General features: G+C 45.1%; 1 protein-coding gene across 3 annotated transcripts; it reads right to left on the minus strand.

Annotated features, from left to right (window-relative positions):
* Nucleotides 1-21,160: 21,160 nt before the first annotated feature.
* Nucleotides 21,161-57,503, minus strand: SFPQ (splicing factor proline and glutamine rich). 3 transcript variants are annotated; one of them, XR_005777562.1, is made up of 12 exons: nt 56,458-57,503; nt 55,913-56,101; nt 41,965-42,266; nt 41,607-41,702; nt 40,810-41,006; nt 39,871-39,955; nt 39,661-39,775; nt 39,545-39,590; nt 39,331-39,449; nt 22,804-22,855; nt 21,322-21,389; nt 21,161-21,208 (listed from the first exon to the last, which is right to left on the minus strand). XR_005777562.1 is itself a non-coding variant. In XM_040424371.1 (11 exons), exons 1-11 carry the CDS (start codon nt 57,427-57,429, stop codon nt 32,711-32,713), a joined length of 2,229 nt encoding a protein of 742 aa, XP_040280305.1. In that variant the 5' UTR covers nt 57,430-57,503; the 3' UTR covers nt 30,587-32,710. The 3 variants fall into 3 exon arrangements, 2 of the variants coding, with proteins under 2 accessions (XP_040280305.1, XP_040280304.1); XM_040424371.1 differs by lacking the exons at nt 21,161-21,208; nt 21,322-21,389; nt 22,804-22,855 and adding an exon at nt 30,587-32,863 and having other exon boundaries at nt 56,458-56,631; nt 56,677-57,503; XM_040424370.1 differs by lacking the exons at nt 21,161-21,208; nt 21,322-21,389; nt 22,804-22,855 and adding an exon at nt 30,587-32,863.
* Between the last annotated feature and the right edge of the window lie 14,586 nt (nt 57,504-72,089).

A 72,089-nucleotide genomic window follows, 5' to 3' on the forward strand; every position in this document is an offset into this window, starting at 1 on the left:
GCAAAATGAAACCTACAAGGCTAAGGAACAAAAGGCTCTAGATATTTCGACCTGGGGAGTAGGAATATACCTCGCGTAACATGACGACCGCCAGCGACCCATCTTACGGATCACATGAGCCGGCACCTGATGTCTGGAAGCCTCAGAAGCTGCTCCTATTCAGAAGGATTGCTCGGAGACCGAACTAGGATTGTATCCCAGCCCTGCCGCTAGCGTGCGGATGTTAGAGATGAAAAGGGCAGAAGAAAGGGGCCTACCGTCTATCGGGAGCAACGGGCCATCTAAGGCAGTTGACTGGGGTGAGGCTAAAAGTTCCTTGAGAACCTTGACGGGACACCAGCAATTGGATGTGTGGAAGAACTCTACTTCGGTGGGAGGACCTGCCTGGTTAGTTTTCGTGGATGGAATGGACAGCGTGAAATGGTTATCATGCCAGACGAGATGCCGCTTGAAGAGGGTTGAACGGCTGACCGAGCCGCAGGTGAACTCCCCAGGCCTAAGGAACCCATAGAACCTGAGGTACATGGCCGCTTTGGTGGTGATGCTGGTAGAGTGCCCAAAAGGAAGACCGTCCAGGGCTACAGACAACTTACGGAACAGCTCACTTGAGACCGGTTGCCTGCGAACCTGAACCCCCGCGCTATCCTTCTGAATACCCCTGAGAGTAGCTTTAATGGCCTGATTTGCCAGAATAGACTTGCCAGAGGGGTCACTGAGCATCCGATGGTGCTGGATTCCTGCCAGATACAGTTTAATGGTATTGAAAGATAGGTGGCGGTGAGAATGACAATGAGCTATGAATGCCATGAGGAAAGTGACTTCGTCCAAATCCCCCTGAGGATGGGTGTCTACAAACTGACGAAAGACCTTGAACCCAGCATCATAGTTCCTGGCGGTATTGGCTGCTAAAGAATGCTGAACTAAAGTCCGTGCGGAGGCTACCAGGGACCCTAGTCCAACAGGAGGGAGCTGAATGGCGGAGCTGGAGTACAGACGGGGTCTGCCTCTGGTAGTTCCTGAAAAAAGATGGCGTAGTTAAAGCGGGATAAAGCATCGGCCGCAACATTCTTTGCCCCCTGGATATAAAATGCGAAAAAATGAAAATTAAACTGCAAGGACAGCATAACTAACTTACGCAGGAGGGACATGATTTTCTGAGACTTTGACCTCCCTTTCGTGATGACGTCTACCAACACCTGGCTGTCTGTCATGAAAATCACTGACTTGTTGGCCCAGAGTGAACCCCAAACTTGGGCGGCTGCCACTATCGGGTATAGCTCTAATAAAGGGGATGACTTCAGAGAACCGGCGTCTGATAAGAATTCCACCGGCCAACTGCCAACCAACCAGTGGGGATGGAATATGGCCGCAAACCCGCGAGAGGCCGCGGCGTCTGTGAAGACCGTGGGGGACGTGGAATCCGGGGAAGGTACAAACAGGGAAATGCCGTTCCACCTGGCAAGGAATGATTGCCACATATGGAGGTCCGCCATGGCATGCCTGTCCAGTTGGACGGTGGAATCCTGATCCGGAGCTGAAGGGAGGAGACTGAGGAGCCTGGAAGTAAAAGATCTGCCCTGGGGCATGATCCTGAAGGCAAAGTTTAGGGAACCTAACAGGAACTGGAGCTCCCGCTTTGACAGGACCCTGGACAAAGCCGCGGAGGAGACAGCGGCCTGTATCTTTGCAAGCTTTGCCATTGGGAGGCTGGCCTCCATGTGGACAGAATCGAGGATGATGCCCAAGAAGGTAACCCTGGTACCTGGCCCCTCAGTCTTTGCTGCCGCTACGGGAACCTCTAGCTTGGCGAATAGCTGGAGCAAACTCACCAAGCCCGTAGGTTCACCCTGGGGGCTCTCGACGATCAGGAAATCGTCGAGATAATGGATGACCATGTCCAAACCCCCGTGATGAACCAGGATCCAATGCAAGGCACATGCGAATCTATCAAACAGCCATGGGCTGCTCTTAGATCCGAAGGTGAGCCGGTTGGCGAAGTAATACCCGTCCGCCCAATGCAAGCCATAATATTTCCATAGCTGGGGAAGAATAGGGAGCAACTTAAATGCATCCGCTATGTCGGCCTTGGCCAACCAAGCCCCTTCCCCAGCCCGCAAGATATACTGGATGGCCTCATCGATGGACGAGTACCTCATGGAAAATTCTTCGGATGGAATTAAAGAATTCAAACTGGGAATGGGAGACATGTGAGGAGCAGACAAATCGTAAATTAATCGCCTTTTATTGGAGGACTGCTTGGTAACCAGGCCAATCGGATTCACCCTCCAAGTCGCGAAGGGGATAGACTGGAACGGACCCAACAGGAACCCTTTCTGGACTTCCGCTTACAACAGGGTATCTACTGCCGCCGGCTCCTGAGTAGCCGACAGCAAGTTCCTTCCTTCCCAGGAAACTTGAGGGAGGGCAATGAAACCCGTGTGGAAACCCCTCTCGAATCTGGAGAGAAGGAACTGGGACAACTGGTGGTCAGGATGGTCCTGCAATAGAACACCCAGGAGCTCAATGTTGATGTCGGCTAGTCATAGGGTCTTGTGCTGCTTTTTCGGGCAGCTAGGACGAGGATGGGCCCTAAAACAGAGAGAGCAGATATGCAAAGCTCTGCAACTGTTAAACCCGCAACCCCTTGAATTGAAATTGTTACAGATTTGACTCTGTCCCAGATAAGTCATAGGTCTACCCAGCTTATCGGTTGAAGCCTGGAACCGCTGGGCGCTAGAGGGACCTGGAAGGGAACCCTCCCGAGCCAGGGTGGGTAGGTTGGGGCACCAGTCTGCGGTATGTTGGATTGACTGGCAAGCCGCACAAGTAGGAGCCCTTAAACCGGCGAAATGCCGACAGAAGAGCTCCATGTCGAGGTTCGCCCAGTCAGTGATAAACTGGAACTGGGCGAGGGCTGCGGCTGCCTTAGCCGAGAATGACCTGTGGTAGTCATAAAAGTTAGTGCCACCGTACTTGTAACCTAAGTATGAGTCTAACTCCTCACGCCTGTGCGGTTGTACTGAGAAGATGGTGTCTCTGTAGAGGCTGAAAGCAAGTACAAATTCAGGAATTGACAATTTACGATTCAAGCAAGCGTCTTTGGCCCTGAGAACAATTGACACTTCCCCACAATTGATGATCTTGTTCTCAGAGACGTAATGAGAATGGACGCCAGATTTACATCCTTTCCCGCTAGGATATCCCTTTTTAAGTTCTCCGGGATAAAATGCGAGGAAGCGATCTGAGGGCTGGCACAGACCGTACCTGGAGCCGCGTCCTGAGAAGTGGAAGGAATGGGTGGAGGAGCTGGAGATGGTTGCGCCACCGGATGTTGGGACTCCAATTCCCCCATTCTGGCTTGAATATTTGCCACCGATCCGGCCAGACTGCCGATGGTGGACTGCAACTGCAGCAGGGACAGCTGAATAGAAGAGAGAGAGGGCTGTTCGTTTGAACCCCCTGACTCCGTCATCAGGAGACGATAGAGCTCCGCCTTCCTTGCTGATGCGGGATGATGAATCCCTCTCCTATTAAGCTCCGCGATGAGTTTAGGAATTGTCCAGCTACGAAGGGATGGGTTACTGGCGCGTCCCGACATTGAAGACCCGGGTAATGACATGTTGTCATCCGCCTCTGATGCTTGGGACATCTTTAGTCTGCATGGGAAAGAGGTAAGCATATATACAAGTAATTTTAAAGTCTCCCCACATTCCCTCTTTTTTTATTTATTTTTTTATGGCGAGAGTGGTGAGGGAACAGGAACAAACGTGGCATAGAAAGAATCACAAACCTACCCGAACCAACAGTCAGCCCTGACTAATTCTCTGGCGGGACCGGAGACCTAGACATAGAAGCTCGCGATGAATAAGGGAAAAACCCTGAGCAGCGGAAGAGCGCATGACGCCACTCAGTTTTGACCTTACCTGGAACCTGGCACCGTGGAGTGACCGGACACGGAGGAGCACTGTGACACGACTGGAGTTGGACCGGAATTCCGGAGGCCTGAGGCCCTGCTTAAATGAAAAAACAAGCTTGCGTTGACACGAGACCCAGAGAGGGGTGTGACCTGGTGGAACCGGATTGAAGCAAAAGGAGACCAGAATGCAGCCTGGGTGCCATGTTTGACTAATGAATGACCCTGATCTTAAAGAAACAGGGACCGATGCCGTGCTGCATGAAAAAAGACCCGAGTGATTCAGGAAATCATACAAACCGGATTCCAAAAAAGTTGGGACACTAAACAAATTGTGAATAAAAACTGAATGCAATGATGTGGAGATGGCAAATGTCAATATTTTATTTGTAATAGAACGTAGATGACAGATCAAACGTTTAATCCGAGTAAATGTATCATTTTAAAGGAAAAATACGTTGATTCCAATTTTCACGGTGTCAACAAATCCAAAAAAAGTTGGGACAAGTAGCAATAAGAGGCTGGAAAAAGTAAATTTGAGCATAACGAAGAGCTGGAAGACCAATTAACACTAATTAGGTCAATTGGCAACATGATTGGGTATAAAAAGAGCTTCTCAGAGTGGCAGTGTCTCTCAGAAGCCAAGATGGGTAGAGGATCACCAATTCCCACAATGTTGCGCAGAAAGATAGTGGAGCAATATCAGAAAGGTGTTACCCAGCGAAAAATTGCAAAGACTTTGCATCTATCATCATCAACTGTGCATAACATCATCCGAAGATTCAGAGAATCTGGAACAATCTCTGTGCGTAAGGGTCAAGGCCGTAAAACCATACTGGATGCCCGTGATCTCCGGGCCCTTAAACGACACTGCACCACAAACAGGAATGCTACTGTAAAGGAAATCACAGAATGGGCTCAGGAATACTTCCAGAAACCATTGTCAGTGAGCACAATCCACCGTGCCATCCGCCGTTGCCAGCTGAAACTCTAAAGTGCAAAGAAGAAGCCATTTCTAAGCAAGATCCACAAGCTCAGGCGTTTTCACTGGGCCAGGGATCATTTAAAATGGAGTGTGGCAAAATGGAAGACTGTTCTGTGGTGAGACGAGTCACGATTCGAAGTTCTTTTTGGAAATCTGGGACGCCATGTCATCCGGACCAAAGAGGACAAGGACAACCCAAGTTGTTATCAACGCTCAGTTCAGAAGCCTGCATCTCTGATGGTATGGGGGTTGCATGAGTGCGTGTGGCATGGGCAGCTTGCATGTCTGGAAAGGCACCATCAATGCAGAAAAATATATTCAGGTTCTAGAACAACATATGCTCTCATCCAGACGTCATCTCTTTCAGGGAAGACCCTGCATTTTTCAACAAGATAATGCCAGACCACATTCTGCATCAATCACAACATCATGGCTGCATAGGAGAAGGATCCGGGTACTGAAATGACCAGTCTGCAGTCCAGATCTTTCACCTATAGAGAACATTTGGTGCATCATAAAGAGGAAGGTGCAACAAAGAAGGCCCAAGACAATTGAACAGTTAGAGGCCTGTATTAGACAAGAATGGGAGAGCATTCCTATTTCTAAACTTGAGAAACTGGTCTCCTCGGTCCCCAGACGTCTGTTGAGTGTTGTAAGAAGAAGGGGAGATGCCACACAGTGGTGAAAATGGCCTTGTCCCAACTTTTTGGGGATTTGTTGACACCATGAAATTCTGATTCAACATATTTTTCCCTCAAAATGGTACATTTTCTCAGTTTAAACTTTTGTTCCGTGATTTATGTTCTATTCTGAATAAAATATTAGAAGTTGGCACCTCCACATCATTGCATTCAGTTTTTATTCATTTGTATAGTGTCCAAACTTTTTTGGAATCCGGTTTGTACATGCGGAACACGAACCGGGTAAACAGGAACCAACCGTACACTGCGGAAAAAAACCCTGAGAGATTCAGGCAAATACATTGAATCCTGAACGATTCAGGCAAATACACTGCTCAAAAAAATTAAGGGAACACAAAAATAACATCCTAGATCTGAGTTAATTAAATATTCTTCTGAAATACTTTGTTCTTTACATAGTTGAATGTGCTGACAACAAAATCACACAAAAATAAAAAAAATGGAAATCAAATTTTTCAACCCATGGAGGTCTGGATTTGGAGTCACACTCAAAATTAAAGTGGAAAAACACACTACAGGCTGATCCAACTTTGATGTAATGTCCTTAAAAAAAGTCAAAATGAGGCTCAGTAGTGTGTATGACCTCCCTACCACGCCTGTGCATGCTCCTGATGAGGTGGCGGACGGTCTCCTGAGGGATCTCCTCCCAGACCTGGACTAAAGCATCTGCCAACTCCTGGACAGTCTGTGGTGCAACGTGACGTTGGTGGATAGAGCGAGACATGATGTCCCAGATGTGCTCAATTGGATTCAGGTCTGGGGAACGGGCGGGCCAGTCCATAGCATCAATGTCTTCGTCTTGCAGGAACTGCTGACACACTCCAGACACATGAGGTCTAGCATTGTCTTGCATTAGGAGGAACCCAGGGCCAATCGCACCAGCATATGGTCTCACAAGGGGTCTGAGGATCTCATCTCGGTACCTAATGGCAGTCAGGCTACCTCTGGCAAGCACATGGAGAGCTGTGCGGCCCTCCAAAGAAATGCCACCCCACACCATTACTGACCCAATGCCAAACCGGTCATGCTGGAGGATGTTGCAGGCAGCAGAACGTTCTCCACGGCGTCTCCAGACTCTGTCACATCTGCTCAGTGTGAACCTGCTTTCATCTGTGAAGAGCACAGGGCGCCAGTGGCGAATTTGCCAATCTTGTTCTCTGGCAAATGCCAAACGTCCTGCACGGTGTTGGGCTGTAAGCACAACCCGCACCTGTGGACGTCGGGCCCTCATATCACCCTCATGGAGTCCGTTTCTGACCATTTGAGCAGACACATGCACATTTGTAACCTGCTGGAGGTCATTTTGCAGGGCTCTGGCAGTTCTCATCCTGTTCCTCCACGTCTCCTGATGTACTGGCCTGTCTCCTGGTAGCGCCTCCATGCTCTGGACACTACGCTGACAGACACAGCAAACCTTCTTGCCACAGCTCACATTGATGTGCCATCCTGGATAAGCTGCACTACCTGAGCCACTTGTGTGGGTTGTAGACTCCGTCTCATGCTACCACTAGAGTGAAAGCACCGCCAGCATTCAAAAGTGACCAAAACATCAGCCAGGAAGCATAGGAACTGAGAAGTGGTCTGTGGTCACCACCTGCAGAACCACTCCTTTATTGGGGGTGTCTTGCTAATTGCCTATAATTTCCACCTGTTGTCTATCCCATTTGGACAACAGCATGTGAAATTGATTGTCACTCAGTGTTGCTTCCTAGGTGGACAGTTTGATTTCACAGAAGTGTGATTGACTTGGAGTTACATTGTGTTGTTTAAGTGTTCCCTTTATTTTTTTGAGCAGTGTACATCGAATCCTGAGCGAATCAGGCAAATACATCGAATCCTGAGCGATTCAGGCAATAACATAAAAACCTTTTCATGGAGAAATAACATGAACCTGAGCAAATCGGGCATTTACTTTAAACCTGAGTGATTCCGGCAATTACCTAAAACCCGAGAGAAAAAGGCAATTACCTGAACCTGAGCGAATCGGGCAAATACATGAAACCTGAGCAATTCGGGCAAATACATGAAACCTGAGCAATTTGGGCAATTACATGGAACCTGAGCGATTCGGGCAATTACATGAAACCTGAGCGATTCGGGCAATTACATGAAACCTGAGCGATTCAGGCAATTACATGAAACCTGAGCGATTCAGGAAAATACATAAACCTGAGCGATTCAGGCAATTACATAAACCTGAGCGATTCGGGCAATTACATGAAACCTGAGCGATTCAGGCAATTACATGAAACCTGAGCGATTCAGGAAAATACATAAACCTGAGCGATTCAGGCAATTACATGAAACCTGAGCGATTCGGGCAATTACATGAAACCTGAGCGATTCAGGCAATTACATGAAACCTGAGCGATTCAGGAAAATACATAAACCTGAGCGATTCAGGCAATTACATAAACCTGAGCGATTCAAGCGATTACATGAACCTGACCCAGGATTCAAACATAATATCGCACCATCAGCACCTGCGCAAATCGGGCAAGCACATGATTGACACTTGACCTGGTGAAATGGAACCACCAAACCCCTGCAGAAAGAAACCTGAGCGGCACAGACAAAACAATAGACCTGAGCGAATCAGGGACCAATGTAGCAATGCTAAGCAGATAGACTGAGCAAATTAGTAGTAATGTATGATTGACACGTGACCTGAGTGAAGGCAGGAGCCGATGACATAGCCCGAGAGGTGGTCTCAGCATGTTAGCTGATGACAATGAAACGCACCTGGCCGCCGCAGTATGCCACGCCAAAGCTAAGCGTGCCCTAGGCAGGATGTGACCGGGAGGTCTAAGAGAACCTTCACCCAAGTGAACAGGACCTGAACCTATGGGAGATACGTGGCCTGGCCTAGACGGCCGGGTACTGTGGCAAGGGCAAGCACCTGTGCGACCGAGGGATGAGGGAAATCTTAACATGGCAGGCCAGGAAGGAGAACAACCACACCCCTTTCTGTCTGTGACAACATGACCGGTGCGGGGATACTGCAACCCGGATCAGGAACCCCTGCTTAAGGCGCGGTGGGGCCGAGACCCACCGGTGGAGGAAGCCTGAGTGGCCTGCTGGGACCCCACCCCCTAGCAAGGCATGGACCCAAGCGCCGGCCGCAAGTACCTGCGGGCTAACCCGGCCTGGCTGATGAGCGGCAGGCTGCCCGAAGGGGATGCCGCCTGGATGCTGGACCGGAACCAACCATCCAGAGCCTGGAGGGCCCCACGAGGCTGCAGTGCGCAGTTTGGGTTTTATGCCTCCATCTGCATTCAATATCAGCTACCAGGCAGGTGGTTAGGGAGTATCCCCAGTGTCTGTCCACATGTAAAGTTCCCCAATACTGATGTGTGTGGGACATGTATGTGGATTTCACTAGGGGACTTGCTATCTCACTGTGTCAATCAGGTTCATTTCCCTCCCCTTTTACAGGGGGAGTGGAGTTGGCTGCAGTGTTATATACACGTGCATCACTGGTGTTGTCACCCCCTGAGCTCAGTGTACGTCAAGTAGTGTGTACAGAATTACACCCACCTGAGCGAGGTGGGGGTTATCTTTCACCAGTTGGGCACATATATATATTCCCCTGTGGGCAGTAGCGGGTGGCATAGGTTTTGGTTAACACAGGCCACGTATCCTCCCTCTCTGGAAGCAGCCATGGATATGAAAGAGACAGCTTCCCAAACCAGGTAAACCATACTCTTTTCGGCCAATAGGGAGCTATTAAGATTACCGTTTCCTCCTCCCTCCTTATTTTATGGATTTCTCTGGGTAACAGATTGAGAGGTGGCAAAGCGTAAAACAGGTACTTGCCCCAAGCTTGAGACAGCGCATCTATCCCCTGTGGGCCTGATCCCCTGGGTTGAGAGAAAAAAAAACTCTTGCATTTCTTGTTTTTTTTCTGGAAGCAAAAAGGTCTATATACGGGGCTCACAGATGCACTGAACTGGTTCAACACTTCCTGGCAAAAGCACCATTCGCCCTGACTGAACTTGTGCCTGCTCAGGAAGTCTGCCTGGGAGTTCTCTGAACCTTTTAGGTGCACCGCTAAAAGAGAAAAGCATATAGAAAAGCATCTGGAAAATTCTTGAAGAGATATTTAGTAGGTGAGGTGATCTCGTCCCCCCTGCCTGTTGATGTAGGCTACTGCTGTTGCACTGTCCAACAGTATCCTGATATGTCTGTCTATAAAAGAGGGAACCCATTCCTTCAGAGCACAGTATACCGCCCTCAGTTCTCTGTAATTCTGGGACTGATTGCTTGGAACAGCTGACCACTGATCTTGGGAAAACCCCAAAACAGAGTGCGCCCCCCATCCCCGAGGGCTGGCGTCCATTGTGATTAAGGGATTGTCCCTTGTCCATTCTACCCCTTGACTCAGATTTTCTGACCATGTCAACCACCTCAGGGAATTTCTTACTGACATGGGCATCGGACAATTGTGATCTAAGGAGGCAAACTCCTTGTCCCGGAACGAAAAGATGTGCATTTCAAGAAACCTGAACTGTGCCCATTTTGCCACTGGTATGCAAGATGTCAAACTAGAATTGACATGGCCTTCCTTAGAGTGGGCATTCTGGTTTTGCCCAATTCCCCTATCTTCTGCTGTATTGGATTTGTCCAGGAGATTTCTTATCTCCCTTAACAAGTTGACCTGTTTTGGAGAGTCTGGTTGTAGAGCCGTAATTTTTAGCCTTTCCGGTGAAGTACTTTTGAATTCTAAGCGGTAACCTCCAGACCGAGATGTCTTGATTATTAAAAGAGTATTTTCTTTTAACTGCTCTGGAAACAAACTTTTTATCAGGTTTATTCCACTCCCTCTTTATCAACTCCTTAACGCAGTCTTGAATAGGAAATACGCTCGCCTTTCTTGGCTTCAAACTATCAAACATTAACTCTTTTCTTGATTTAGTCTCCTTCTCTTCCATCGACATAGTAGACCTTATAGCTTTTAATAGAAGGTCCGTGTCTTCTCCTCCAAACAGGGGCCTTCCCGTAAGATCTCCAGAAGAGGAATCAAAACTTTCTAAAACCCCCTCCTCCTCTGAATCTGACTCAGTAAGGTCCGATTCTGCCATTTGAGCCTTCCTCTGCCTAGAAGAACCCGGAAGCGACTTCTTAAATTGTTCCACTGAGGAGCAGACTTCCATCTTAACCAGATTTTGTATATTCTAAAACAAAGATGGGGATTCTTCTGCTACCAGTCTATCCAGGCAGGGCTGACAACATGTCTTGGGGTTAGACGGACTAAGCTATGTGCATATCCCACACACTTTGCCTTTTATCTTCTGGGTAGCCTTTCTAGGGGCCTGCTTAACCTGCATAAATACATAGCCCGCAATAAGTTACCATAAATACAATAAAATACTATCCCCTAAGGGAGACTGTGAGGTACAACCCCCTCTTATCCCCCAGGAGTACCATGGCTTGTTTCAGAATGTTGCTCCTGTTTTTCATTGCGCTGTTGCGTTTCCCCTTCCTCCAGCATATTGATTGTGCATCAACTGAGGGATGAAGTGCTGTTATGGGGTGTAATGGAAAATACGTTGAATAACCTGTTCGTTGTTGATGCATTGGGACCGGGACATATGCATTTGGAGCCAACAGCTCCAAAATGCCCTCCTCCAGTTTTTCTTGTAGAAAAGCTGATTTCTGGATCGGGGTTACCTTGAACACATCTATAGGTGGAGTAAGACAGAAGGAAATATCATAGCCTACTGATATTTAGAACTTTTTCCTTCGTCCTACGACAGCACCACGAGAGAGGATCCTGTCCAGGACAGGAAACACAGATATTTAAGAAGGAGGGGCCTCTCCATTCCTCAGTGGTTTTCCTGTCCTAGGAGAGGATTCCTACAAGCGTCTGCTGGGGAGTAGTTTCTCTCCAAGTTAACTCGCCGGCTTGGCTGAGGAGCGTGCCAGGTGAGTTCCCCGCTACGCGCTCCCTGAAGATTATGGAAAGAGTGATATACCTGTAGCCTCCTAAGGATCCCCCTTTTTTTCCCTGCCTAACGCGATTGCAGGCACGGTCGGACAAGAGGACAGAAGCGTAGGTATTGCGAAGATAGCGCCTCCCGTCCATAGTATTGCGAGAGCAGGGTGAGATTTCACAATACTTCGTCTCCTACTGCGCTGGAGTGGTGGATATTTGAATTTCCAGCCACATTAAGACCAGCTAGAGCAGCCTGTGGATCCTTGTCAGTATAGACCAGATCCAAGGTGTGTGTTGGACCTCTGACAGCGTGAAGGACGCTGGAGAGGCACAGAAGGACCCGTCTACCCCTGCACCTTTGGTATGGTTGGAGGGTACATACGGGCAGGGGACTCTGTCTCCCCTTGTTGTTTTTCCTTAAACATATGGGTTTATTATGGCATATTGTCTTTTAGGATAAACCCAGTAAAGTGTCGGCTAAGACAAAGCATAAAGAATGTGGCATTTGTAAGGCCAGATTGCCCCCTTCCTATGTTAAACTACTCTGTCGCTCGTGCATAGAAAACACTATAGTGGAAGATTCCTCCTCTATGTTCAAATGTATGAAAAGACTGATTAGAGAAGTGGGTAATGCCCTTAAATCTAAAAAAGAAGCCAAAAGAAGCAAAGACAGATCCCCTTCTGGGCAAAAGTTTCCGGACGTCTCTAGTTCGGATGAAAATACCTTCGTAGAAAGTGGAGAAATTTCATCCGACTCATCCTTGGATGAGGATAGGGGTGGTAGACCGTTCTTTCCCATGTAGGACATTGATCAACTTCTGAAAGCCGTTAGAGATACAATGAATATTGAGGACCCCAAGGAAGTAAGATCAGTACAGGACGTAATTTGAGGGTTTGGAAGGGATGAAAAAGAGAGCATTTTTTTATTCACAAAAACGTGGCGGCCATGATAACGAACGAGTGGAAAAATCCTCTCAAACGTAATTTTATTCCCTCGTCGGTCAACCGCAAATACCCCTTTGACTCTGCGTATTCAGTACTCTGGGACAGCGCACCGAAAATTGATGTGTCAATTGCCAAGGTTTCGCACAGATCATCTTTGCCCTTTGATGATCTAGGGCAGCTTAAAGACGCCATGGACAGGAGAGCAGATAGCTTCCTAAAGCGACCTTGTGAATCAGCAGGGGCTTCCCTTAAACCAAACATAGCGGCCACTTGTACTGCTAGGGCCCTTATCTTATAGGTGAAGCAGTTAGAGGACCAGATTAGGGATAAAACTCCTAGAGATCAGTTATTAGAATCCATCCCAGTTATTGCCAAAGCAGCTGACTTTCTGGCAGATGCTTCCGCCGACGTGGTTAGATTGTCTGCTCGTTCATCTACCCTGGCTAATTCCGCTCGCAGAGCCTTTTGGCTTAAAAATTGATCAGGGAACATGCGTCTAAGAATATGTAATATTCCATGTGAAAGGAAGTACTTGTTCGGGTCTGCGTTAGACGCTATTCTTTCGAAAGCAGGTGATAGGAAGAAAGGGTTTCCTTCTTCCTTTCGGAAGTAGGATCCCTCCTTTTGCTGGAATAGAAGATTCTCAGGTACAGAGAAGAGCCCGAATAAGAGAGATTCCAAGTGGAAATTCTCTTCTTCCAAATCCAAAGGGTTCTTGTTTAGAGGCCGTAATTCCGTCACTTCCAAGAGATGCCCCCCCAATGACGCCAGGGTGGGAGGACTGTTGGACTTTCTCCCAGCCTGGTCAAAGATTTCCAACAGTACCTGGATTCTTCAATCCTTATGGGAGGGATTCAGGCTGGAATTCAAGGGTCTTCCCCCAGAAAAATTTTGGTTACAGAGGTAGGCCCGAGGGCTCTAGAAAGGGAGGTAGAGAAAATTATTCAAAAAGGTGCACTTATGGGGTTCTACTCCAACCTTTTTCTTGAAGTTCTTAGTGTACAGAAAATTCTAAATGGAGACGATGAAGTCAGTAGTGAACCTCCTATACAGGGACTGTTATATGGTAGTCCTAGACATCAGGCACACATCTCCTGATATACCCGGTTCACCTGAAATTCTTGAGTGGCACTGAAGATGCAGGGATGTCTGAGGCATTTTCAGTTCCAGGTGCTACCCTTTGGTATCTCCATGACACCACGGATATTCACAAAGCTCGTAGCAGAAATGGCAGCTGATTTAAGAGAGAAGGACATCCTGTTTGTGCCATATCTGGACGATTTCCTGATCATAGCCCAGTCCGAACAGGCCTGTCTCGTCCAGTAAACTCTCTGGGGTGGATAATCAATGCGGAAAAGTCCAGAATGGTTCCTCAGAAGGTTCAGCAGTTCCTGGGCATATTATTGGACTCTGCATCTCAGAAATCTCTTCTGCCTCCAGAGATTAAGGTCAGTGGTACATCAGCTTATTCAGTCTCCTTCTCTTGTCTATCAGAAAGAGCATGTCAGCTCTGGGAATTCTAACCTCCTGCATTCTGGAGGTTCCGTTGGGTGCAGGCTCAATCCAGGAGCCTTCAATGGGAGATTCTCCAGACTTGGTCAGGGAAGGTAGAAGAAATGGACAGGGAAATTTCCAGTCAGACATGCAGTTCCCTAAACTGGTGATTGGATCCAGTCAATCTTGTCCAAGGGGTTCCCTGGAGGATTGTGGACCCAATAGTAGTAACTACAGATGTCAGTCCAGTTGGCTGGGGAGCTCACGTCCAGGGCAGGGTTCTGCAGGGCTCGTGGGAAGGATCGATATGGTGCAGCTTCTTCAAATGTAAAAGAGTTGATGGCGGTTCTTCTAACCTTGCAGGAGATTTTGCCCTTGCTAGAGAATAGTCATCTAAAAGTGTTGTCATACAATGGTTCTGTTATAGCTTATCTGAATCATCAGGGAGGGACCAGGTCCATAGAATAACAACAAATAGCTGCCCAGATTTTTTTCCTTGGAAGGCTAGAGTCCTGTCATTATCAGCCCTTCATATCAGAGGAGTAGACAACCAACAGGGGGATTTTTTTGAGTTGCCACAAACTAGACAGGTGGAAACGTTTTGTTCCCCTTTCCGAGAGACCTTCCTTCGGCAGTGGATGCCTTTCTGCAGCCGTGGGACCGGGGTCTTCTCTATTCATTCCTGCCTCTTCAGCTAATCTCCAGGGTTCTCAAGAAGATACAGGAGGACAGTGCTTTGGTGATCACGATAGCACCTTTTTGGCCCAGTCATGCTTGGTTCACGTGGCTGAGGCTGCTTTCAGTCAGGGAGCCTTGGGTGCTACCAGAGATCCCAGACTTATTAAACCAGGGACCAGTCATCCACCCTCCAGTAAATGGTCTTCACTTGACGGCCTGGTTTTTGAAAGGTCACTGCTAATGCATAAGGGTTTATCTGAATCAGTTATTTCCACCTTGCTTAAAGGGAACCTGTCACCAGGATTTTATGTATAGAGCTGAAGACATGGGTTGCTAGATGGCCGCAAACACATCCGCAATATCGTCCCCATAGCTCTGTGCTTTTGTATTTAAAAAAACGATTTGATACATATGCAAATTAATCTGAGATGAGACCAGCATGAAGGAGCTCAGCACCATCCCGCATCCTCAGAAACTCCCTCCTTGCTCTCAGCAGTCAAAGCTAGAGCGCCGTAATCTCACGATGTGCAAGCTAGTACATGCACAGTGTCAAGTGTTCCTTCCCTGTGCTAGCATCAGCCTCAGGGAACAAACTGCGCTTGCGCATCGTGAGATTACGGTGCTCTAGCTTTGACGTCAGGGAGCAAGGAGATTCTGATGATGCGGGGCGATGCTGGGCTCCTTCACGCTTCCTACTGCATTTGGACCTTTTTATGTATTATATCATTTCCCTTTCCCCATGTTTGCAGGGCAATGGTACTGCTTTTATGCACACTTTGGAGCCCTTTGCAGCCTTCTTTTTTTTTTACATGATTTTAGTGCCCCCAATGGGGTTCGTTGTTCAGGGTCAAGTTCGGAACCAGAATAGAACTTTGAAACGAAGTTCAGCCGTACCTGGACATCCAGCGGTCTACTCATCCCTATTGATGAGTGAAGACTGGTCAGTCTGGTCCAACCCTATAGAACAACTGCAGAAGCATAAATTGCTGAAATGTTAATGCCAACTATCATAGAAAGGTGTCGGAACACAATGGGGAAGAATTTATCATAGACTGGCATTTTATGCTACTGGATGATGCATCTAAATTTTGAAGCACAGGCCTAGTCACATTATTAGGTGCATCATCTAAAACAGAAAGCTGCTGTGGATTTAGGTCATTTATGCAAGAAAGCTGGCATAGAAGACAAGTGTTTTAAGCTTCTGGACCCACCCCCTCTTCATAAAGTGATGAAGGCAGCATAAAAAAAACTGCTTGCGACAACTGCTGCAAACATGGGGTTTGCCCCTAGAATTTTTTTAATGTGACTATTAAAGGGGTTATCCCATCATAATGATCACTGTTAAATCTGTTAATGATTTGACAGTGATCATTTTTGTAAATATACTTTATTAACAAATTCCCACCGATTAGGAGAAAATTCATCCCCACTTACCTTATTGTTGTGACTCGGTCTCCCCTGGTTACGACCACCGCTCTTCTGCAAGATCCCGATGGTCACGCTTGCCCAGAAGACTTCTTCTTTTCTCCCGGCCGGGCCACTCGCTGTCCTGAACGCGCATGCGCGACGGTGACTTCTTCCCGGCCAGAATAGTACAGAGCTGCGAACGCGCACGCCGGCTCTGTACTATACTGGCCAGAAATAAGTCACATTGCGCATGCGCGGCAGCGTGCGCGTTCAGTCCAGCGCGCGGCCCGGCCGGGAGAAGACTTCAATCAAGATGAAGCCCGCCCCCAGCCAGAATCCAGGAAGTGAACGCGCGGTGGCAGCAGGTAAGTATGAAACTGCTAAGTGGGATAACCCCTTTAAGAGGCTAACAAATTCTTACTGATTTCACGTAATTAGCTGTATGAGGATACACACTACTCTGGGGAAGTTATCTGCATTCTGATTGGACCTTCTAGTTCATGAAGGGAGAGCAAGGGATTATGGGAAGAGAGGGAAATACAGGCTGGCCTCAAGGACATGGCAAAACATCACCACAGGAAGCGGCCATCTTAGGAAGATGCTACAATAGAGGCACAGCGAAATTGTACTAGCCCTTAGCAACCCTGATCAGAAAAGTAAAATTAAACTAAAAAATAAAGCTTCATTAATATTTTCCCTTCAGCATCACATTAGGAGTTTCATTTTTGGTAGCGAAATGAGTTACACTTTAATGAATCTCACTGTCAGGTCCTCTAAGGCCTCTTTCACACTTGCGTTGTTGGGATCCGGCATGCACTTCCGTTGCCGGAGGTGCCTGCCGGATCCGTAACAACGCAAGTATACTGAAAGCATTTGAAGACGGAACCGTCTTCCAAATGCTTTCAGTGTTACTATGGCACCCAGGACGCTATTAAAGTCCTGGTTGCCATAGTAGGAGCAGGGAGCGGTATACTTACCGTCCGTGCGGCTCCCCGGGCGCTCCAGAATGACGTCAGAGCGCCCCATGCGCATGGATGACGTGATCCATGTGATCACGTGATCCATGCGCTTGGGGCGCCCTGACGTCACTCTGGAGCGCCCGGGGAGCCGCACGGACGGTAAGTATGCTGCTCCCCGCTACACTTACCATGGCTGTCAGGACTTTAGCGTCCCGGTAGCCATGGTAACTATTCAGAAAAAGCTAAACGTCGGGTCCGGCAATGCGCCGAAACGACGTTTAGCTTAAGGCCGGATCCGGATCAATGCCTTTCAATGGGCATTGATCCCGGATCCGGCCTTGCGGCAAGTCTTCAGGATTTTTGGCCGGAGCAAAAAGCGCAGCATGCTGCGGTATTTTCTCCGGCCAAAAAAACGTTCCGTACCGGAACTGAAGACATCCTGATGCATCCTGAACGGATTACTCTCCATTCAGAATGCATTAGGATAATCCTGATCAGTATTCTTCCGGCATAGAGTCCCGACGACGGAACTCTATGCCGGAAGACAATAACGCAAGTGTGAAAGAGCCCTTAGTTTTTAAAACCATCATGAACGCTAGACAGCCTGTTAAGAGTGGTACTGTCTGGTAAATCTGGCATGGAAGAAAAGTCCAGTAGGCAGCATTTCTGTGTAGTTTCAGGTGTATCCAACACCCATTTGCCTCCTTGAAACACTGAATTCCAAGTTTCCCTAAATCAGCACAGTTCTCATAGTAAACCTTTACAATATATATAGCTGGTAATATGCAGTGTGAGCTCCGCATGCATGTGGAACCTGCCTTCCCTGAATTTGCTAGAGGCCAGTATTGCACCAGTTGAGGTAGTATTTAGTGTAAATGCCTGTCCTAAAGAAATTGCCTTGTCATTGACAGGCACAATTTTATACAGTTTGCCAAGAATCTCACATTTATAAAGTAGTATTAGTACATTTTCTATAGCGAGTATGGCACTATTGTATTTTCTTTGATTTGTTTACAGCATGCTGTTGCACTGCATTTGTTTTTGCCCCTTCAGCCATGGTGATGTGCATCTGCCATTATACTCATGTTTATATATCTAGATTCAAGAACAAATCCACTGCCAAGATTACCCCGTTTATTTTGCAACCTAAATCATTGAGTTGTGTAATAAAGCACCTAACAGATTGTGAATTGTAAGGCGCTAGTGAAGTACAAGTTCTAACTAGACAACTTTAGGGGGAGAGTTTACAGACTTTGCTGGCATTTTCCTGCAGTTTTGCATTTAGTGGCTTTTTGGTGCATTTTTGTTTCCCATAGACCTTCAGCTAACAAGTTTTTGCCACTGGTATTGTTAAGGTACTGTCACACTTGCGTTGTGAGGAACTGGCAGGCAGTTCGTCGCTGGAACTCTATATGCAAACGGATACCATTTGTAGACGGATCCATCTGACAAATGCATTGGAATACCTGATCAATCTCTGGTGTCATCCAGAAAAACAGATCCGGTATTTATTATTTTCACATTTTTTAAAGGTCTGCGCATACAAACCAGGTCAATGCAGCAATTTTAAAACATGATCCAGCACTAATACATGTTAATTGAAATTAATGCCGGATGCGGCTTTCCAGCAAGGGTTCTGGAATTTTGGACGGAGAAAATACTGCAGCATGCGGTGGTATTTTCCCCGGCCAAATACCATGAGAGGGATTGAACTGATACATACTGAATGGAATGCTCTCCCATTCAGAACGCAGTAGGATTAAACTGATCAGTTTTTTTTCTGGTATTGGGCCTCTAGGACGGAACTCCATACCAGAAAAGAACACTAATGTAATTAAGGGTACTTTCACAGCATGTGCCACTTTCTGCTGCTTTCGAACAGCAAGCTTGACATCAGGCATTCTCACATCACTTTTATAATGGCATGAAGAAAATGCTAGTGGGCAAACTGCTGCTTTTGTAAAGCTGGCCAGAGTATGGAGGCAGCCTGACCTCAAGGATGAAAAAAAATAAAATACAAAAATGCCGCTTAGCCCACATTTAGGATTTCCCATAGACTTACATGCAACATCTGCAAATACCACAGCAAAAAACTTCAGGTGGTTCTTATGTTTTTACTAGAATATTTGTGTGTAGCAACCCTTAGACATGGAGACAGTGGCAACTCCAACATCTGTTGGAGAACAGTATTGTTTGATTCTATTTTCCCTGGGAAATGAGATAACCCTGCTAGACAAATCACATGCATGTCCACTGCTCAATTCAACTTTATGGTACTGAAGGTGATAGCCAGGTCCAAGCACTTTGCCATTTGCAGCAGCCCCATGCATGCGTGACCGCTGCTCCACTCAGAGCACAAGCCCTTAGCAGTCAGACCCCCAGTGGAGAGGAATGTTTAAAGGGATTGGCCACCCCAAGTATCAAAAATCCAAAAAGCCCCAGACAATAGCCAAAACCATGAAGTATTTATATCATGTGAAATGTACCACCTATATGGCCTTTTTCTAACCTGTTCACCATGGCACACTTCCCTGGAGGAGCTTCCTCAGACCAGATGTATGGGGGGGGAGCAGCTGTAAAGTGAAAGTAAAAATCCCAGCATGCACTGCAGCAAGTATCTTCAGAGGAGCAGTCACATGACATCCCCACCCACCTGTGTTCCCATGGAGACAAGAGCCCCTCCGACATTATAAATATCATCAGTGAATAACTGCAGACATAGTAATAGGAAGAACCCCCCAGTCCCAGCAATAAAGAGGTCACTACCCGTCCCACACAGTCACTACCATGTATCACACATTTGTTGTTGGGGGGGAGTTACCCTGTTCATAAACTTGCTGTAGGGCCTTGTAATTTCAAGTTGTGCCACAGGATGTAAGCCATGAACAGAATGAATAGAGGGGAGATTTATCATTTGCCTTGTTTCTGGGGGGGCGTGACAATGGCCAGGAGGGAGCCTCAAATTTATGTTCATTTTTGCCAGTTTTCTGACTCAAATGAAGCCAGAAGTACAAATTGATCTGCTCACATAGCGAGGAGCATCCTGTCTATCACACGACTTGCTCCCAGCTGACAGCCTAGAAATCATCTATGAATATAGGATTACCCTTCACCTGGAGAAAAAGAGAAATGAGTGTAGTCCTACATCTCTGTATACAGTGTACAGGGGGGTCACACATCTGTATATACAGCATAAAGGGGGTCACAAATTACCAGTGTACACTGGTACCTTATAAACCGTATATAGTTGTATGTGTCCTACCTGTACACTGTATATAGAGACCCCTTTCTCTGTACACTGTATTATGATAATAGATCCTCCGGTGCAGGGGGTCACATATCTATATACAGTATACAGTGGTGGGAGTGGGGGTCACATCACTGCAAGCAGTATACAGCAGGTCACATCTCTACAGTGTACAATGGTGGTGGTGGGGGTCACATACTGTACACAGGGTCACATATCACTATATACAGTGTGCAGGAAGGAGAGGGCACACATTTACAGACGAGTCCAGTGACTGCTGCTGATATCACTGACCTCAGCCATATTGACAGCTCAGAAGGGGTTAAACTCTTGGTCGGGCTGTAATAAACATGTCTGTGATAACATCACAGAGCAGAGGGGCCATAAACAGGACAGACACTGGGATTGCTCAGTTTGTGTTCCACAGCACCTTCCTGGCTCTGCTACATCCTCACAGCAGTAGCCTCTCAGTACAGGAGACAGAGTGTAAGGAGTCTACAGACAGTCAGCTTCCATCAGCCATCACAGCTTCTCCTCGGTCTCCCTTTATCCTGCAAAAGTTTCTTTATTTCTGCTTGAATCTTCCTGCTAACCCACTCCAGGCCTGCACAGCCAGTCACAGAAGGAAAGCACATCTGATACAAGCAGGGTGCTTTACGACCCAGGGAGCAGCACTCTCCATCAGGCATGGACGAGTTTGCTCGGATGCTATGGATGAGACAGGCAGCTGTGAGAGCAGGACAGGACGGGGCATGGCTGCCAATAGCAGGAAAACCAGGCAGATCTGCTTAAGAAGATATTAGTAAGTGTAATATCTCCCTACTTTCTTTACAGTTGTAATAAGTGCTAACAAAGTGGCCAACCCCTTTAAAGAAATACAACAAGTCAGTACAGGAATTAGTCAGTTTCTTTATTTTAAAAAATCCATTTGAAAGCAATTAGTCCTGAAAGAGAAGAAAAAAAATTAGATATGAACACACAGCATGGCATATTGTAATTGTAGATAAGCCTATGTTACACAGTACAAGATAATTACACTACTTTCACAACAGTATACCTTTTTGCCCCCTAAACTTGAAGTTCATTTTGTAGTTGCCGTGCAGACTGGATGACACTTCATAAAATCTAAAAAAAACAAATGCAAACGTGAGATTATTTTATTTTTTTACACACTTCCTGAAATAGCAGTGTAACTGAGCAAACAAATCTTTCAAAGCCACTTCAGTCCCTGGTTTAAACATTTCCTCAATTTTTTTTAAAAGTAACTGCCATTCTATTTTTGTGTAATAATGTGTAGGGGTGTACTAACCATTTTTTTAATCTGCTTTAATTACTGAAATCATACATTAGAAAAATAGCTGTAAAGGGGCCCATTTTGAGTCTTAGTAACCCTCTTCTGTTTACATAACTGGAGACTTGTTCAACGTGGACTTATGTAAACAGAAGCATTGCCAAGGCTCAAAATGGGCCACTTTAGAGCTATTTTTCTAATATAAATGTATGATTTCAATAATTAAAGTATAAAACAAAAAATGGGCAGCATCAGTGCCCTATACATTACACAAATAAAATGTCAGTTACACTAAGGGTTTCTTCAGCTTTGTTATTGGCTTTTGTTTAGCAAAAACTATATAGTTTAATCTTGGAATTTTTGAATACTTAAAACTGAAGACTTGGTATACAAGTGTATCCCTAAAGAGGGATTTTCCTTCAACTAAGGGCTCTTTCACACTTGCGTTGTCCGAATCCAGCGTGTACTCCATTCGCCGGAGGTGCCCGCCGGATCCGGAAAAACGCAAGTGAACTGAAAGCATTTGAAGACGGATCAGTCTTCAAAATGCGTTCAGTGTTACTATGGCACCCAGGACGCTATTAAAGTCCTGGTTGCCATAGTAGTAGTGAAGAGTGGGGGAGCGGTATACTTACCGTCCGTGTGGCTCCCAGGGTGCTCCAGAGTGACGTGTCCATGCGCGTGGGGCGCCCTGACGTCACTCTGGAGCGCCCGGGAAGCCGCACGGACGGTAAGTATACTGCTCCCCACTACACTTTACCATGGCTGCCAGGACTTTAGCATCTTGGCAGCCATGGTAACCATTCAGAAAAAGCTAAACGTCGGATCCGGCAATGCGCCGAAATGACGTTTAGCTCAAGGCCGGATCCGGATTAATGCATTTCAATGGGCATTAATTCCGGATCCGGCCTTGCGGCAAGTGTTCAGGATTTTTGGACGGAGCAAAAAGCACAGCATGCTGCGGTATTTTCTCCGGCCAAAAAACGCTCCGGAACTGAAGACATCCTGAACGGATTTCTCTCCATTCAGAATGCATTAGGATAAAACTGATCAGGATTCTTCCGGCATAGAGCCCCGACGACAGAACTCTATGCCGGAAGAAAAGAACGCAAGTGTGAAAGAGCCCTAAGAATAACTGGACAAAGTACTATGACAAGGTGTTCCATCACAGTTTAAGTAAATTTTATTATAAAAAAAAAAAAAAAAAAAAATTGACTGAGCTGCCATCTCCCAGACTACCCAACATACCTTATACAAGAGCACAGAGTAGTTCATGTCAGCCAGTGTCTAGACTCCAGACCTAGAGATAGATAAACAGTAAGCAATGAATGTGTAAAACCTATTTCTAGACCAAAAAAAATTAAATCCAGGACAATCTTTAAAGAGGAGTTGAGCACTTTATGGTTATTTAAATCAATGTGTAGGGACAAAGATAAAATTGTATGATTATAAAATGTTCTGCAGTCTTTCTGGTTTGTTAAAAGGGAATCTTATCAGTTTTATGTTGTCCTAAGGGGGCACCAAACTAGTGACAAATCCCCTTAGCAAAATGTTGGGTCACTTTCTCAGTTTGTCAGCAAGTGCTGGAGCAGTTTGAACCTGGCAGCATAAGAACTGTTAACAGATTCCCTTTAAGCGCTGCACCCTTGTCAGGCAAAATGATAATTGCCAGTTATGTCACCAGACCCACCACCAATGGAAAGACTGAAGGAGGAATGTGCAGTGTGAGAAGGGTGACTGACATGTAGTCACATGATCCTCTGTCAGCAGCCAGTTCAGGACTGGAGCTGTGTGGTTCGACAAGAATGCATCGCCCAAACAAGGGACAGTGCCTAAGAAAGATTTTCAATTACTTGCATATACAAATGTGTCCTTCCTTGCATTTCATCAACAGGTATCCTTTACCTCTTGGATCATGAGTGTGCAAAATGACCCCATTTTGTAAACTATGGGATAGAAAGGTGGCAAGTTTTGTTGGTGCTATTTTAGGGTAGATAATTTTTGGTTGCTCTATATTACTCTGAGGCAAGGTAAAATAAAAATTTGCCGTTTCCAAACTGTTTATTTTTTGTTCTTTACAACTTTCATCTGACAGGTTAGATCATGAACTATTTTTATAGAGCAGGTTGTTATGGATGTGACAATACCAAATATGACTTTTTGGGTTTTCAGTTTAACAAAGCATTTTTGAAAAGATTAGCGTCTTCATGTTCTGAAAGCCATTTTTTTTTGGGAGGGCAACTCGTATAGGTGCCCATTTTTTTCGGTATGAGATGACGTTTAATTGGTACTATTTTAGGGTGCATATGACTGATCTTTGTGATGCAAGGTGACAAAAAAAGGCTTTGACACTGTTCACCTGAGGGGTTAGAGGTCATGTGATTTTTATAGAGCAGGTCATTACGGACGTGGCAATACCCAATATGTACTTTTATTTCGGTTTTACACAATATTTTTTTAAACCAAAAAAATATATATGTTTTGGTGTCTCAAAACTGAGAGCCATAGTTTTTTGGGCAATTGTCTTACATAGGGACTCTTTTTGCAAGATGAGGTGACGTACTATTTTGGGGCATACGCCTTTGATTGCTTGGTGTTACACTTAGCGATGTAAGGGGACAGTATTTTTTTATGGTGTCTATCGGACAGGGGTGGATCATGTGATATTTATAGAGCCAGTCGTTATGGATGCGGTGATATCTAATGTGTTTTTCCTTCCAATTTTTATTATATGGGCACCCATAAAAGGCAGGTCAAGAAAAGCAATTTTACAGTTTCACACAACCCATATGATTTCAGGTTATGGTCATGTGGATACCTGACATGTAGTTTTTTGCTTGTATGCCCAAGAAAAATTGCTTATTTTACGAACTTTATAAATCCCATTAAAGAATTACTATTTTACAAATTCATATGTTGTACTGATGTATTCTCATACTCCTGTATGCCAATACATTATGCTCTGTCTATGGCACTGGCAGCATTTAGGGAGACTACTGCACTGTAATAGTCGAATTACTGAACTTAGCTTTGGGGGCCTAAAAAGGACAGTGACTGCAGATGGCCAAGGCTGGGTTCACATCTGCGCTTTTAACTCTGGCAGTCTGTTCCAGCAGAGGAACAGACTGCTGTAGTCCACCATATGTGGATACCACTGTGGATCGCCAAATCCCATTCACCAATGGGATCTGGGCGCTTTCCAGCATATATGCCAGCTTTTGGCTGGTTGGGGAAGGGAGGAGAAAGACACTAGAGTAGAGTGAAGTATAGCCAGTGTTACAACTGTCTGGTAGTGGCTCTCTATTAGCATACAGACCCACTCAGTCAAGTTTGCATGTGTATGGGGGAAAAACAGGAGGAGCAACAGAAGGTATAATTGGACATGCATTTGACCCACTCCCGGTTTTGGACTCAATCACTAATGGAAATTAATGCGTTTTTTCAAAGCTAGTCACTTTGCAACACTCAAGTTTAAAAAAGGTAAGGAAGGACACCATAAGTAGTTTTCTACACATTGGTTAAAGTAAACTTAGTGAACAACTCCTTTAGGTGTCAAGCGACAGTCACGGGGCAATATAAGGCAAAATCTACCAGCTGACTATGGATTTAAGAAAGAAACGGAACCAAGTACTGAGTGACTGAATGGGACTGACTGAGGAAAATTTACTCAGCACAGACCAGTGGTTGTTTATTGGTGTTCATTGTCAAGATGTACATTTTCTCAAATATGTATTAATCCATTCATTATATATGTCAGCAGTACAAACTGAGCTGGTGATGCAGTTCAGTCCAAGTTATGCATTTCCAGCACAATGCAGCTTATGTATCTGCATGGAATGTAATAAGGGAGATACAGACTGAGTGAAATGCCCATTAGTCCACAGAATTTCCTGCCTCAACCAAGTTACTTCAATGAGACACAAGAGCCCAAAACCCCATTATATCCCCAATTCATTGGCTACTTAAAGGTGCAGATCATTAAAGACTGAAAGTAAAATTTGTTAAAGACTGCACCTTTAAGCAGCATCTGTTTCTGACATAACACTTCTGATTTGTTTTTGAAGGAATTCTCATCAATAGTGAAAACACAGTGCAGCACTTTATCAAGTTTACTTATAGAACCCACTTCACATCTGGTCACTGTGCACAGAGAAGCTTTTCACCTGTACAACAGTGCACGCGGAATTACGTGAGCAGCATTACAAACACCGCTCTTCTAGACTGCTGAAGTTAAAGCATGACGCAGTCAAATATCTAAAGATTCTCCTCAAGGCAAGCCAGTACTGGCTCATAAGAGTTCACAGTATTGACATGACGAAAGCTGCATACCGATAGCTCATCACCACACCAAAAGTAGGCCCTCACACAGGCATGGTTACAAGATCAGGGTTTGCGCTGTACGATCCTGGGAATTAAAGTTCAGAGTCAGGCAATGACCAGTGTCATGAAACCCTCTTTATAAGAGGTATACTGAACACTGCATTCCATCAAGTACTGTTTGAATTCAGTCCCTAAGCCCTTATTTGCTTATGCATTTAAGATTTGCAGTATATACTGTCCTGCTCCATTATCCACAATGCCATGATGTACACAGTGCACTCTATGTAACCCATGAACTATGCAATTTAGATATTGAATTAGTCGTACATGTTTGCAACATTTATGTAATTATATATTTAGTATTGATATGGGATTACAAGCTAGTAACCAGAGCAGCATTAAGAATTCTGCAGGTTTCAGAGCCGAAATTTGTCCATGACTCAATGGGGTTTTCCCTGACAAAGATATTGACCTATCCATAGAATAATAGATTGGTGGGGGGATGACACCTATTAGTGGTTAGTGGCAGCCTCTGTTCAAGAAAGTAAACATTGGAGAGCCTGTAAACTGCAGTGGCCATTCTCTGGTACTGAGGGACATCAATATCTTCATCCCAGAAAAATGTCAACTATCCAATTGAAACATGGCTAACCCAGTAGGAATGTTTAAAATATCTAGCATTAAGGCAAGTTCAGATGCAGTAATAAGCTGTTACGTTGATTTTGAAGATTTGTTGCCAGTCATTACACTGCAAAGGGTGCAATTTGGTGCACATGAATAGGTTCTCAAATCTTGTTCAGGTATTCTACTTTACAGAAGTATTAAATATGTACCCAACTCTAGTATATCTGAAAATGGCCAAATAGTGAATGAATGCATCTGTAGAGTACATGGCAGAAATGCTGGATCATGGCAATTTACTTAAATGGTCACTTTCCACACACTTTACATAAAAAAAAAAAAGTGTCTCCCCACTCCTAATCCAACATGTTCTGCCAAATCAGTTTTGAGGCCAGAAGGCTCACTCTAGGATCAGATTCTGCTCATAAGTCTAAAGGGCAGAGTGAGCTGCTAGAGGGAGAATAAGGCATTTTCATTATTAGTCTATTTGTACTATTGGCAGTTTGTGGAAAGTACATAAATTAATCTTAATAGTCATTGTAAACAGTTAATTCTATAAATAAAAATGGAGCTCTAAAAGTATACCCTTCAATGTTTTAGTTAAGATTTGGCTTTGTTATTGATAATAGCCCTCACTGGAAACCTTGCTGCATACCTGAAGTAGTTATCATTTCCTTACTGAAGCAGTCAGTGTCCTGCCTTATGGTCTCTGAAAACATTGTGTACCACAGTGGCTTTTAAAGATAGTTTGACAAAAAAAAAAATCCACATTTCAGCCTGCCTAGTTATACCTGCTTTGCAACACCAGGAAAAACAGCAAGTTGGCTTGATGTGCATCAAGTCTCTAATACTGTAGAGAAGTCTAAGCACAGTTTAGGGATTTAAAGGCAATTTCAGTACACAAATTAGTTTGTGCTCTTGGCCCTTTTGTGACCAACTTTGGACAGAAAGGCTTAGTGGTTTTCCAAGAACAGGTAAAATCCTGGCCATGGATCATTTGGAAGAGCTGCAATACCAGGAGTTGCGCCATTTCTGGCAGAGGGGGAGGGGGGTGTAGGTAGAAATAGGTTTTGCTAATACTAGACTTAATGTATGGCTACATGCACATTGATACTATACCAGCCATGTGCATTCTGCACTTTCCTTGGTACTCATTATAGAAATGGCTATTGTCCACAAAACAGACAATAGGACACGATCTACAATATGCAGAACGGCTGGGGACAGCACAGATAGCATCCATGTGTTGTCCACTTTTTTGCAGCCTTCTAGAAATGAATAGGTCCGTGTGAAAGTGTGGCTCAAATATGGACCAAGACAATAGTTGTACCCATGAGGCCTAAAGGTGTTCCTCCATTAAAAGACAACCTCAATAAATTGTGAATCTGAATGCAAATTTAGCCATCAGTAGACTGCTGTATCCTAGGGCCACGTGGCAGAGGCAAGAACTGCTACACAAATGGCTTTGACCTACTCTGTTCTTACCAGTGAACCTCCTACCCCAATCTATTGCATCCTCACTCCTTAACAGTGCATAAACCCGTTGTCCTTATGCGAGAACCTATAAAATTGCAGATATAGTACTGAAGACCACAAGGTGGTCACGTTATGGAAAGATTAGCCATTTGGTAAAATCGACAACTGAGCTGATATCACCATGACAAATAAAATTTGTCAATTTGTATTAGGGATCAAGAATACATCAGTACTGTTTACTGGCAACGTTTAGGGAATACATCTATGGAAATCTTGCATGCTACATTCTGAACATTTAGTGGCTCAATCATGAAAAAACATGCCCCCAAAAAAAGGAATACCTTTTATAAGTCTTAAGGATTCAGCTTTAGAGGAGTTTGGCAAGATCCAGTAAGTAACCCGTTAGCACAAATTCCACTAGTGAAGGCTTAAGTGTGGATAGTGCTGTAGAATATTACAGTAGAACCGCAAATGATGAGCACCAGATAAGATTCATGAAGGAGTTCCAGTATATAGAAAACTAAGGTTCTTACAGCTAAAGAATGCTAAAAAAAGGTTTTTCCAAGTTCTTCCTAACAGTTGCCTGGTACAACATTCTTTGAAAGTAATGTAGCAGTTCATTGAAAATGACGACTTGACCACCATACACATGGCTGAAGTAGACTTTGCATTGTTAAAGATTCCACCCAATGTCCATTAAACAGAAACCTCATCTACTGTTACACAGGAATACAAATACCCACCCAAACAGACTCCTGCCAGGTACTGTAGCAGTGAAATCAAGTAAGTAAATGTCCACTTTGATACTTCGTCGTAGTTTAAGATACTCATACAAACCCCCCCAAGTGCTGCACCGTATTTCATTCAACAGAAGTGTTATTTCAGAATGGCATCTTTACACAGTATTTGACCAAGGTAGAGGATTACTTATGTACCTACCTGAGCACGATCAGCACTGAGCATCTTGAAGCGGCACTACTACATCCGGGATCCTACAGTCCTTTGGTAGCACTATGTTCCTCAAAGTTACGCAGAACTGCTTGCTACAGACGGTCACTAAGACTGTAAGTGCAATTGAAGCAGCTAAAACTCCAGTAAGAACATGTAAATGCGTTCCCATGATTCTGGCTGCCAAGATCACACAGCTGAAGTACACATCTTTGCCAGGATTACATTCAGAAGACAACAGGAAGTGTTAGTCAACTGCCTGATTTTAACCAGTTATGAAAACGGTCTTTACATCAAGTACATGCAATACTTTGATAGGACATTAGAAGTTTGCCAGCTAGTAGGTTTATGGATGGCATCTGCTTCAGATAGTCACCATACATCTCAGGAGTGACATGGAGTTAAAAACCTTTGGTTACTGGCCATCTTATGAGCACGATGAGGTCAAAATATTTATCAATGCAGAATCACCTTGGATTACCAAGTGCTCAGCACATCTAAAATCAGGTTCTTAAACATGAACCAGACTAATCTATGGAGGAAAGGGGTTGAAGTAGTTATACCCCAAATGTACACTATAGGGATTGTGAAAAATTGGCATAATGAACTTAACCCCCCCGCATAAGAAAACTACATCTAGTCTGGTGATCAGCATCTTGCTTTTGCCATTGGTCTAGTTTTAGAATACCTCAGTGAACACAGGGCAAGGTGTAAGTGAAGTGTGTGAAGGCCACAAACAAATGGACAACTATGGAATCTGGTCTCAAGAACTGTATAAGTGGTCAACTGCTATATTCCCAGCATTTCTCAAGATGCTATCACTTAGCTTTCCCTTCAGCAGCAATTGTGTAGGGATTAAGGAAGCAACCTGGGAGTTGTCCCCATCTTTAGGACACAACTATGGAATATAAAATTGGGGTTTAGTCATGTCATTTACACAAGTGGTACAAGTACAGTTTGTCACCAAGTACCTATAGTCAATATTATATCTCAAATGTTTGATACTTCTATCCCAAGCATGGACCTGCCTTGAAAGTTGTTCATTTAGTCATCTTGCAGCTATAAACAGACAACACAAGACTAACACTCATTTCTGGGCTGCAACTATTAAGACCAATTGCCTACTCCTGAGACATCATTGTTGAGGCTTTAAATTTTTTCCAAGATGCTGAAATTTAAAGAGACAGAGTTAACCTTGGAGAAAACCTGGTCGGATGTGGCCGTATCCTAAATTATACAAATCAAAGAATGGTTCAAGTTAGATTAAAAGCTATGATTTTCTCTACATTAATGGTCCATGTCTACTTGTACAGCCAGAAGTCCTTTCCAGTGACTACAGCTTACATCAAACATGTAGTAGAGCAAGCCGAGTGGTTTCCATAGACTTCAACCTCGGTCGAGACGACTTAAGGCCTCATGCACACAAACGTATTTAGTTTCAGTGTCCGTTCCTTTTTTTGCAGAGAGGATGCAGACAGACAATCAATGGGTCTGCAAAAAAATGCGGACAGCACAGCATGCTGTCCACGTCAGCATGTCTGTTCTGTAGCCCCGGAAAAAAATTAAATAAAACATGTCCTATTCTTGTCCGTAGCGCAGACCATAGGCATTGTTACAATGGATCTGCAAAAAATTTAATAAAAAAAGGCATACACGTGTCTTTTTGCAGATGTGCAATTTGCGGACTGCAAAACACATACGGTTGTGTGCAAGTAGCCTTACACTGCACCTTTTTACAGAGACCTTATCGAAGTACCTTAAAGGATGTCAAGTTATGGCAACTCCTCATTCTGACTGCCCCCTACCCTCCGTTCCTATCTGCAAAAGTATGACTGCAGCAGTGGCATTCCATGCAACACACAAGACTGCTGCAGCCAATCACTGGCGTCTAAATAATAAAGCACAAGACAACTGAGGCCAGCAAATTGGCTGTAGCAGTCGTGTGCAGTATATGGACACCACCACTCAAAGCCCAGCAGAAAGGATTAAACAGTGCTGAGATGGAGGGAGTCTTGAACAGCATTGATCAGACAACCCCTTTAAGGTTATAACAGTACAAGAGGTTGGTCCCTTCTCTTGTAAACTGCTTTGGAAGGAGATGCTCCAAATAAAATAAGTTTCCCAGCGATTGTTCTCTAATGCAATTTGTCTTAGGAGTGGCTTGAACAAAAATGCAGTCATCTATATCATATTAAAGACTCCATAAATTTGAACCCAATAAGGACTTGCATAATTTACCATACCGATATATCTGGAAAAACAATTATTCTGCATTAAGAGGACTTGTCAACATGACCCATCTTCATAGGATAACTGCAATCACAATGACAACCAGTCTGGAGAATGAGCCATTTGTTATACCTCCTCACCATCTGATTTGACAACTGGGTGTTACATTATGCTTGTCAAAGGGGTGTGTCCCTACACATTCTGGCACTGTCAGCACCAACTGTATGGGACACCACTAATCCACAATAGCCAGTTGTCAATTCATAAAATTATAGTGGAAATAATTGGAATGGCACAATGTACAGTTCTAATTAAATATGCTTCAGAATTAAATTCCTAAATAAAAAGTCAGGAGGGATGACAGCTCCTCCAGTTTGCTTAGACTACAAAAAAAAAATTTCTAGAGAAAACCTTATTAAAATAAAGCCAAATCTCAAACTAGTCTTGGAAATCTAATAGAGTATCTAAACAGCTTGCACATTGTTCAAGTATTACCACAATGCAATTTTATTAAGCAAGCTGTTTGAGGAAAATTTATAATATATTCTAGAGGCGGAAATTAAAAAATCCCAATTGATACTGCACGAGTATGCCCCACAGTTTAAGGGGGAAAAAAAAAAAATTCCAAAGGGTCTTAACAAAAATGAGCCAGTTGTACATTCAATACAAAGGCTTCTGCTACCCAATATCATAAGTTAAAAGGACCTTGTCACTACCCTTTGTCATAAAAGCACAAGTTTTAAATAGCTTTCCAATTTCATGCGTCGCAAGGATTGCCATAAAGTTATTTCTTGTTGGCGGTTACATAAGGATTTCTCCAGGTCTGCCTACCAACAAGGAGTTATCCCAGAAACAATCTTGTGATACTTCAAAAGTCGGAATCTGATTACACCACGTTACTGTTCTCTGCTAGTTTCCCCTTTCAGTAGTGACCATATGGTAACCCAACACAATAAGCATTCCACATTTTTTATTTTAAGTTTTTTTAATACAACGAATTACAAGGACAAAATCCATGGAGCTTCTACTTGTCACAATACTCAATTACATAAAGATTTGAGTGTTAGAGCTGTTACCCAAAATACTGGGCATATAAACCACAGTGATGAGAATTATATCACCATCTTGACGAAACCACAGCCAGCTGCATTTGTGCTGCACAGATGTATGGTGTAGGGCTGCCTATCTGGTTTTACAGTCCAAGTGGGTGGCAGAGGCAAGGCAAGTCATGCAGTGGTCTTACCAAGCCACAATCACAGCTCCTGAGATCACTTATCCCAGTCAACTGTCAAAAATGTAAATGGCAATGTCCAAGAGTGTATATAGCATCCAGTATAGGTCAAGCACAGTTTAAAAATATATAAAAAGAGGAGAGATAAGGGAATCCACAAACTGTCATAAAACAAATGAGAATGTCACAAGTCAAATCTGCATATATTAACTGGCTTTACAAATACTGGGTCAAGCAAAGGCATCCATAAAAATGTTACCTTCTCGCTAAAATGCAAGTTAAAAAAAAATATATTAAACAAAAATTAACATTAGACTTAAGGGAATCTATTTAGAATCTGGCTTTTTTGCTTGGCCCTTCATATTCATCTCCTCTGCCCCTGCCATAACCTCCAGCACCCGCTGCAGGAGGTACAGCCCCAATCCCTCTGGAAGCCTGTGCAGTGGGAGTTCCTGCATTGCCCTGGGCAAAGCGATCGTTACGCTATTGGATAAATTCAGTTCATTACAGAAGAAGTCCAGGTGTATAGTATGTTAATTTTACAGTGGTCCCGTAGTCAAGGTTCATCGATACAATCACCAGTGAGCCGATCCACAGGTACGAGGAACATAGAAAGGAAAAAAGGGTAATTTGCAAATTAGTTAAGAATCATATACCATGAGAAACGCTCCGACAATTGATAAAAGGTCAACTGCTTCAAAGAGACTTGTAGCTGTGCCCAAGAAAGCACCCAAAATGAGCAACTGGGAAGTTATAAGTTACAAAGGCACTCAAGTATACAAACCCGAGTACTTCTGCCTTATGACCCTACACATACTGCAACAGATAAAACCTGCACGTTTATGGCCCTAAAAGCTTACTGGTAAAACTAGAAGCTATTGCATGGCCCTGCTGAATTACACCATAAATATCAACCGCCATGAAAAATTACATTGGGTGAGCAGACACCTCACATTCTCTATGGCAGTGTTCCATGTTTGTATTCTGGAGGACAGAACATTGCTACCTCACTCTTGAACTGGCAACATCACTTTTCCAAATGGCGTATCTAGAGCAGTGCTTCTCAAACCAAGATGCCCCTTAGTTAAGGCAATTAAAAGTGATCCATATGCTGATCACTCCTGCTGGAAAAAAATAAAAAATTCTCACCACTTGTTAAAACTCTGGAAAAATGCTGGCCCTGTATATGGTGAAAATGTGTTGTGCCTTTTCCTTAATGCACTCTAGGAGCTGATGAATGCACCAGAATTGTGTCATGGGGTCATGCAAGCAGTTACTAACAGATGTCAGGAGACAGGTCCACAGAGTTTGCAGCAACACACAGTGGTCCAGATAGCGACCAATATAGTCGCCAATGCGACCAGGAATTTGCAACTGGCGACAAGTCTTACCGCCATTTGTGACTTGTCCCACCGCCGCAGACATGTCTGTTAGAAGATCCAATCCCCTGATATCCAGCCCACAAGGATGGCAAGCTTGCAAGTACACAAGTATAATACTCTGCCTTCCTAAACACTTCAGCATCCATAGTAAGTTGGGTAGTGTGACTGCTTACCGCAACTGATACATCAGGAGGCCCCTGTGCAGTTCCCCCTACCCTGGCTTCCTCCCTTCACAGCACACTTCCTTGCCTACGTGGAGACCATGCTGCTTTGAAGATTTCTACCTTCAGTGCAGACAGGCCCTCACCAAAGATCAGGCAGCAGGCTGCTGTGAAGCAGGGACCATAAAGTACTAAAGCACCACAGGGAACACAGAAGGGCTGAACCAAGGACAGACGAGGGGAAGGAGGTACTGTATACACAGACAAATGGTTGGATACAAACAGTGGATTACATATTCCCTTTTAGGTCCCTTTCACATGAGCAAGGTCCAAGCATTGAACTCGCAGCAAGTGTCAGGGAGAGCATCTGTCCTGACCTCCCTTACAGTTCGAGTGTATTACATACACTAACAGCATTACGTCAGTGTCATCTAATACATTCTAGAACTGTAAGGGTTACATAGCATAAATCACTAATGCTATGCAATCTCTCCCCCCCCCCCCCCCAATCAGTGCTGGAAGTTCAGATAGGTGATGGTAGGCATGGATTTTTTTTTATTCTCCACCTCCACCCAAAAATTTTTTTAAGGGGATCTCTTGGCTTTTAATATTAATAACCTATCTTCAGGACAGGTCAGAAAAACATAAGATCAGCAGGGCTCTGATACCCAGCACCCCTGCTGAGAGCGCAGTGTGCAAGTGCCACCTCCCGTATCTCTTGAGCGCTGTGGCCATAGACATAGCAGCAAGCATGATAGATCAATATCAAAAGCCCAGAACTGATTTAATAATCTCAAAAAATAAAATTTTTATATATATATAAATCCCATGTGAACGAAGGTTTATCTGCCCAAAACAGAAAAGTATGCAATCAATTCCTATTTCTACACTAGAGGATCCAATTGAAATTAGTTCAGAAGACCCTTCACTTAAGACATTTAATCCTGAGCCCTGTGTTACATGCTGGTCTGGATCTAAAAGAGGATACCTCATTACACAAGATGGCCAAGTGACGCTGACATTTTGACTATTGGGGCCAATAAACCCTAAATTTTGAACTATGTAAATACCATGTTTCTCAGAAAAGACAGGGTCTTTCTCTGAAAAAAGGGTTAGGGCTTATTTTGGCTCCATGAACATATTTTATGTAGACACATGCAAATTACAGAACAGTCCCTGGACAGCATTTCTATTAACTATGACTAACCCCCTCATCCATTGGAATGCACCCATATACTGCAGTACATGGGTGCATTCCTATGGATGAGGGGGGTTTATAGTCATAATTGCCAAACTTTTTTCATTCTGGTACTGTATATTGCCCTTGAGCTGTCCAGATTGGCACCAATCTATGGTACCAGGGAGAACAGATATGGCACAGGAGAGAGCTCCTCCAGGCAGCAGAGAAGGAGAGCCTCCTGCTGCCTCCTTCATGCAAGTAAAAAAGAAAACGTGTGGGCTGGCGGCATTACAGGGCATACAGAGAAGCCGCCAGCCCGCCCAACGTGAACGGAAGCACGGGCTACAGGCATATTTTAGCATTGTGAAGCCGCCAGCCCACCCATCAGGTGCTGCTTAGTCTTGCGATGTGCAGGCTGCAGTCTTCACTGAAGCCTGTGCTGCTTGGGTCAAAGTCACCGACGTGTGAATGATGCAATTTATATCATATGTATTTAAGTTTGGCGACTAAACATTTTATTTGGCTCCCAAATTTTTCTAGGTAATTTTTTTAGTCTGGAGCACAGACGTGCAAAATCAGGACAGAAAAAGTAGTTGCAAATACAGAAAAACCTTCAGTTTAAGGCCACATTCGCAAAACTATGGGACGACCATGCTGTGCTGCAGACCCGCAAAAACAGACCCCAGCCGTGCGCACTCCCCATCGATGTGCAGACACACGAGACAAGGCACACAGGGGATGCTTGTTTTACAGGTGTGTAACCCATGCATGGCTGTCCCACAGTTGTCTGAATGTGGCCCAAGCATGTTCAGGATATTTTAGTGCAAAGGTTATTGCAACTCCGTTCAAAGCTCAGGTGGGGGGGGGGGGGGGGGGGGGGGGGGGAAATAATAATTTTCTTGTTCTTGCAGGTTGCATGTGGAAAAGCAGTGGTTTAAGCTCATCGGCTCATCCTTGGCCTTGCCTTCAACTGGGGAGGCCCCAGCAGGTAGTTTGAGAAGCACTGATCTAGAGAAATTTAACTCCACCACATGAATCAAACAGCACTGAGCTTGAAATTACAAATACAATAACCCAAGGCCACGTTAGATGCTGCAGTGATGCAGTCTGAAGTAAAATGAGACTGTTCTCATGACAGTCAATAGACCAACACATCTATGTTCCATATCAAGTCTTGAAGGCTTTTAAAACTAGATTCCATAAGATTCCTCACGTTTATCAATAAGACATGCATGGCATTCACCTAAAGCCATGAGCAAGTGGGTGATCACCAGATCACCTAGATTACTCTACTCATTTCAGTTGCTGTGATCAAGTATTTCATAGAACCGCAAGTCACTCACTGAACCAAACATCTAGTCATAAATCCCTCACCTAAACCAAGTCTTCAGAAATGACGCAGACCATCTAGAACATAGCTATGCAATAGCACAGCTGGGAGTGAAGACTACATGTGTAACAACTGCTGCAGGAAGGTTCTGAGAATCAGCCTGCAAGGACTGAAGACGTATTCACATTGGTCTCACTAGGAATTTTTCCCAATGAAAGATTGGTGATACATTCATCTGCTATAGATGCTAGATTCGTCCCCATAGTCACTTGTGATATCCCCTATGACTTGTGGTTACAGAAAACTAGTGGACAGAGTGTTGTAGCAAGATCTTCCACAACACTCACATGGAATGCAGATAAGAAATGAAAAGTCCACTGAGCCCAAGCTCAGCTAAGGCTACTTTCACATTTGTGTGGATCCATCATGGACGGATCAGTTCTGATAGTACAACAGTCTGCATCCGTTCTGAACAGATCCATTTGTATCATCTTTAACATATGGACAGATCCATTTTCAATCGTGCCAGTGAAAACTGATCCTTACTCATTGACTTACATTGTGTGCCAGGACGGATGTTTGGCTCAGTTTCATCAGACACACCAAAACACTGCAAGCAAGGTTTTGCGGTCCACCTGACGAAGTAAAGCCAAACTGATCTGTCCCCATTGACTTAATGGTGTTTAAGAAGGATCAGTCATTGCTATAAAAAAAAAAAAAAAAAAAAAAATACACAATACAACCGGATCCGTTCATGACAGATGCATGCAGTTGTATTATTGTAATGGAAGCATTTTTGAAGATCCATGACGGATCCACAATAAATGCTGGTGTGAAAGTAGCCAATGTCGGCAATGGCATTTAAAGGTGTTTTCCGAGATTTTAATATTGATAATGCATCTTCAGGATAGGTCAACAATTTCAGAACGACAGAGGTCTGACACCTGCCACCCTGATCGTCAGGACCACACTGAGCACTGCCTTCCCCTTCACCGTTTACCTGTTTGTCTACATCACAGCAGTAATTACCGGCTGCCCCATTCACTTCAATGGGGCAGCTCTGTACTTGACTAGGAAGGGGCCATCCAAATGAAGTGAATGGGACGGCTTGTCAACAATGAAGGGAAAGCTGTGCTTGCATGGAGTGCGGCCTTTACAGCCAGCTAATCAGCAAGGGTGCCAGGTGTTGGACCCCTGCCGATCTGATATTGATAAACAATCCTGAGGATAGGAAGACCCAGAAAACCTCTTCAAGTTTACTACAGCGAATTGCTGGTAGTTTACAATGAGACTTCTAAGTGGCAGTCCTTGTAAAGAATAAAAAGTTTTACATTCTTAAATACCATTCAAATGGCTTGCTAAAACTGACTAAAATAACTTCGGTTTGCATAGTTGTGTGGAAATGTAATAACGCAAGACTCTTGCTGTCTTTAAAATAGTCAGATTTCATAAACTTGATATGCTATAAACATTTTACACTTGTCTACAGGTGAAACTCGAAAAATTTGAATATTGTGCAAAATTGCATTTATTTCAGTAATGCAACTTAAAATTTTGTGAAAAGGTTCAATATTCTAGGCTCAAAGTGTCACTAGTCAGTAAATTAATTCATACCCCCTGAGCAAAGGGTACCCGAGATTGTGACTTTGGGGTTTTCATAAGCTGTAATCATCCAAATTACAAAAAATACCTCTTGGACACGACTATTTTGCTGTCCGAAAAAAAATACGGATTACGTCCATGTGCATTCCATATTTTGCGGAACAGAACTGGCCCCTAATAGAACAGTCCTATCCTTGTCTGTTATGTGGACAATAGGAAAAGTTTTTTAGCGGAACGGAAACTGAATGCACACGGAATAATTTTTTTTTGCGGAACCATTGAAATGAATGGTTCCGCATACAGACCGCAAACGGAAACAGCAAAAACGGAACGGAAATAAAATACTCGTGTGCAAGAAGCCTAAAGGCTGAAATGAACATTGCACTAATTTTTTGAGTGTTACCTGTACACAATAGCGGCTGCTGTTAGGACTACACTAGCAGGCTTCCTATACTGACAGCCTTGAGATAGTTTGAAGGCGTCCAAGGCTGACTGCAGATCGATTAGAGATGGGAAAGATCTAAAACCTGGTGACCCAATTTGAGTGGGGGGCCGAGGATCTGTAGGTGCACACAAAAGACAGGGCAGTCAATAGTTGCATATCAGATGCCATTTAAAGACTAAGTAATAAAGACAATCATGGTTAACAATTACCCAGTGACCACCTGCAGGAGAAAGTTTAAACGGCAGCATGGCCTTTTAAACAAATTTCTCAAGAAAATGTAACCTAGCCAGAATAGTCTAACCAGTGCAAAGAATTAAATAATTAAACAATCTTTGCAAGAAGCATGAGCAAAAGAGGTAAATCCTTAGAAGGGGAAGAATAATGCACATGTAGTCCATAAACAGACGAAAGCTGTTCATTACTCCCTGTATAATGAAGGTCAGGTCTTTTCAAGCAGACTTGGTTTAGGTGGATGTTACACGACAGCAGTGTTATGCATACAGATACCTGCCTAGAAATAACCTAATTTACCAGAGACTATACTGTATAATACATAAAGACTGATGTAAGAAAATGAAGTCAAAATACCATATTTAAAACTGCTAGATGCAAAATGCCTGAAAACTAAGGGTGCTTACTGAATGTCAAAGCAACACCACTAAAATGGGTGCTTTTGGATTTATAGTCCATAAAAACTAATTTCTAGCAGATAATAAAGTTGCTAAAATCCTGCAATTCAAAGACAAGAAACTACAACACTATCATACTACACGTTCTAGCTTTTATTTGCTCATCTTTCTAGTTATGGAGCCTGCTACTGCTCTGATCAGATCACATCTGGATACATTACCATTTCGCCTGCCATCAGGGATGAAGCAATTGCTGCTTGGGTTACACCTGGGCTGCCTTCATAACCCATACCAGATGCCCCAAGGGGTGGGTACTTCTGTGCTGCTGCACCATAGGGATCTTTTAAAAAATATATATTATATATAATTATAGATCCGTGAATAAAAGCAGCTTTCAAACTTGTAATTTACCTTGCGCTAAGTGAATAGTCTCACCTCCCATGCCCATAGAGTTTGCTCCCATGCGCATCTCCCGCTCCCTCTGTAAGTTAAGAAAGTTTGTTAGATGAATTTAAAGACCCAGAAATAAACTCCTTAGGATTTCCACTTACTGGATCCATGTATCCCATACGATAGCCATCATCTCTTTGGCGTCTCATCTGCTCTTCCATTTCACGCTGACGAATCATCATCTCTTCCTCACGCCTCCGTCGCTCTTCTTCTTGTCTGATTAAAAGAGTAGGTTAAACAGGTTTAAAGACACTTCACAGAGCAAGCCGAGTCCAAAAGCTACTAAGCAAAGATCAAAAACTATGGCTTACCGTAACTGCATCTCCTTACGCTTTTGCATTTCTTGATTGTGTAGTTCTTCCATACGTCTAAGCTCTTCCTGACGCCTCAACAGATCTAAAGAAAAAAAGTTATTACTTGATAACTGCATAAGAGGTTTTACTATACAAGGCAGCAGACTGCTTTATACAAGCTAGCTTACAATTCAGAAGCTGTGCCAGTTTCCTCAAAGCTCAATACAAAATTTAAGACCGTTATGGGGTCATTTATCAAACTGGTGTAGAGTAGAACTGGCTTAGTTACCCATAGCAACCAATCAGATTCCACCTTTAATTTTGGAAAAATCAAAGGTGGATTCTGGGCAACTAAGTCAGTTCTATTTTACACCAGTTTGATAAATGACCCCATTAATCTACACCTGGTTGGGGCCAGAAGATTCGGCTGTGGTCAAAAACAGCCGTACATCTAGTGTGACAGCAGAAGGTCTTACAGCAGACTAGATACTTGTGGATATCATGTTATAGCAGCAATATACAAAAACTTGTGAAACTTACTATGGCTGCAGTTTTAAAGAATCTGTCACCTCTCCCACCACTTCTATTCACCATGCAATAAATCTGGCACAAGTAATTTTATGACTATTGTGCCATTCATATATTTCTAATCAGAATAGAGTGTGCTGCCAGTGTTACTGTGCAGGGACTCAAACTGATCATTTTCCCATTTATTTTCCAAAATTGGAGTGGTGTAAGGGGTCCCCAAAACCCCATTTGGTAACTCCAGAACTCTATTAATAGAAGGTGGTCTAACAGATGCTCCAGAATGCACAGGGGGAATGCAAGTCGTTCCTAAAGCAGACAATTCAGCAGTGGCATGTCCAATTTAATAGACAATGAGTCACTTGGGGACCAATATATTGTTACTGTAAGTGTTACTGTCAATTCAAGCTAAGCAGGAGAAAAGCAAAGCACCTTGTCGAAGCAGGTTGGCTTGATGTTCATGGAAAGCATCTTCCATTTCACTTTCAAGCTTCTCTTTAGCTTCCTTCATGTTTTTCTCCACTTGCTGCCTTTGCTGTTTCTCCATATCATCCAAAGACTTCCACCTCTGGGAATATTCATACTCAAAGGAGCCATGTTGTGCAAACCGAGGTGGTATCTCCCGCTCCCTGTTGGTAAAGGATTGTATGATAAGATCAGATGCTCAGTTAGGATATCTATTGCCGTAGGGTACATTCACACTAGTGTTATTCATTCCAGTATGAATCAGGATGTCTTCTGTTCTGTCCCTTATACAGCATTTGACCGGCCAAAATCCCAGAACGATATCGCACATGCCAGATCCAGCATTAATTTCCATAGAGATGTATTAATGCCGGATCCAGTACAAAGTGTTCTCGAAATTGTTGCATCTGGTCTGCACCAGGATATAGGAGGAGCTAGTTTTGCTTTCGATCTTTAAAAATTATCAATACTGCATCAGTTATTCTGTTTGAAACTGGATGATAACAGATTAGATGGATCGGGTATAACACTAGATCTGAGAGAGAAAAAAAAATATATAGATATCCATTTGCATAGCTTGCTGGACCATCAGGTAGTTTTAGCAACGGAACTGCCTGCCGTATTCTAAACGCTAGTGTGAAAGCCTTAACAAAGCTGAATATAGTAGGGAGATTTTAACAGAATGATCATGAACACCATTTTTAGATTTGGTTTGTACCCAATTGTTTGCATAGCTTAGAAAATATTTCAGAATTCAAACTTACTTTTGATACATGTGATTCTTCTGAGCAAGTTTCTCAGGAAGCCCATCCTCATCATCATACTGTTCCAATGGCTCCACAATAACTGGCATTGGTGTCCTAGATGTAATATTGAAGAAGGTTATACTAATGGGACAGGTTTAGACCATCCTATACAGCTTCAGTACAGACTAGTGCAGTGACAGCTAACCTCCAGCACCCCAATGTAGTAAAACTGCAACTCCCAGCATGCTCCAATTATTACTATGGAGTTCAGAGAACAGCCAAGTGTACATCTTGGGAGTTGTAGTTTTACCACAGTTGGAGTGATGGAGGTTAACTATCACAGGGCTAGCGGTTTGCTAACAAGCAGAGAACTTACGTGGTCAAAAGAAACACTCCATCTGCACACCGGTCATATGCTTTTCTGGCAGCTGGTTTCGCAGCAAATTCAATTATTCCCTTTCCAGTGGATCTCCCTCGGTCATCCACTATAACCACAGCCCTCTCAACAGGTCCAAATTGGCTGAAGGCTTCTTCTAAGAGCTCATTTGATACAAATGGAGACAAGTTGCGCACAGAAAGGGCCGCAGAATGGGTAGCAAATCGTACTCTGAGTTGTCTACCTCTCATTGGGAAATCATCAAGTTCTGCCTTGGCAATCTCAGCCAGTGCCCTAGTTTCCTAGAAAATTAAGCAAACATCACATTAAAGTCAGACAATGACTTAAAGGGTTCTCCGGGTTTTTAATGTTGATGACCTAACCTCAGGATAGGTCATCAATATCAGAGCGACGGGGGTCCAACACTCAGCACCACCACCGATCAGCTGTTTGAAGAGAAGACGCATGTCAGTGCTGCCTCCTCTTCACTTTACCTTCTCGTCGTCGCAGTGAGCAGGTGTAATTACACCCAAGCTGTCCCATTCATGTCAATGGGATGGATTGTTCCCACACACTTTTATAGGAGCGATCCATCCCATTGACATGAATGGGACGGCTTGGGTGTAATTACACCTGCTCACTGCTGCAGAGGCGACGGTCAGTATCAGATTGGTAGGGGTCAGTCACCCAGGCCCCCGGCAATCAGCTGATTGAAAAGACTGACGCTCCAGTGAGCACCCCTCATGTTAATTGGTCACATTGTCTAGATACATTTCAGTACCCATTCAAGTGAAGGGAGATGAGCAGCAAGAGAAAGCATAGCCACTATAGAAAGGACAGCGTTGTGCTATGAAAGCTGCAAGAAGCCCTGTGCTTCCTCAAACAGCTGATCAGCCAGAGGACCCAAGTCAGAGTCACTTGTGGCCACATGTCCACACAAGTATGGATATCGTGCAAAGTGCGAATATCACCAAGCACAATAGTGGCACCTCACTAGCAATCTAAAGGTTTAAGCACCTTGTTACTAAAATTTTGATTTCCAAATCCAAGATCGTAAGTGGTGTAAAGCAGTGGTGTAAAGCAATTTTCCCACGGACCGGGGGGGGGCTTACTGATTCATGCACATAAAAACACAAGGTGCATATTAAAATATATAACACTATATAATGACTATAAACTGACTATAGTCTCTGCTGCACTGTACTATTTTTCGCCCTATAAGATGCACCTAGGTTTTAGAGGAGAATAATAAGAAAAAAATATTTTTCATTACACCTCAGGTCAGACCAGCAATCAGACCCCCAATGGCTCAGATCAACCCCCAAACCTTTAGCCATAAGCCCCCCCCCGTCAGCCATAATGGAAGCGCTTCATTAGTACAGAGTTAAAGACTGCCCTGATCGCAGCGGCCCAGCTAACAATCTTCCATGGCCCGGTCCTGGGCTGTGGCCTGGCGGTTGGGGACCACTGGTGTAAAGGAAAACTAGCTTAGTTGCCCATAGCAACCAGATTTCACCTTTCATTCTCTAAATCAGCTTTGGAAAATGAAACATTGAAGCCAACTGGTTATGGGCAACTATGGCAGTTTTTACACCAAACCTCCCCTAATAGTTTAGCTTTACCAGTGTTTCTTCACTCTCCAGGTAATATTTTCAAGCACAACATGAACTTCCATAGAAGCTTCACGAAACCTGCATTGTTCCACCAGATCTTCAGGCGTATAGTAGAAGATACAGCTGTACCCTACATACTTCTAAGATAGCTGGTAGGTCCTCATTGCTGCACAATTATATATTTTTTTAAGTGAAAGGTTCACTTTTGCACATCCACTACATCGCAACCTACCAGTCAAGCCACAGTCCAAGAGCTGAAGCATCACTGACTGCCAAGACCTACAGTTTGCATATTGTATGTGGACATGTTAACCCCCTCCATAACTAGCATCTATACAAATCACTGTCCACACATCAAGCAGATAATGGTGGACATACATGCAAAACCTAGAGCAAGTTCACTTGGCAGGTCTTGACAGCCATACAATTAAAATATAACAATATTAAAGGGATTCTGTCACCTGGATTTTGCCAATAGAGCTGCGGACACACGCTGCTAGAATGCCCACAATATACATTCCCCATAGTTGAGAGTGCTTTTATTTTATATGTAAGGGTACTTTCACACTTGCGGCAGGATGGATCCAACAGGTTGTTCACCATGTAGTCCTTCTGCTATTTCGCCGTGCCGCCGCTCTGTGCCAATTGACTATAATGGGGACGGGGGCAGAGCTCAGGCGCAGCACGGCGAGAGCTGCCGGACTAAAAAGTCAGACATGCAGGACTTTTAGTCCAGCAGCCTTTCGCCGTGCACCGCTGCTCTGATATTGATGACCCATGTGAGGACATGAATATCTGACACTGCACAACCTCCTTAATGACATTAACCTTTTCATGACCAAGGGTCATTGATGCCCGAGTGTCCAGGTCAAAATTTATAAATCGACATGCGTCACTTTGTGGTAATTGCTTTGGAACACTTATTTATCCAAGCCATTCTGAGATTGTTTTCTCGTGACACATTGTACTTCATGATAGTCATAAATTTGAGTCAATAGATTTCACCTTTATTTATGAAAAAAAATCCCAAATTCACCCAAAATTTTGAAAAATTCTAAAATTTTCAAAATTTCTATTTCTCTGCTTCTAAAACAGAAAATACCTAATAAAATATTACTTAGCATTTCCCATATGTCTACTTTATGTTTGCATCATTTTGGAAAGGTCATTTTATTTTTTTAGGACGTTAGAAGGCTTAGAAGCAATTCTTCAAATTTTTAAGAAAATTTCCAAAACCCACTTAAGGACTAGTTCAGGTCTGAAGTCACTTGGTGGGGCCTACATAGTGGAAACCCCCATAAATGACCCCATTGTAGAAACTACACCCCTCAAGTTTCTCAAAACTGATTTTACAAACTTTGTTAACCCTCTAGGTGTTCCACAAGAATTAAAGGAAAATGGAGATGAAATTTCTAAATTTCACTTTTGGCAGATTTGCCATTTTATTACATTTTTTTCTTTAACACATTGAGGGTTAACAGCCAAACAAAACTCAATATTACCCCGATTCTGCAGTTTACAGAAACACCCCACATGGTTGTAAACTGATGTGAGCGCACGGCAGAAGGAAAGGACTGCCGCATGGTTTTTGGAAGGCATATTTAGCTGAACTGGTTTTTAGATGCCATGTCCCATTTAAAGCCCCCCTGATGGACCCCTACAGTAGAAACTCCCAAAGTGACCCTATTTTGGAAACTAGGGGATAAGGTGCCAGTTTTATTGGTACTATTTTGGTTACATATGATTTTGAATTGCTCTATATTAAGTTTTTGTGAGGCAAGGTAGCTGAAAAATGGCTGTTTTGGCAGTTTTTTTTTTGTTTTTTTACAAGATTCATCTGACAGGGTAGATCATGTGCTGTTTTTATAGAGCAGGTTGTTAGACGCAATGGTAGGTCTACTTTCTTTGTTTCAGTTTTACATAAAGCATTTTTGAAAAATAAATATTAGTGTCCATTTTCTGAACGCCATATGTTTATCTTTCTCCCGATAGTCTTGTGCAGGGGATCGTTTTTTGCATAAAGTTAATTTTTATTGGTACCATTTTTGGGTACATAGGATTTTTTGATCATTCATTATTACACTTTATGGGGCAAGGTGACCAAAAAAAAATTCTGTTTTGGAACAGTTTTTATTTATTTTTACAGCGTTTATCTGAGGAGTTAAGTCATGCGACAGTTTTATAGAGCAGACGTGGCAATACCCAATATGTATACTTTTTCTAATTTAAAGTTTTACACAATAGCATTTCTGAAACCAAAAAAAACTAATTTTAGTGTCTCCATAGTCAGAGCCATAGCTTTTATTTTTTGGGAGATTGTCTTAAATAGGGTATCATTTTTTGCAGGATGAGGTGATGGTTTGATTGGTACTATTTTGGGGGTCATAAGCCTTTTTGATCGCTTGCTGTTGCACTTTGTGATGTAAGGAGACAAAAATGGCCTTTTTTACAGTTTATGGTGTTTATCGGACGGGGTCTATCATTTATATATTTATAGAGACTAGGGGTGCACCGAAATGAAAATTCTGGTCCGAAACCGAAACCGAAAATTCAGGATGCCCTTGACCGAAAACCGAAACCGAAACCGAAACTGCCTTTTTGCCCAAATACTTTTAAAATACTTTTTTTTTAATGATTTTATTAATAATTCTTTTTCATGAATGAAATTCATCTGTGGGTGGCGCTGTTATGGAGAGGGGGATCTGTGGGTGGCGCTGTTATGGAGAGGGGGATCTGTGGGTGGCTCTGTTATGGAGAGGGGGATCTGTGGGTGGCGCTGTTATGGAGAGGGGGATCTGTGGGTGGCGCCGTTATGGAGAGGGGGATCTGTGGGTGGCGCCGTTATGGAGAGGGGGATCTGTGGGTGGCGCCGTTATGGAGAGGGGGATCTGTGGGTGGCGCCGTTATGGAGAGGGGGATCTGTGGGTGGCGCCGTTATGGAGAGGGGGATCTGTGGGTGGCGCCGTTATGGAGAGGGGGATCTGTGGGTGGCGCTGTTATGGAGAGGGGGATCTGTGGGTGGCGCTGTTATGGAGAGGGGGATCTGTGGGTGGCGCTGTTATGGAGAGGGGGATCTGTGGGTGGCGCTGTTATGGAGAGGGGGATCTGTGGGTGGCGCTGTTATGGAGAGGGGGATCTGTGGGTGGCGCTGTTATGGAGAGGGGGATCTGTGGGTGGCGCTGTTATGGAGAGGGGGATCTGTGGGTGGCGCTGTTATGGAGAGGGGGATCTGTGCACTGTTATGGGCATAACAGTGCACAGATCCCTTTCCCCATAACAGTGCACAGATCCCTTTCCCCATAGCAGTGCACAGATCCCCCCTCCCCATAGCAGTGCACAGATCCCCCCTCCCCATAGCAGTGCACAGATCCCCCCCTCCCCATAGCAGTGCACAGATCCCCCCTCCCCATAGCAGTTCCATAGACCGATCCCCCCTACCCATAACAGCCCCGGCCCTGCTGCTCACAGCATCTTTATTTTACCTTACAATCGTGAGGCTCCAGTAACTAACAACTCTGCAGGCAGAGCGGAGGGCGGCGTAACGTCACTTACTCACGTGACGCACCTGCTCCGCCCACTTTATGAATGAAGGAGGCGGAGCAGGCGCGTCACGTGAGTAAGTGACGTTACGCCGGCCTCCGCTCTGCCTGCAGAGTTGTTAGTTACTGGAGCCTCACGATTGTAAGGTAAAATAAAGATGCAGTGACAAAGTAAACCGCCCGCCCGCAGATGGTGGGTGACAAATCCCACACCCCATATTTTCGGCCGATATGTAACAATATCGGCCGAAGTGGATTAGGTGCATTTTCGGCCGATATTTTCGGCTGCCGAAATTTCGGTGCACCCCTAATAGAGACTGTCTTTACGGACACGGTGATACCTAATGTGTAGTTTTTTTCTTCATTTTTTTTATAGGAAAAGGCAATTTTAAAATGTCACATTTTTACTTTTATTATTTTCTATTTTTTTTTTTTACCAAGTCCCTCTTGGATCTTCAAGATCCAGTGGGGCTGATGGATGCATTGCAAAGTATAATACTATCAGATGCCCTGTAGGTGGCAACACTGGACGTTTTTGCAAAGCGTCCAGTTGCCATGGCAACCATCGGGCGCTGCCATCGCAGCCCCAATGGTGGAGAGGGAGCCCCCCTCCCTCTATTAACCCCATGGATGCTGCAGCATCTATGGGGTTACAGCAGAGTGTCAGCATAGAACGACTCTGCTGATGGCAACGGCTCAGGAATCGAGCCGCCGCCACCACACACAGCAGGGGGACCGCATCGGAGGCAGGGGCAGCCTTAAAGTGGGGCAGGGGGTACGGCCAGCATTGAGGGAGGGTGAGGCAGCAAATGGGGGCAGGAGGAATGTATGGGGCAGATCGCATCAGAGGCAGGCTGCAGGAATGTGGATGGGAGCGCGGGGGGGGGGGGGGGGGGGGGGAATTCATAAGGGGCAGGCGGGGACAAGAAGGGGCTTGGAGGCGCACAGATGGGGAGGCACAAGGACACTACCTGATTTCAGGCTCTGATCTGCAGAGCGCAGATTAGAGCCTGAAACTGTCATTTTTTTCACTGCCGGCATTACTGAACTGTATGCTGTCCGTGACAGCAGCAGGGCAGGGGCAGAAGCTTTAATCCAAGCGCTTTGCAGGGCTTGGATTAAAGAGCTGGCTTGACGTTTATACACGTGGTAGCTGCACGGGGCATGTGCAAATATCACGTATATAAACGAATTGCAGTCAGGAAGGGGTTAAACTTAAAGGAATTTATCAAAATAAAAAAAACTTGTAACAGAGCATTGTGTGCGGTTCCAAAGTAATAAAAAACTGCAGTGCCAAAATCAGGGAGTAGGTCCGTTCTCCCTATAATATCACATAAAAATTAAGTTTGGGTCTGCGCTGAAGGTGCTTTAAGTAGAGGTCAGTTCACATACAGTCCCTTTTCCAGAGGCAGTTTACCATGGCCTCTTTCACACTTGCGTTGTCCGGATCCGGCGTGTACTCCACTTGCCGGAATTACACGCCGGATCCGGAAAAACGCAAGTGTACTGAAAGCATTTGAAGACTGAACCGTCTTCCAAATGCGTTCAGTGTTACTATGGCACCCAGGACGCTATTAAAGTCCTGGTTGCCATAGTAGGAGCGGGGAGCGGTATACTTACAGTCCGTGCGGCTCCCGGGGCGCTCCAGAATGACGTCAGAGCGCCCCATGCGCATGGATGACGTGATCCATGTGATCACATGATCCATGAGCTTGGGGCGCCCTGACGTCACTCTGGAGCGCCCGGGGAGCCGCACGGAAGGTAAGTACACTGCTCCCCACTACACTTTACCATGGCTGCCAGGACTTTAGCGTCCCGGCAGCCATGGTAACCACTCTGAAAAAGCTAAATGTCGGATGCGGCAATGCGCCGAAACGACGTTTAGCTTAAGGCCGGATCCGGATCAATGCCTTTCAATGGGCATTGATCCCGGATCCGGCCTTGCGGCAAGTCTTCAGGATTTTTGGCCGGAGCAAAAAGCGCAGCATGCTGCGGTATTTTCTCCGGCCAAAAAAACGTTCCGTACCGGAACTGAAGACATCCTGATGCATCCTGAACGGATTTCTCTCCATTCAGAATGCATTAGGATAATCCTGATCAGGATTCTTCCGGCATAGAGCCCCGACGACGGAACTCTATGCCGGAAGACAAGAACGCAGGTGTGAAAGAGCCCTAAGTCTCTGGCTTCAGCCCCCTCAATCTCTGAACCAACCGGCAGCAGAAACAGTTATCCCTTCAAATGGAAAAAAAACTGTGCAGACCCACAAGTAAGGCTACTTTCACACTTGTGTTTTGGGCAGATCCGTCATGGATCTGCACAGACTGATATGTCCAGATAATGAAACTGTCTGCATCTGTTCGTATCATCTTTAACATAGCCAAGATGGATCAGTTGTGAAAACCACAAAGTCAATGGAGGACAGATCTGTTTTCTATTGTGCCAGATTGTGTCAGAAAACAGATCCACCCCCATTGACGTGTGCCAGGACGGATCCATTAGCCTCCGCATCATCAGGCGGACACCAAAATGCTGCAGGCAGAGTTTTGGTGTCCAGTCTCCATTCCGCTCTGGAGGCAAACAGGCATTCTGAATGGATCCTTACCCATTCAGAACACATTAGGGCAAAACTGAGCCGATTTGGACTGCTTGTGAGAGCCCTGAACGGATCTCAAACAGAAACAAAAATGCTAGTGTGAAAAAAAGCCTAAAAGGATTCTGTTTTAATATACTGACAAAACCTGTTCTTTTAACTTCACACACAAAAAAAATACAAGTGTTATTCCTACCCCACCCAGTCTTTGCTACCTGCTGTGTCTGGTCACTTGACTAGTTGTTTATGCCTCATTCTTTGGCTCCTCGTTGCAGACTTACACTGGTCTAGGGCGCTGCAGCATTTTGTGTATCATTTTTATCTGTGTATATGGCATCTATCAGTCTGAATGCTGTAATTAGCATTTAGCGCATCCATCACCTTTTTCTATCATTACTTATGTATATGGTATTCCACCATCATACTGTTGTATGTATCTGGCAGTCTATTACCATCCTGATACCAATAGTCCCCTGATGAACCTTGGATTACTTTTAAGCAGGGTGGATACAAATCAATTATTTTAAAAAGTTTTTTTAATCTGATTTTTTTTTACATAAAATGCTTTGAGGAAAATATATTACCATCCAAAGGTTATTCCATCATTAAAGATTAGTGTTTTAATTATGTAGAATAAGGCTGTATATATGTTTAATTTTTTTGGCAAATAAATTCCATTAATCCATTCACAATGGAAAGGAAGGGATGCAAATGAGCTCCTAACAAACTCTGCCTCTAATGCCACCAGATGTAAGGCAGCTATCCTATAAGTCTATGTTCAGCTCTTAAATAAGCCTTGAGACATGACTTGGATAATAAATAAGCCAGCACCTCATCTACAGACCGCCGATTCAGGGCGATTGCCCCTTAGTGCAGAGCAGAGAGTACTGGTTAACTGGGTAGGAGGCCTGTGTCCGAAACAGCTGTCTGCAGATCAGGTGCTGGCTTATTTAATATCCAAGTCATGTCTCAAGGCTTTTTTTAAGAGCTGAACATTGACTTATAGGATAGCTGCCTTACATCTGGTGGCATTAGAGGCAGAGCTTGTTAAGAGTCCATTTGCATTTCTTTCCTCCCAGAATTCCAGAGGAGCATGTATGGCCAATAGGTCTCCTCACACTGATTAAGGTGCTCTCCCTAAGGAGAGTTAGTTTCCCCCTTTGTCCATTCACAATATCATGTTCTTCCAGAGGTTTTTGTAAGATTGGGCAGTTTCTCTGCCTACAAGATATTATCACAGATTTTGTTTACTTTTGCAGTTCCCAAAACTGAGTTTGACTCAGCAGAGATCACATGCCTCTTCACAGCAAAAATGTTATAACATGAACAGAGTTGAGAAAAATACCTTAATCCTAACTTCTACAAACCTATGAATGCAGAATCAACCTAATCAAACTAATATGAAAAGTTGTTATTCTAAAAATCTTCATCTACTTGCATATTATAAGTTATACCAGCAAGAATTAGTCTTTATGTAGAAAACTATGATTTATATCAAGCCTTACTGACTAGTGATTTAAATCAAATCCACCCTGCTTTTAAGGGGAAATGCGTTGGGACAGTGCATGGTATGTCAGAAAGTGAGGGTTGTTAAACCACTTAAGGACCACAGGTTTATACCCCCTAGTGACCAGTCCCTTTTTTACAAATCGGCACTCCACAACTTTAGCGGTTTATTGCTCGGTCATGCAACTTACCACCCAAATGAATTTTACCTCCTTTTCTTCTCACTAATAGAGCTTTCATTTGGCGGTATTTCATTGCTGCTGACATTTTTACTTTTTTTGTTATTAATCGAAATTTACCAATTTTTTTGCAAAAAAAATTTCATTTTTCACTTTCAGTTGTAAAATTTTGCAAAAAAAACCAGACATCCACATATAAATTTCTCTCTAAATTTATTGTTCTACATGTCTGATAAAAAAAAAAATGTTTGGGTAAAAAAAAATGGTTTGGGTAAAAGTTATAGCGTTTACAAACTATGGTACAAAAATGTGAATTTCCGCTTTTTGAAGCAGCTCTGACTTTGAGCACCTGTCATGTTTTCTGAGGTTCTACAATGGCCAGACAGTACAAACCCCCCACAAATGACCCCATTTCGGAAAGTAGACACCCTAAGGTATTCGCTGATGGGCATAGTGAGTTCATAGAACTTTATTTTTTTACAAGTTAGCGGAAAATGATGATTTTTTTTTTTTCCTTACAAAGTCTCATATTCCACTAACTTGTGACAAAAAATAAAAACTTCCATGAACTCACTATGCCCACCACGAAATACCTTGGGGTGTCTTTCCAAAATGGGGTCACTTGTGGGGTAGTTATACTGCCCTGGCATTCTAGGGGCCCAAATGTGTGGTAAGTAGTTTGAAATCAAAATCTGTAAAAAATGGCCGGTGAAATCCGAAAGGTGCTCTTTGGAATGTGGGCCCCTTTGCCCACCTAGGCTGCAAAAAAGTGTCACACATCTGGTATCTCCGTACTCAGGAGAAGTTGAGGAATGTGTTTTGGGGTGTCATTTTATATATACCCATGCTGGGTGAGAGAAATATCTCGGCAAAAGACAACTTTTCCCATTTTTTATACAAAGTTGGCATTTGACCAAGATTTCTCACCCAGCATGGGTATATGTAAAATGACACCCCAAAACACATTGCCCAACTTTTCCTGAGTATGGCGATACCACATGTGACTTTTTTGCAGCCTAGATGCGCAAAGGGGCCCACATTCCTTTTAGGAGGGCATTTTTAGACATTTGGATCCCAGACTTCACGCTTTAGGGCCCCTAAAATGCCAGGGCAGTATAAATACCACACTTTTTTTTGCCACAAGTTAGCGGAAATTGTTTTTTTTCCTCACAAAGTCTCCCTTTCCACTAACTTGGGACAAAAATTTCAATCTTTCATGGACTCAATATGCCCCTCAGCGAATACCTTGGGGTGTCTACTTTCCGAAATGGGGTCACATGTGGGGTATTTATACTGCCCTGGCATTTTAGGGGCCCTAAAGCGTGAGAAGTCTGGAATATAAGTGTCTAAAAAATTTTTATGCATTTGGATTCCGTGAGGGGTATGGTGAGTTCATGTGAGATTTTATTTTTTTGACACAAGTTAGTGGAATATGAGACTTTGTAAGAAAAAAATAAAAAATTTCGGCTAACTTGGGCCAAAAAATAAAATAAAAAATAATGTCTGAATGGAGCATGACAGGGGGGTGATCAGGGAGTCTATATGGGGTGATCACCCCCCTGTAAGGCTCCATTCAGACGTCTGTATGTGTTTTGCGGATCCAATCCATATATCAGTGGATCCGTAAAAATCATACGGACGTCTGAATGGAGCCTTACAAGGGGGTGATCAGGGGTTAAGTGACGGGGGGGGGGGGGGGGGTGTAGTGTAGTGCTACATATTACTGAGCTACCTGTGTCCTCTGGTGGTCGATCCAAACAAAAGGGACCACCAGAGGACTAGGTAGCAGGTATATTAGACGCTGTTATCAAAACAGCATCTAATATACCTGTTAGGGGTAAAAAAAAAATTAAAAATAAAAAAAATCGCATCTCCAGCCTGCCATCGAACAATCGCCGCTGGCAGGCTGAAGATCCACTCGCTTACCTTCTGAGCCTGTGTGCGCGCGTACACAGGAAATCTCGGCTCACGCGAGATGATGCCTATTGGCGTTAGTGTGACCTGGGAGCGCCGCAGCAATGACGCCTTTCGGCGTTAGCTTGGCGGCAGGTGGATAAGGATAGGTTAGCCTAGGTACGTGGACAGTACATCTGGGCTGAGCAGTGTGGATAAGGGCAAGACTAAGGACAGATTAAAGAGGACCTTTCACCCATTATGACAATGTGAACTAAGTATACAGACATGGAGAGCGGCGCCCGGGGATCTCACTGCACTTACCATTATCCCCGGGCACCGCTCCGATCTACCGCTATGCCCTCCGGTATCTTCGGTCATAAAGTTATGGTAGGCGGAGTCTGCCCTTGTTCTGCTGTAGCGCTGGCCAATCACATTGCAGAGCTCACAGCCTGGGAGAAAAGAACCTCCCAGGCTGTGAGTTCTGCGCTGCGATTGGCCAGCGCTACAGCAGCACAAGGGCAGACTCCACCTACCATAACTTAGGGACTGGTATCTCCGCCTACTATAACTTAGTGAGCGGAGATACCGGAGGGCATAGCAGGAGAACGGAGTGGTGCCCAGGGATAACAGTAAGATCCCTGGGCGCCGCTCTCCATGTCTGTATACTTAGTTCACATTGTCATAATGGGTGAAAGGTCCTCTTTAAACACACTTATGTTCTGTCCCAAATGCATCCTGTCTGTGCGGTTTGCTAACCGTCCAATGTTTGATAGTTTGTGACAATATTCAGATTCAGCAGTCTTGCTGTATTAAGGGGTATGGGTTGTGGACAGGTTAGCCTAGGTACGTGGACAGTACATCTACAGTATATGTCTGAACTGTCCCAGATGTATCCTACCACTGACTCTTACTAACTGCCCTTTGGTGTGACTATTTTTGTACTATAGGGATCACTCAACCTGTGGTTGGTTGAACAATTTTGAATTTTTATTGTATGTAGACTAAAAGTTCTGTTTCAGGAAATTGCCCTGTGGCGTAGGAGAAAAGAGGCCTTTGTTCGATAACTTTTTTTTAACTAAGAATAAATTAGCAATTCTGTCTTTTACGGTGTTCACCGTATGGTATAATTTACGTGATATTTATGTAGTCTGGATAGTTACAACGCAGCAATACCAAACATGGGGGAGATATTTTTTTTGCAATTTCTCATTGAAAAGCATATTTTCTATGGAAAGTTTTAAATGGATTTTTTTTTATTTAAAGAGGACCTTTCACTAGAAAAAAACAAAAAAAAAAAACACTAAGCATACAGACATGGAGCAGCGCCCAGGGATCTCCCTGCACCTATTATCCCCGGGTGCTGCTCCGTTCGCCCGGTATAGGCTCCGGTATCTTCACATGTTAGGCTCCACCCAGGGGAACCTGCCGGCGTCTTTCTCCCATGCTGTAGCGCTGGCCAATCGCAGCTCTCAGCTCATAGCCTGAGAGGAAAAAAAAACCTCTCAGGCTATGAGCTGAGAGCTGCGATTGGCCAGCGTTACAGCATGGGAGAAAGACGCCGGCAGGTTCCACTGGGTGGAGCCTAACATGTGAAGATACCGGGAGAACGGAGCGGCGCCCAGGTATAATAGTGCAGGGAGATCCCTGGGCGCCGCTCTCCATGTCTGTATACTTAGTTTAGATGTTTTATTCTAGTGAAAGGTCCTCTTTAATAAGTGTTTTCTCTTCTTTTTTTACCACTTAATAGTCCCACTCCTGCTGGTCCGAGCAGGGCCTCTCACGTAAAAAAAGCAACGGCCCACCCTAAGGCCCGACACCTGGGACCCCTGCAGTTTGAGAAAGCATTGGCACTCCTGTGAGCAATGTGGCCTTCTCTCTAAGCACAGCTTTAAACATTGTATAGCAGCTCAGCCCTATTCACTTCTATGGGGCTGAGCTGCACCCTAGGCCAATGAAGATATAGGTCGTCACTGGCATAGGAAAGGCAAAGAAGGCCACCGTGCTCACAGAAACAAGCTTTTTGGTGCCATGTGAAAACCCACAGTATGAAACGAAATAAAGATGTGAGGTAACAAGAATTAAAGGGGTTCTGCAGTTTATTTTAACTGATGTACTACCCTCTGGATAGATCAGCATCTGACCTGCAGGGGGGTCCAACACCCTGGAGCCCCCGCCAATCAGCTGTTTGAGAAGGTAGCGGCGCTCCAGCCTTCACTGTTTACCGCAGGCCCAGTGACATCACGACTAGTATTAACTGGCCTGGGCTAAGCTCCATTCAAGTGGGACGGGTGTCAGACCCCCACCAATCAGATGCTGATCTATCCAGAGGATAGATCAGTTAAAAACCTGTAGAACCCCTAAAAAGGTGTTGAAAGCTGGTATACCCTTTAATGTAGCGCTTAGAAAGGGCGACAGCCAGACATGAGCATATGGGCAGCAAAGCCGTTAGTTGTGTACGAATTACAGTGCATCCCCTGGGTACCTGGGCAGAAGAGCCCACAGCCTGCGCCAGTCCTGCAGAGGCAGCAGTGGGGGAGGGCAAGTACTAGAGGAAACATCCTCTTTCCACAGATTAGCACCACGTGGTAATTAGAATAAACGCCTGGAAAACAGCTAAAACTCACCAGCTTAATGAAGCCGAAGCCCTTGTTCTTATTGATGAACACTTCGCCGGCTTCTCCATATTTCGAGAACAGCTTCTTAAACTCGTCATCCGAGATATCCGTCGGCAGATTGCCGACAAACAGCCTGCAGCGCTGGGTGTAAGTCTTCTCTCCGGGCCTCTTCAGAAGGGACAGAGTGGCCCGAACACCCTGAAAACGCAAGCACATAGGATTAAAGGCAGGCAGCAAGCACACAGCCGTATCTACAGCACATTGTGGAACTAGCGCCCGCCCTCCGCCATCACACGGGCGAGGTGGGCGGGGCCCGTGCCCAAAATGGACGCCACACAAAAGACGGCAGCCATTTTAAACACTTCCTTCGAACCAGTGCACCACACAAAATGACGGCTGCCCCCCTCCCTGCCACGGCCAGCCTGGGGCGCTAGCTGCTTATGCAAGCTGTTCGTGCCCGCCATAATGGCGCACACGGTGTAGTTACACAATATGGCGCACTCCCACGTGGCGTAGTGCGGCGGACAACAAGGCGCAGCGTGTACAGTCCTTACCTCGCTCCAGTCGCTCTCCTCCTTTTTGAGCTCAGGCGTCTGGTGCTGTTCCGGTGGATGTGAGTGGAATCGGGACTGGTGCGGCCTCTTCTGGCCGGGCTGCGGGTTAGGCCCGGAGCGCCCCCTTTGCTGCTGCTGCGCCTGATTCTGCTGTTGCTGCGGAGGAGGGGCAGGCTTCAGCTGCTGTAGCGGAGCAGGCTTTTGTTGTTGGGGCAGAACAGGCTTCTGCTGCTGCTGTTGGGGCATTACAGGCTTCTGCTGCTGCTGATGTTGGGGTATTACAGGCTTCTGCTGCTGCTGGGGTGTTACAGGCTTCTGCTGCTGGGCCATTACAGGCTTCTGCGGCTGCTGAGGTGTTACAGGCTTCTGCGGCTGCAGTGGCGCAGGCTTCTGCTGCTGTTGGGGTGTTACAGGCTTCTGCTGGGGTGGCTGAGACGAGTTCTGGGAGGGAGGGGGGGTTACTTTAGGCGGCAGCTTCTGGGTCTGATTCTGTATAGCGGGTTTCAGCAAGGCGGGCGATGGCTGTTGCGGCGCACTGCCGGGCTTCTGCTGAGGGGACGGCGTTGGTTTGGGCTGGGTAAGAGCTGCAGGAGTCTGAGGAGCGGGAGTCTTGGCCGCAGGGCTTTTGGCCGCAGGGGTCTGCGGAGTCTGAGGGGTCTTGGCGGGCTCTTGAGTGGCCGGTTTCTGCTCCTGGTTCTGCTGGGGCGGCTTCTGCTGCTGCGGGGGCAGCGCTGGCTTCTGTTGCTGCGGCTGTGGAGGCTTCTGCTGGTTCTGTTGGGGTTTATGCTGCTGCTGCTGGTGGTGGTTATGGCCTAAAGGGCCGCGATTCGAGTCCATATAGCTATGTCCGCGGTAGTTAGACATGCCTCCCATACCACCACGTCCACCGTTACCCCGACGGTAAATGTTCAATCCCATCCCTCCTCCTCCGCCGCCCATGCCACCGCGGCTTCGGAATCTATCACGAGACATCGTTATCAGAGATCCTACACAGCTCGCTGTACCGTTCGTCACTGCAAAATGGCGGCGCAGAAGACTGTGAGGCGGCTTTGTCCTTTGCTTATGTAGAAAGACTAGGTTTACGCCCCCTTAAACAGTAACCAATTAGGCGACACCAGCCCACTAGAAGCCCAAGCTCATTGGTGAGAGCCTATTAAAGCAAAAGGAAGCGCGTCTTCATCTTTACAACGCCGACAGTGATTTGACACTTTGGTGATTGACAGGGCTGACAACCAATAAGGATCCTGCTATATATTGACTGTGAAATTCAAGCAGATGTTTTCGTAACATGAATGAAAGTAAGCAGTGTGCGGTTCCTGGGGTCCTTGTATGTGGCATGTAGTTTATTATAAGACATTTCACAAGCTGTCCTTTTCAAACAAGGGACTACAACATGTTATTTTGTATCAATGACAATAACATTGCTGTATATGTACATTGCCAGTTTACCAGGGGCGGACACAGACATCAGAGGGCCCTGTGCAAAGAATGTGTTTGGGCCCCCCTCCCCCAAGCCAAATTCACAACCTAACCTATTCCAGCCTAACATTACTTATAGCAATACAAAACATACAAGGTAAGGCTACTTTCACACCTGCGGCACTACGCTCCGACCACCTGATCCGGCTGAAAATGCAAGGAATCGGCTGGACACAAACCCCAGCAGTTTGTGTCCCGCTGATTCTCCGTATTTATGCCAGATTGTGGCCGGATCTCTGCTGTACCCCATTATAGTCAATGGGGCCGGCGGGCATTCTGTCTGCATCCAGCAGTGCCGGATCCAGTGAATTTCAGCTGGCTGTTCTGCTGGAACACACTGCCAGAATCATTAACGCAGATGTGAAAGTAGCCTAATACAGCGCCACATACCTCTTCCATCCAGTGACGTCTCCTTTGATGTAGATGTTCTCTGTCCTCATCTTCTCCTTTCAGACCACACCGCCATGATGATTTTTCAGACATCTCTTCTCTCTGCAGAGTTTGACAGACAGACATCTTAGTTTCCTACTTTTCCATCATCCTCCCACCTTCTGAACAGCCCATCCTGCCACCCCCAATATTGTGCCCGATGTGCTCCCTATACAAGTTACACACAGATAGTTCCCCTTCAATAATTATTGGCACACAGTGTCCTAAAAAATAACTTTGCCCAGGAAACAGTGTCCCTGACACCAACAGTGTAAACATAATGTTCCCCAAAAGTAATTGTGCTAAGCTGAAACCGTGCCACGGTGCCCCCCACAGTAATACTGCTCCCCAAAGTCCCAATATAAATAATTATCTACCAGACACGTAGTAGTAATAGTGTCCCACTGTGTCCCAGAAGTAATCATGCTCCCACTAGTATTCATGTTCCTCATAGTCCCTCAACTGTAATACAGCCCACCATAATGCCCCCGGTAGTAATAATACTCTTTATAATGTGTTACAGTAAATATAAAAATGCCCTGTTGTCTGGCAGTATAAAAAATTCCTTCTCTTAGTGCCCCCTGTAGAGCCAATATCCCCATAGTACCCTCATAATGTGTGCCAATGCCCCTTACTGTGTGCCCAAAAAACCTCTTAGTGCCCCCAATTGAGACAAGGTCCCCATAGTGCCCTATAATTTGCACCAGTATAAAATACTCCTATATCGTGCCCCACCTTATCCCCATGGTGCCTGACAATGTGCCAGTATAAAATTCCCCCATAATGTGTGCCAGTATAATTCCCCTATATAATGACCCCAATAGTGCTCCTCTCCTCCCTTCTCCATAGTGCCCCTCATGTATGCCAGTATATAAGATAGGGTCCCCAGTAGATGCCCCCATAGTGCTCCCCTTTCTCCATAGTGCCCCCCATGTGTGCTAGTATAAAAGATAGGGCCCTCAAAGTGCTCCTCCCCTCCATTGTGCCCCCCATGTCTGCCAGTATATAAGATAGGGCCCCAGTAGATGACCCCATAGTGCTCCCCCTTCTCCATAGTGCCCCCCATGTGTGCTAGTATAAAATATAGGGCCCTCAAAGTGCTCCTCCCCTCCATTGTGCCCCCATGTCTGCCAGTATATAAGATAGGGCCCCAGAAGATGCCCCCATAGTGCTCCTTTCCCCCCTTCTCCTTAGTGCCCCCCATGTGTGGCAGTATATAAGATAGGGTCCCCACAGTGCTCCTCCCTCTCCATAGTGCCCCCCATGTGTTCCAGTATATAAGATAGGGCCCCCATATTGCTCCCCCTTCCATAGTGCCCCTCATGTGTGCCAGTATACAAGATAGGGCCCCCCATAGTGCTCCTCCCCCTCCATAGTGCCCCCCATGTCTTCCAGTATATAAAATAGGCAGCCCCCCCCTATTGCCAATAGCTCAGGCCCCCCCCCCCCATATGTCACTTACTCAGATAGGCCCCCATATCTGTTGCTCAGGACCCCCCCCATATCAGATGCCCATTCACGCCCCATATCAGTTGCTCATTCAGGCCCCCCCATATGTCACTTGCTCAGGACCCCCACCCATATCAGTTGCTCAGGGGGACCCACCTCCGATATCAGTTGCTTATTTTGGCCCCCCATATGCCAGTTGCCCAGGCACCCCCCCATATCAGTTACTCAGGAGGACCCCCCCCCCAATATCAGTTGTTTATTTATTCAGCCCCCCTTCCCCCCATATGTCAGTTTCCCCCCCCCCATATCGATGTGACAGACCCCCAGGGCCCCATCAGACTTCAGATCAGACTAAAAATAAATAATTAAAACTTACCTCTCCTGCTCCGCTGCTCTCCGTGTCCTGATGTGAGTGCCTGCCCTGCTGGTTTTCAACAGCCCGCGCTGCACAGTCACGTGACCTCTCTGCTTACAGCGTCAGGTCATAGTGCGCGCTGTACGCAGTCAGGCTGGAGGGGTAAGTAAGCGCCGATCTCTTGCATATTAGTGAGCGCTTCTGGATGCGCTTACTAGTATGATACTAGTGAGCGCTTCCAGAAGCACTCACTAGTATGAATGGGCCCCCTCACACACCGGGCCCCTGTGCAGCTGAACCGGCTGCACCAGCTTATGTCTGCCCCTGCAATTCACAATAGGCTAGAGGGGTAGGCAACCTCTGGCACTCCAGCTGTTGTGAAACTACAACTCCCAGCATGCATACTTCCTATACTCTTCTCAGACCTCTACTATAAATGAATGGAATAGTTCAAGGTTTGGTGGCTCACTCACTGATATACGATGGAATAGGTGCACTGCCACACAGCACTCCCTATTGCTGTTGAGAGTACAAATTAGAAAACGAGGGTTTGGCGTTACTCAATATCCGGCATCAATAGGCAAGGTAAAAGACATTGTCTTTTACCTTGCCTATTGATGCCGGATATTGAGTGACGCCAAACCCTCGTTTTATAAATGAATGGAGCATGCTGGGAATTGTAGTTTCACAACAGCTGGAGTGCCGAAGGAAAAAGATGGCCATCTGAAAGCCTTTTCCTCTTCCTCCAGAAAACGATACTGATACTGATGTAGATTAACCAGTGCTACAATTTTAGAGACCATGATTTACATACCGATATATCTAATATATATAAAAATGAGTTTCTGTCTGTCTTTATGCACGACCAAACGACTGGACCGATCTTCACCAAATTTGGCACATAGGTACATCAGGTGTCCGGGAAGGTTTTAGACCAGGTCTCAGCTCTCTAGGACGTACCGTTCCTGAGATATTCCTGCATTAGCCAATACAAACCTGCAAGTCTTTCTCTTATATCCCAACGGTCACATGTCCCTTATCAGCCAATAGAAGCTCGCAGGCCCTTAGTCTCCACATACACAGTTTTACTCCAGGTTTCCATAACAACCCAGCCATTTTTCTTCACTACTGTAGGTCAGCTTTAGGCTAGGGCTACACAACGACAATAAGTCGCACTACACATAGGGCACACCTATACTGCTGCATGCATCCATCTTGGATGGATTTTTTGCGACTATCGTGTCGCAGCATGTCGCAGTGCAAAACCATAGCCTATCATTATATAAATTGTTGCGCGACATTGGTATGACAAAATGTCGCGCAACACATGTCGTCATGTAGCCCTAGCCTTAAAGGGGCAGGGCACTGTGGAGGTCACTGTTAATGGGGCAGGGGCCACTATTAAAGGGCCAGCTGCTGTGGAGGTCACTGTTAAAGGAGCGGGCACTGTGGAGGTCACTGTTAAAGGGGCGTTCACTGTGGGGCAGTTAAGGGGCAGGCCGCTGTGGAGGTCACTGTTAAAGGGGCAGGCACTGTGGGGGTCACTGTTAAGAGAGCAGGGGCCACTGTTAAAGGGGCAGCTGCTGTGGAGGTCACTGTTAAGTCAGCAGGGTACTGTGGGGTTACTGTTAAGGGAGCGGGGTACTGTGGAGGTCACTGTTAAGGGAACGGGGTACTGTGGCAGTCACTGTTAAAGGGACGGGTGCTGTGGAGGTCTCTGTTATGGGGCAGGGAACAGTGGAGGTCACAGATAAGGTGACGGTCCCCTATTGAGGTCAGTGTTAAGGGGCGGGGTGCTATATAGGTTACTGTTACTGGGATGGGCCCCTGAGGAGGTCAGTGTCAAGGGAGTGTGGTGCTATGAAACTCACAGCGGGCTGCTGTGAAGGTCAAAGTTAAGGGGATGGGCTGCTATGGAGGTGCCATTTTAAGGAGGCGGGGAACTTTGGGGGGTTAGTGTTAAGGGGTGGGGGGGGCTGTGGAGGTCACTGTTAAGGGGGCAGGGTACTGTAGAGGTCACTGTTATGGGGGATGCTGACGATATCTTTTAACGACACACAGAAACATTAAATGAAATATACCCTTGCGAAGCCGGGTCCTTCTGCTAATATATATATATATATATATATACAGGGCTTTTTTTCTGGCGGAACGCACCGGAACGGCGTTCCGCCACCTTTTGACATCGCAGCCTGCGATGTATCAGCGGGGAGGGACTGGGAGGAGGAGCTGGGGGCCGGTGCGTTCACTGTGCTTCGGCCCCCAGCTCCAGTAGAGACTTATAAAATGTGTAATTACATGAATAATGATTCCTGCTGCCCCTCAGTAAGATAACTTTCAATATATTGTACTCACAGCCGGCTACTGTTATCATAATGCAGGCGGCCGGGCAGACGAGCGGCAGCGTCACTGACTGACGTCACCTGCCTGGGCCGCCTGCTTCATTCATAAAGTAGGCGGCGCACGCACGTGACGTCAGTCAGTGACGCTGCCGCTCGTCTGCCCGGCCGCCTGCATTACGATAACAGTAGCCGGCTGTGAGTACAATATATTGAAAGTTATACTACAGAGGGGGCAGCAGGAATCATTATTCATGTAATTATACATTTTATAAGTCTCTACTGGAGCGGCAATGGGGGGTCTGTGGATGACACTGTTATGGGGTGGGGGGGTCTGTGGATGGCACTGTTATGGGGTGGGGGGGGTCTGTGGATGGCACTGTTAAGGAGGGGGGGGTCTGTGGATGGCACTGTTATGGGGTGGGGGGGTCTATGGATGGCACTGTTATGGGGTGGGGGGGTTTGTGGATGGCACTGTTATGGGGTGGGGGAGTCTGTGGATGGCACTGTTATGGGGTGGGGGGGTCTGTGGATGGCACTGTTATGGGGTGGCGGGGGTCTGTGGATGGCACTGTTATAGGGTGGGGGGGGTCTGTGGATGGCACTGTTATAGGATGGGGGGGGGGTCTGTGGATGGCACTGTTATAGGATGGGGAATCTGTGGATGCCATCCCCAGATCCTCCACCCCATAACAGTGCTATCCTCAGATCCCCCCATTAACAGATTAACAGTGCCATCCCCAGATCCCCCATTAACAGTGCCATCCCCATCTGGGGGGTTTCTTTGCTGGGCTGGACTTTTATACCCCCCCCCCCCCCCCCCCCCCCCCCCCCCCCAATTTTACTTGCGGTCCTAGGGTTGGCTAGAGGGGGCGGTCCTAGGGGTAGGGAGGGGGCGGTCTTAGGGGCGGGTAGGTGGCGGTCCTAGGGTTGGGTAGGGGCGTGGCCAGGGGAGGGGGGGTGAGTTCCACCACCTTTTCTCTGAGAAAAAAAGCCCTGTATATATATATATATATATATATATATATAGATCCATAGAAAAGGTCAGGCAGCACTCCTTTTTCACAGTTATACGGTGCCCGCGGTGGTCCCTCGATACAGGACGGATAAACAAATAAAGAAAGTCCGCAGCACTCCTTGAAGTAAAAAATGTGCAGTTTATTCACACATGTCAGAAAATTGACAACGTTTCAGTTCTCTCACAGAACCTTTCTCAAGTCAGAGACTTGAGAAAGGTTCTGTGAGAGAACTGAAACGTTGTCAATTTTCTGACGTGTGAATAAACTGCACATTTTTTACTTCAAGGAGTGCTGCGGACTTTCTTTATTTGTTTATATATATATATATATATATATATATACGTATGAAATCGGGCAGCACTCCAAGACTTGAAAAAACGTGATGTCTTTATTCACCCTTGTGGAACAATTGCAACGTTTCAGCTCACAACTGAGCCTTTCTCAAGCAAAGGTATACAAGCTTGTGCCTTCATTAAATAGCACTCAAATAATCTAGTGACCAATGAACATACAAATACAAAGTCATGTGACAAATTAACATATCAAAATCATGTGATTGATTAACATATCCATATCATGTGATCAATTGCACATACAAATACCCATTCACATTGTGCATAAAATTTAACCTGTTAAAATATCCAACCACTTTAATATGTTTCCAAAGTGATAGTAATATATCCATCGTAACAGTGAACTTTATCCTTGTAGTGATAATAAATAGTGTGTGAATCAATTAAAATATACATCCATGTAGACAGGAGGCAAAAGAGGGGGCGTTACCAAGAGACATGACATTGCCAATCAATATCGCGCGTCCATGTGAATAATGGCCAAAAATTCTTTGAATGAGAAGGTGTGTCCAAACTTTTGGTCTGTACTGTATATACACACACACACAATATACCACAACACAGAGCAGCAGCACAGACGGTGTGAATAGGGTGCAACTCCTCAGGGAAGGCAGGCTTCTCCTCCACTGTAAATACGTCCAAAGAACGAGGCAGCACTCCAAATTCTCGTGAGGGGGTGATGACCCAAATTTATTTCCCAGGCAACGTTTCGGCCTACTCAATGAGGCCTTTGTCAAGCAATTCAATAGTGTTAAAACTGGGTATATATACTCAAATGCCAAAAGTGCAAACAAATCACATGGTGCAAATTAAGTGGATAATTGAACACATGATAGATATAACGCATGATCACATGACATCAGAAGCATTATAAATATTGTCACTACAAAAGTGCATAAATACATTAAAAACCAAATAACTAATACTGTGAAGGGTTCATAAATACAGTGAATGCATATTATTCGTATTACATCTTTATAAAAATAGATTTGTAGACCTGTGTTTTAGTGCTAAAGTGCTGGTGACTTAGGGGTTAAAAAATCGTCTGCAACTACAGCTGTATCAAATTAGAATAGTTTGATTAAAATAGCTTACCATTGGTGGTTCAGTGTGAACGCATGTATCTGGCGTCCCTGCATGTGCACTGCGCAGGCACAGAGCCTGACAGCCCGCCTCATCCTCCCCGGCGTGAGCAGCGCAGCTCCGAACCCTCGTCCATGTGATCTGGGACGTGATGACGGAGAACACGTCACTCACATCAGAGGGGGAAGGGAGCGGACCATGTGACTCTGCATCTGCCAATACACATCAGGGGTGTATCCGGTCACCGTGGCGACCAGGATCTGTTTATTTACTTTACTTCGATATAGGAAAAACAACATCAGTGGGACCAACTAGATCAACAACGCAATGAAATCAGCGGGTTGAAGGATCAATCATACTAGGCTCAATGTAATACAGGGAAGTAGGGTGGCACGTATTATGACGCGGCAAAGTGGTTGCGTAGTGCAACACCAATGAGCTCAACTGTCAACCAACAGGCCACTATAGGGTGATCAGAAGCTCAATATCGTGCCATCCATTGTCCCAATACACAAATTCACACTTCAGATGACCGAGGAGGGACTCACCCTTCCCTCTTGACTGCAGTGTGAAAATGGTGCAACGTAAGAGAGGAGCCACAAAAGTGGATCCATCAACTACTGTTGTTGTAATGACATCCGAAAGTGGTACACTGTGGCCCACTCCGGATATCCAAATAACACCACCACTGTAGAAATATGACTGTCATCGATTAGACACACACACAAAAAAAAAAAAACTCATGTCCAAGAATAACACCACTCATAGATGGGACCACTGATGTCCAAAGATTCTTCATGTGAATAAAACAAGGCAATGTTGCGCGGAGACAAGGAACCACTTCTGGTATCGCTAACTGGATAACGACAAAGGACTTCCAACGTATCTATAAAAAATTTACAAAAAATAATCAATATACAAGAGATAGCACTATTGCATAGTCCTAAAACCAGGCTAGACAAATCGTATCCTCCACAGTAACGGAGCAATCTGTACCTATTTATTAAAGAGATCCCTTTTAAATTCTGTGTTGAGACCATCTGGTTTAAAGGGTTTCTATCACTTGGTATCACATATTTAGCTGTCAGACACTAGCGATCCGCTAGTGTCTGCTCTGCCCAACCATCCTAATATAATAGCTTTTGGGGCAGCCGTTTCGCTAAAATAAGAACTTATATCTATATGCTAATGAGCCTCTAGGTGCTATGTGGGCGTCATTAGCACCTAGAGGCTCCGTCTACCTTCATAAACTGCCGCCGCCCAGCGCGTCCATCTCCTGCTGAATGCGATCCTCCCCGTGCGCGTCTCTGTTCGGCGCATGCGCAGTGAATGTCTGACCGCTTTCCTGCTCAGACATCTCCACTGCGCCTGCGCCGATGACATCATAGTGCTCCGAGGAACAGGCGCAGTGGAGATGTCTGTGCAGGGAAGCGGTCAGACATTCACTGCGCATGCGCCGAACAGAGACGCGCACGGGGAGGATCGCATTCAGCAGGAGATGGGCGGGCTGGAGGGACGCGCTGGGCGGCGGCAGTTTATGAAGGTAGACGGAGCCTCTAGGTGCTAATGACGCCCCCATAGCACCTAGAGGCTCATTAGCATATAGATATAAGTTCTTATTTTAGCGAAACGGCTGCCCCAAAACCTATTATATTAGGATGGTTTGTTAGAGCAGACACTAGCGGATCGCTAGTGTCTGACACCTAAATATGTGATACCAAGTGATAGAAACCCTTTAAGTGTATGTAACCGGTGTATCCATACTAGTTCACGTCGTATTAATGTCAGCTCTCTATTACCTCCTCTTTTTAGAGGGGGAATATGATCTATGATTCTGAATTTAAGATCTTTTTCTCTATGTCCAACATCCGCAAAGTGTTTGGACACAGGAAGATCTTTCCTTTTCTGTTGTATCGTGTACCTGTGTTTGTTGAGTCGTGTTTTTAAATCCAAAGTGGTTTCTCCTACATATAGAAGGCTACACGGACATTGTGTTTAAGATGGGATGTACAAATTTGGCACCTTTCAACATATAACTACAATTGACGCAACTCAAACATGGGAAGCATCCATTTCTTTTAATACCTATGTAGGTCTGACTCAATGTTTTGTCCCCCACCACATCTGCTCTGACAAGTTTGTCACGCAGATTATACACAATATAACTAATTATGTTGTGGAGATCCTCTCATTCATTAGACCTTATGTACTCGTCTGTGTCCGTGTTTCACCCAAGACAACGTCCTTGGTGAGTCAATTTTTTGTCTCATGCCTGCCATCCATTTTTTATGGACATGAAAATAAACAGCGGCCCATTTGGGTCTTCTAGAAAGTGGCCATGAAAAACAGACTGAACATGGATGGTATCTCTGTTCTGGCTGCGGTTTTCACCCCTTTTTTTTCTCCAGGCCAACTGTTTGAGAATAAATGGAATCAATAGATTTGTATGTCGTTCATAGAGAATAAACTGATGTGTGAATAAGGGCTTATTCCACCACAGGCATTTGGAAAATAGAGGGACATGGTGTGTCAACTACTGGACTTCTGCATGACCTGGTAGACATATAATTAACCCTTTCAGTGCCAAGGCACTTTTCACCTTAAATCCCAGGCAGATTTTTGCAAATTAGACATGCGTCACTTTATGTGCTAATAACTTTGGAACACTTTTACTTATCCAGACCATTCTGAGACAGTTTTCTCGTGACACATTGTACTTCATAACAGTGGTAAATTTGAGTCAATATATTTCACCTTTATTTATAAAATGATCCAAAATGTACCAAAAATTTGGAAAAATTCACAATTTTTAAATTAGAATTTACTCTACTTTTAAGACAGATAATAATACCTTATAAAATAGTTATCAGTCAACATTCCCCATATGTCTGCTTTATGTTGGCATAATTTTGTAAATCTCATTTTTTTAGGACATTAGAAGACTTAGAATTTCAGAAACAATTTTTAAAATTTTCAACAAAATTTCCAAAACCATTTTTCTTAAAGAGGACCTTTCACCATAATAAAACCTCTAAACTAACTATACAGACGCGTAGAGGGGCGCCCAGGGATCCCCCTGCACTTACTATTATCCCTGGGCGCCGCTCCGTTCTCTGGTTATAGCCTCCGGTATCTTCATAGTTAGGCTCCACCCAGGGGAACCTGCCGGTGTCTCATTCTTCCATGCTGTAGCGCTGATCCAAAATGTACCAAAAATTTGGAAAAATTCACAATTTTTTAATTAGAATTTACTCTACTTTTAAGACAGATAATAATACCTTATAAAATAGTTATCAGTCAACATTCCCCATATGTCTGCTTTATGTTGGCATAATTTTGTAAATCTCATTTTTTTAGGACATTAGAAGACTTAGAATTTCAGAAACAATTTTTAAAATTTTCAACAAAATTTCCAAAACCATTTTTCTTAAAGAGGACCTTTCACCATAATAAAACCTCTAAACTAACTATACAGACGCGTAGAGGGGCGCCCAGGGATCCCCCTGCACTTACTATTATCCCTGGGCGCCGCTCCGTTCTCTGGTTATAGCCTCCGGTATCTTCATAGTTAGGCTCCACCCAGGGGAACCTGCCGGTGTCTCATTCTTCCATGCTGTAGCGCTGGCCAATCGCAGCGCTCAGCTCATAGCCTGAGAGAAAAAAAAAACTCTCAGGCTATGAGCTGAGCGCTGCGATTGGCCAGCGCTACAGCATAGGAGAAAGAGACGGCGTCAGGTTCCCCTGGGTGGAGCCTAACTATGAAGATACCGGAGGCTATAACCGGAGAACGGAGAGGCGCCCGGGGATAACAGTAAGTGCAGGGAGATCCCTGGGCGCCGCTCTACATGGCTGTATAGTTAGTTTAGAGGTTTTATTATGGTGAAAGGTCCTCTTTAAGCACCATTTCAGTCATAAAGTGATTTTGATGGGCTTACGTAATGGAAACCACCCATCAATGACCCCATTTTAGAAACTATACCCCTCAAATTATTTAAGACTGATGTTACAAACTTTGTTAACCCTTGAGGTGTTCCTCAAGAATTAAAGGAAAATGGAGGTGAAATTTCAAAATTTCATTTTTTTTCTAGATTATTTTATGTTAAAGGGGTATTCCCATCACAATGAACACTGTCTAATCTGGTAATGATGTGACAGTGATCATTTTTATGATGATATTAGCCAATTCCCACCCTTCTTTATAAAATTCTTGCCCATCTTACCCATTGTTGTCATTGGCTTCCCCCTAGTTACGGCCACATCTCGCCTGCCGAATGCAGGGGCCGCGCATGCGCAGATGATTCAAAGCAATCCAGTGGCCGGCCTCTTCTTTCATTCATGCACGCGCACGGCGCCGGGCGGCCGCGCATGTGTTGATCTTTATTTCTTTGTGCTCCAGCTAAAACAGAGCCGCGTATGCGCAGCTCAGTTTTAGACGCAGCACAAAGAAATAAAGATCAGCGCCGGGCAGACACGCATGCGTGGATCTTTATTCCTTTGTGCCACGTCAGACTACTTCTCAGAGCCTCCTCAGTGCCTTCATCTGCAGGAGCAGAGGGCTAGGAGCAGAGGACAGGAGGCAGGATGGGGTCAGACTCTGGACAGCAGCATTCCTGATCCGGTGGGCTCCAGCAATGGAGCTGTGGGGGATTTTTGGCTGCTCCCTTCTGGTTGTATTCATAGTGGCTGCTGCATTATTGAATGGAGGGACACAGAGGGGATGACATTGAATGGAGGGACACAGAGGGGTGACATTGAATGGAGGGACACAGAGGGGATGACCTTGAATGGAGGGACACAGAGGGGTGACATTGAATGGAGGTACACAGAGGGGATGACCTTGAATGGAGGGACACAGAGGGGTGACATTGAATGGAGGGACACCGAGGGGATGACATTGAATGGAGGGACACCGAGGGGATGACATTGAATGGAGGGACACAGAGGGGATGACATTGAATGGAGGGACACAGAGGGGATGACATTCTGAAGTGGAGGGACACAGGGGACGCCATTATGGAGTGAAGGGACACAGGGTGAAGGACATTATGACGTGGAGAGAATGGAGGGACATTGCGTCCCCTGTGTGCCTCTACTTGATAATGTCCTCCCCTCTGTGTCCCTTCACTTCATAATGGCATCCCCTGTGTTGCTCCATTCCATAATGGCGTCCCCTCTGTGTCCCTCCATTCCATAATGGAGTCCCCTCTGTGTCCCTCCATTCCATAATGGCGTCCCCTCTGTGTCCCTCCATTCTATAATGGCGTCCCCTCCATTTCATAATGGCGTCCCATCTGTGCCCCTCCATTCTATAATGGCATCCCCTGTGTCCCTCCATTCTATAATGGCATACCCTCTGTGTCCCTCCATTCTATAATAGCGTCCCCTGTGTTCCTCCATTCCATAATGGTGTCCCCTCTGTGTTCTCCATTCTATAACGGCGTCCCCTCTGTGTCCTTCCACTCCATAACGTCTTCCCCCTATGTTGCTCCATTCCATAATGGAGTTCATCCTGAATTACTTTATTGTCCTATATTGTAATATTGTTGATGGATTTGGTGGTGCATTTATTCAAATAAAAATGATACTCACCTATTTTGAAGTTGTCCTGGTCCTCCGATACTTCTCCGGCGCGTCCTCTCTCTCCACTTCTGTCTCCGAAGTCTTCGGGCGGGCCGCACATGCGCTGATCTTCATATACGCTGATCTTCATATACGCTGATCTTCATATACAGCTCTGCTACATCTGTCTTCCTCTACACTACCAGCACTGTGTTTGAATCACTTTATATACAGCTCTGCTAGATCTGTCTTTCCCTCCCCCAATAGCACTCTGGCTGAACCGCTTCTTATACAGCTCTGCTACATCTGTCTTCCTCTACACTACATTTCATTCTTGGTGTCTAATTCATGAAACTCAGTGTCCCTCCATTCCATAATGGCGTCCCCTCTGTGTCCCTCCATTCCATAATGGCGTCCCCTCTGTGTCCCTGCATTCCATAATGGCGTCCCATCTGTGTCCCTCCATTCTATAATGGCGTCCCCTGTGTCCCTCCATTCCATAATGGCATACCTTCTGTGTCCCTCCATTCTATAATGGCGTCCACTCTGTGTCTCTCCATTCTATAACGGCGTCCCCTCTGTATCCTTCCACTCCATAACGTCTTACCCCTATGTTGCTCCATTCCATAATGGAGTTCATCCTGAATTCCTTTATTGTCCACAGCTCTGCTACGTCTGTCTTCCCCTCCCCAATAGCACTCTGGCTGAACCGCTTCTTATACAGCTCTGCTACATCTGTCTTCCTCTACACTACATTTCATTCTTGGTGTCTAAATCATGAAAACTCAGTGTCCCTCCATTCCATATTGGCGTCCCCTGTGTCCCTCCACAGGATATTATGGAGATCCTAGTGTGTAGAGGAAGACAGATGTAGAAGGGCTGTATCGGAAGCTTTTCATCCACAATGCTAGTGGTGGAGGGGGAGACAGATGTAGCAGTGCTGTATAAGAAGTTGATCAACTACAGTGCTAGTGGTGGAGACAGATGTAGCAGAGCTGTATAGGAAGCTTTTCATCCACAATGCTAGTGGTGGAAGGGGAGACAGATGTAGCAGAGCTGTATATAAAGCTGTTCAGCAACAGTGCTAGTGGGGGAAGGGAATAGACAGATGTAGCAGAGCTGTATATGCGGCGGTTCAGACACAGTGCTGGTGGTAGAGAGAAATAGACAGATGTAGCAGAGCTGTATATAAAGCTGTTCAGCCACAGTGCTAGTGGGGGAAGGGAATAGACAGAAGTAGTAGAGCTGTATATGCAGCGTTTCAGCCTCAGTGCTGTTGCGATAGAGAGATAGACAGATGTAGCAGAGCTGTATATGAAGCTGTTCAAACAGTACTAGTGGGGGAATGGAATAGACAGATGTAGCAGAGCTTTATATGAAGCCTTTCAGACACAGTGCTAGTGGGGGAATGGAATAAAGATGTAGCAGAGCTGTATAGGAAGCTTTTCAGACACACTGCTAGCGGGGGAGTGGAATAAAGATGTAGCAGAGCTGTATAGGAAGCCATTCAGCCAAACTGATGTTAGGGGACTGGGGAAGACACATGTAGCTAAGCTGTATATGCATC

The sequence above is a fragment of the Bufo bufo genome, chromosome 3, assembly GCF_905171765.1.
Source record: "Bufo bufo chromosome 3, aBufBuf1.1, whole genome shotgun sequence".
Taxonomy (NCBI): domain Eukaryota; kingdom Metazoa; phylum Chordata; class Amphibia; order Anura; family Bufonidae; genus Bufo; species Bufo bufo.

Excerpts from the sequence above, each read along its gene's own strand:
- SFPQ (XM_040424370.1), bottom strand. The coding sequence starts at position 57,429 with ATGTCTCGTGATAGATTCCGAAGCCGCGGTGGCATGGGCGGCGGAGGA. Across the intron at positions 42,267-55,912 it reads GCTTCGGCTTCATTAAGCTG|GAAACTAGGGCACTGGCTGA; the intron begins GTGAGTTTTAGC and ends TTAATTTTCTAG. Across the intron at positions 39,776-39,870 it reads CGTAAGGAGATGCAGTTACG|ACAAGAAGAAGAGCGACGGA; the intron begins GTAAGCCATAGT and ends TCTTTTAATCAG.